Here is a 72,089-nt window from a genome sequence, read left to right as displayed (position 1 = left end):
CCCACAGACTCGCACAGAGACCCACAGACTCGCACAGAGACCCACAGACTCACACAGAGACCCACAGACTCGCACAGAGACCCACAGACTCACACAGAGACCCATAGACTGGCACAGAGACCCACAGACTCGCACAGAGACCCACAGACTCGCACAGAGACCCACAGACTCGCACAGAGACCCATAGACTCGCACAGAGACCCACAGACTCGCACAGAGACCCACAGACTCGCACAGAGACCCACAGACTCGCACAGAGACCCACAGACTCACACAGAGACCCACAGACTCGCACAGAGACCCACAGACTCGCACAGAGACCCACAGACTCACACAGAGACGCACAGACTCACACAGAGACCCACAGACTCGCACAGAGACCCACAGACTCACACAGAGACCCATAGACTTACACAGAGACCTACAGACTCACACAGAGACCCATAGACTCATACAGAGACTCACAGACTCGCACAGAGACCCACAGACTCGCACAGAGACCCACAGACTCTCACAGAGACTAACAGACTCACACAGAGACCCATAGATTCACACAGAGACCCATAGATTCACACAGAGACCCACATACTCATACAGAGACCCACAGACTCACACAGAGACCCACAGACTCGCACAGAGACCCACAGACTCACACAGAGACCCATAGACTCACACAGAGACCCACAGACTCATGCAGAGACCCACAGACTCGCACAGAGACCCACAGACTCGCACAGAGACTCACAGACTCGCATAGAGACCCACATACTCACACATACAGTGCTAAAGCAGTTCAACATACATATAGCTAAATCATTATTGCATTATACTGTTTTTTAAACTACGTTCAAACGCCTTTAACGAAAGATGCTCTATAAATGTATCTGGTGTACAAGAGGTCGTGGATTCGATCCCAACCCTGACGTCTGTACGTTTGGAGTTTGCGTGTTCTCCCTGTGGTCGCGTGGATTTTTCTCCGGGTCCTCCGGTTTTTCCCTCCACATTTAGAATCGACATCATGTGTTTATCGAGTATTTGAATGCTACTTTAAATTGTGATGATGATAAGCCACTTTGTTGAGCTATAATATGTGATAGCCATATTCTTGGTTATTTCGGTAAAGTCACGCAGAAGGGAAATGATAAAACAATATCAATATAAAACATTAATGTCTTATATTTATATTGTTTTATTATTTCCCCAAAAGAACCAAGAATATGAATCCCTGCAGTCACGAAAGCTTTAAATCAAAATGTGATAGCCAGTTCACTTTTGAATAAGAGCTACATAGCTCAGTGGGCCTTAGCTGGTAAAATACAACGTTTATAGTTTAGTTTAAGGATGCTTGGCCCGTTCCTTTAAAAGAACAGCGTGTTTATTGACTGTGGGACGAAGATGGCGTACGCAGATTCTAACCATTGCGGGGTAATCATCTCAAAACTGCATGGGAGGTGCGATATGGATACTGCAATGAACTAATTACTTACGTTTTGATTTAAAGCTTTCGTGACGGCAGGGATTCATCTTCTTGGTTCTTTCGGTCATGTTATTCTTTCAAAGTCATGTTATAATATGACTTTGAAACCCCCCGCCCAGCTCCTACGCATTTCCCATAAATATGCTAAATTCCTCTTGATTTTATTTTGTCAAGGCGCTCTTCTTCCCCCCTCCAACCCAGCTTAAATATACGCTCCAAGCCTGGTGGTGTTTCATTCTTCACCTGAGGGACGGCTGCTTGCGTTGTGGCCGAAACGTCGTGAGAATTATTTTATTATGTTCTATTTTTATTCTTTGATTACTTCCCTTCTACGTGACTTTACCGAAAGATTATGTGGTATACAGTTGGGTGGAATAAAACATAGTGCAATAGTACAATGTATAGTCTATAAGCATATTAGTTGCTGCGGCGCCATATTATTAACATTCCTTCCCTTTATTAATTCTAACCTTACTCCCTCCCTTTGATACTGCTAATCCTGCATAATGCACGGGCATAATGACTTTAAACCCCTCGCCAAACCGCCTACGCATTTCACAAGTAGTACTAATCGCATATCTGCATTTCCCATAAATATGCCAAATTCCTCTTGATATGCAAATTATTTTGTCAAGGCGCTCTTCGCCCCTCCATCCCAGCTTAAATAGTCGCTCCAAGCCTGGGGCTTGCCATTCAGACTCTGTCTACTCGACAGACCTGTTCTCCACCTGAGGACGGCTGCTTGCGTTGTGGCCGAAACGTCGTGACAATTATTTTATTACGTTTTATTTTTATTCTTTTATTACTTCCCTTCTACGTGACTTTACCGAAAGAACCGAGAAGATAATTACTTACGTTTGATCGTTTTTTTGTTCATCGCAACAAATTGTGCTGACCGCGCGTGCCGTTCTCGTCCCCGCGACGCGCAGGGCTACGACAACGCGGAGAGCAGCGTGCGCAAGGCGAGCGTCTTCTGCCTGGTGGCTGTGCACGCCGTCGTCGGCGACGAGCTGAAGCCTTACCTGGGCTCGCTCACGGGGAGCAAGGTGAGGGGGTGCGGCCGGGCGTGGGCGGGCGGTGAAGCCGGTAAAGTAAAAATAGTTGATTAAAATCGTCAAAACGTGAACTTTTGGTCAAGGCTGCCGAAACCTCGCAACGTTTAACCCCCCGCCGCCCGTCCGTTCTCTCCGCAGATGAAGCTGCTCAACCTGTACATCAAGCGAGCCGCTCAGAACAGCAGTGCCGAGTGCGACAACCCCATGCTCAGCTGAAGCTTCTTCGCGACCGAGAAGCCTTTCCTCGGGCGGCCGCGATGATTTGTCTGTTAACCGTTGGTGGGCGCCACCCCCACTGCCGTCACCGATGGCAAATGCGCGACCGTACGGGAGACGCCGTTAGCCCCTCGATGCCCCCACGGCCGAGAGTCAAGTGTCGGGTGACGTTTCGAGTGACAATCTGTAAAAAAAAAAAAGTTGCGATTTGCAGGACTCGGCAGGAACGCTGCTGTAACGTCCGTTGTTGTTCCCACCTCGAAAGTGTAAAAGCGAAAAGCCTGCCACGTATACACAGGTTCATTTCTAGCAGCGTGTGTCAGCCAGTGTGTGTGTGTGTAGGGGGCCTCGCTCCGGATCGGTCGACCCATGGCACCTGGGTCTGTCCCGTGACCTCGTGCCAGCGAGCCTGCGACACTTCACGTGGCCTCACAGTGCAGTGCGTCTAACCTGGCACAAGCGCCGTGGCGATGTCACCGCCACTTATTGGCGAATGGCGGCTGTTGTTGTCGTGTGTTCACGCGTGATTTTTTTAATTACAAGATAGAGACATTTCTGTACAGTAGCGGATATTCTGACAGGATCGCCATGTGGGCGGGCGGGTGGTCTGACAGCCACAATTGAAACTTACCAAATAATAGGAATGATAGTGCTTTTTACCCTCTGTATGAACAACCGAAGACCATGTTGGTTGGAGCCCTTGTAAAGTTCACAATGCAAGACGCACCCTAACGCATTGCATTCAACACCGCTCCTGTGCCCAGCAGCTGAGTGCCTGCGATTGTTATTCACAAAGGCCGCGTGGCAGTATTGTTCATAGCCCTTTCAGCGGAAGACGCGATCTGGTTGACGGGACAGCTGTTATGTCGTAGACGCATAGCCTAGGTTCTGTCGCACGTTCTCCGTTGCAAGTTTGAAGCTTTGTGAACGAGCAAAGAAACGAAAAGAAAAAGACTTTGAAGTCACATTCATAGCTTGTCGTTGCGTCGACGTAATATTAGACCGTACGGACACGACATCACCTGAGTGCCGTAAGGGCGTGCAATTACTGTCGCGAAAAAGTCAACGCTACGATTGACAAAGCTTGCAGACCAAGTCCGGATAGCTCAGGACACGGCCTAGGTACTTGGGATGCGTTCCCTATTTTTTTTTCGGAGAATGATAAAAGTGAACATTGTTCTTCGTTGCGTCTCAGACTGTGGTGCCACGTGATGTCACTTCAGCGCTTTTTTCGCGACAAGTGCCATCACGTGACATCATTTTGATGTCAACGTTGGCGTCACTTTGGCGTAAAAGTGTAAAAATAACTTCCATTAAAATGGTTTTATGGATGGAAATGGAAATTCGTTGGTTCGTGTTTAGAATTATTACATTTATCGTTAAATAAAAATCGGCACATTTAGCCGATGAACAATTGAATGCCTTAAAAACCCCCCAATACATTGAAATACGAAATCGAACTTCGTCCCTGGCAGTTAACTCGCCGTAATAATTTCGTTTGTTCACCCAGGAAAGCCTCGCCGAGCCACGTGACTTTTCTTTTTAGGAGAAACCTGCCAGGTTCCTGAAGAGGGAGTGGGTGGTGTGGGGTGTGGCGATTCCTGCGCGTAATCCCGACTTGAGTCACTTGCCGTGTCACCTCTCGCAACGTGCGCACCGTAGACTCCGTAACGCAACGGCAGCCTTGCCCTCGGGGCGATCGCTAACGTCCCCGCATGCGTCGAGCTGCTTTTGGCGACGTACGTAGCCAACCGACCGTGCTAATCGGAGTGTGCGCTGGGGAGTTGGGGGGAAAACGTGGTATTTCTTTCGCTTGCTGCGCGCAAACAAAAATAACCGGGGCGTCCGCTGTGATTCGAAGAGCCGTGAAGCTCTGCCAACAACAAGGCGGCGCACACCGCAAGGGCCGTGTCACTGTCTCCCCCCCCCCAGTGACGCATCTACGAGATGAGAGCCGTGCGTGCGTGCGTGTTTTATTTTACGTGCGTCACCTTTCCACGCCGTCCCTGCTGAGCATTGTACATAGACGTTAATCACGCTTCGCTTCGCCGCACATCGGCAGCAAGGGACGCGTGTGCGGTGCTCGGTCGTGTACATAGAGCTGCGTCGTTCTCGGCTGTTACATGTACATAGCCACGAGTAGTTAGGAGTGAACTGGTGAGGCCCTGGTATTCATCGTTAACTCAGTGTGGCAGTAGAGGTGTGACGACACGCGCCCCCGATCGCGTGCGGTTAAGCATTGACGTATCACTATTTGTAGCATCATCATTATAATAATTATAATAATTACGCTTGCTTATCCGGGGAAGGCTTCGCCGAGTCTCAAGTGTCTTTTGTTTCAGGAGGGTCCCGCCGAGGTTTCGCATTCGGCGATGACCATCGCGATACGTTTCCCAGCGAATTTTATTTGTGGTTAATTTGGCAAAATTCTTGGAACCATGACAACGGCACGCAACGGCCCAACTCTTGTGAGCGATATCACGGGATATCATTACGTCCTAACCGTGAGCGAGGAGAGCCGAGGGCGTTGCATCTTTTTTTAAGATTAATACGACCGCAGTATTAACCAGGGCGGCCCGCTGGAGTCGAACCACGAGCCTCTGCGGCAAGCTTGTGGACACGCTACAGCCGGGGCCATGTGGACTACCGCCTCTGTATTTTGCATTTAACAGATTAACGTGACGGCTGCAATCACTGGAGGCCACTTACATTCGCGTTGATTTAGAACTGAAACAACAAAAAACATTTTTAAAACTTAATATGAACCCTGAATCGCAGCGATTCATAGAACCGCCGGGGTGGGTGAATCGTGAACACTTCCACGAAGGTGGGACTTCCGAGCACACGCAGTCATTGTTTCAGGGTAACATTTAACCGCAGTTTTGATGACAACTAAATAACACGACAAATCGCGCGCGTTGAGTTAGGGTTTTTTTTGTTCGCGTTGTGCGCTTAGAGGCTTATCATCATCGTCGTCGTCAGTCTTTAATTCCGCTCGGCGGAACGAACATTTGCGTTGCGCGCGCGGTCCGACGTTTTCCGAGTGTCGAGAGCCGCAAGCGGTTCAAACCCCGGCGACCCGCGACGGCCGCGGGGCGACGGACAGTTCCGATCGGCGTGCGAGCGCCTCAACCTTCGCCACGAATCGTCTCTGTCCCCGCCGCCGCGGTTTTATAATGACGGATGGGTTCTTGCGGCGACGCGTTGGCCGAGCACAAGGGGCGTCCGTTCCCCCGCACGCCCCCAGCCCCCTCTGCCCGCCCTTCACCCCCACGCCGCCACGTGCAGCCAAGTGCGAAGCAAGCGAAACTGCGTCACGTAGTTTTGCGCGCGGTTTCAATTCTTCCCCCCCCCACCCCTTTTCCCCCGAACAAATGTGGTCATTCTCAAGAGTTGTAAAAATGCTCCGAAATAAGAAAAATTGTTATTGGGGGGGGGGGGGGGGGAGCTAGGATAATGAAAGAAAAACATGATACGCAATGATTCTAATGTGAAGTATCGCAGTGATTTTAAACGCAGAGATGGTGGGGGGGGGGGGGGTATCATCCGTTTTAAAATTAGATATTTAATGGGAGTCGTTTATAGATAACTTTACCAAGAGTGATATTCGTAATGCTTTTGTAAAAATGGAATTCGTATATATACACACACACATGTATGGTCATTTACAACATTTTTAGAATGGCATTTTAACTAAAAAAATAATCACACCGACCACCGAATTCACATTTTTACCCCACAATGCACACCCCCCCCCTCCCCTTTCCCATGTGTACAAGAAATATAATGTTTGATAACCTCCACTCACGTCTACTTACCCTCAACCTTATTCCGCAACACTTGTCGTGAGCATTCCACAGGTAGGCAGGCAGGCACGCAACCGCGCGCTTGGCCACAAGTTTCTTCATCGCTGCTCTATGTCATCATTGCGACCTTACCTAACGGGGCCGCCGAGAACGCACGCGCATTGAAGAGGTCAAAAATTCGGACATTGGGGCCCCCTCCCCCGAGAGAGAGATTATTTAGAGGGCTCACAACGAACCTCTGTGACCATGCCGCTAATCTTCACTGAGGCGCCTCCAGCCCCTGGAACTTCACGAAACTCTGGGCGGGGGGTAGCCCTGCAAACTCCGCATGCACACCTCATCCGCACCTCATCCGCACCTCATCCACACCTCATCGACGCGTTTCTATCCCCGCAGCTTCGTGATCCATCCCCCGCGTGTAATTAGGAACCGAAGCCGTCTCTCCCCCGTCTTGCGATTTAACATTTTTGTTGTTGTTTCAATCTGCGTCGGCTACGAGAAACGCGCCCCTCGGTGATCCGCGATGTCACTCCACACACGCACGGAAACCCAGCGCCGTGCGTCTGCGTGTTCCGGTCCCGGGCAGTTTTTTTTATTGCCCTCCGCGCTCGTGTCTTGTTTCGGGGTCCAGTGTTTTGTGGGCGAGATAGAGCCCGAAACGTCTGTTTGCCGTTGAACATTCCGCCGCTCACGTGGTGTTTCCCGGTTGACTCGGTTTATAAAACATTCCTTACACGACTGTGAAAACACCCGTTGCTTGTCGATCATTCCGACGTGGTCGCGCCGTTGCGGAAAGAGAGTCGCGCGCGTGGCGCTCCGGTTTGACGGCCACTTTCTTCCGCCCCCGTGGAGCAGAGGTCGCAAACGGGTTTTGATTCCTTACCCGTACCCGGCCGCACCAGGGTCGCAAATGGGTACCCGTATCCGGCCGGGTACGGGTACCCGTTCCCTACCCGTACCCTACCCGAAATGAGTGACAAACGGTGACTGACCAGTGACTCACGGCCTACCCGTACCCGTACCCGGCCGCACCAGGGTCGCAAACGGCTACCCGTACACCCGGCCGGGTACGGGTAGCCGGGTATCGGGTAGGGTACGGGTATCGGGTACCCGGTTGCGACTTCTGCCGTGGACACGCGGAGACATTGCCGGAGGAAGCCGGAAAACCGCCGCCGCCGGGTTTTGAGACGCGGAGATTGCTAGTGGACGTGCATTCTGCGAAGTATAATTGTCGCACGGCGACTGCGTGGTAGTTACATTTCCCTGCCGTTTCTGTTTTGTAAGTTTAATGTACATTTGTAGACATGAAGGTGAAAACACGTTTAGCCTCGTATGCCCATTTCAGTCACGTAAATTAATTCTACGTTTTTATAAATGGAAAGCTACAGCTGCTTACTTTTTTTCCTCCTCCTCCATCCTCCCTCCTTCCCAAGCTTCCGTGATCGAGATTTGGACTTAACGATAGCAATATGACGTTGGAAACGCTCAAGACGTAAACGAAACGGCTGCAAACTCACGGATGTTTTAAGGAGCTCGTGTAATTGTTGTATGAGCAGGCCGACATTCGTAGCAATGTAACGCAATACAATGTTGTTCCCCGTAGCTTGCTGTGCACTGTAGAATATTAGCAAAAAAAACTAAGTTGCTATATCAATGCATAGAAACTATTGGATTTTATATTCATGGACTCGTAATACAATGACGTTACATCGCCGATTAATGTCCGTTCCACGAAAGGCCACGGTCCTTTTCCAACCTTTTCTTTCCACAAAAAGGCAGAGAAAATTAATACACGCTCACAGTTTTAATAAGGTTTGAACAAACTACGCGTCTTTTTATATTAACGTGAACGGCAATTTCTCGTCCTAATAGGTCACAGTTCACCGCAACAACTTAAATCATATACAGCCCTTTGTCAATCCCATTCCACGCCATGTCCATGCAGCTTGGTTGACCATACTTCACCATGGATGGGTTCAATGAAAAAAATTAACCCGTAAAAACAAAGTTTTTCACTATAAATCCTTTATATGCGTGGCGGCTAGAGTCCTCTCGTCCTCTGGCTTGAGATGGCTGCCACCTATGGGTCAGATGATTGCCTGCCACCATTAAGCAATTGGTAATTAAATATAAAAAAAAAATCCTAAAAAGTGTAAAATTTTGTAAAAAAAATTCACGAAAATAAATTGTCACGCACAACGAGTCTGTGTGCCAAATGTCAGCTCGATTGGATCACGGGAAGTGGGTTAAAAAACGACCGAAAGATTTGCACGGTCGTAAGCGCGCAAGCAAGCAAGTGAACTTAATATAAAGGATTTAAAAACACACATTGGTGAGGTGAAGTGGCCGCCTCCCAGTAAACATGGCCCAACGTTGCGTCAAGTGTTCCAAATCACTAGCCAACGTTGGGCCAATGGTTCCAAACCATAATCTTAGTTTTTCGGTAAAGTCACGTAGGTAAAAAATGAAATGAAAAGTAATAATAGAAATAAAATAATAAAAAAAATCACGACGTTTCGGAGGCAACACAAGTCTCCGTCATCAGGTGGGACCGTCACAGCCAGATTTGCTGCATCAAGTGAGGCAGGGATTCCAAGATGCAAGTTCTAAAATACAAGTTAAGGGGGAGGAGAGGATGGGGGGGAGCTTATCAGAATGTAAATTTAGCTGTGACGGTCCCACCTGAAGACGGAGACTCGTGTTGCCTCCGAAACGTCGAAATTTATTTAATTATTATTTATTTTTACCTACGTGACTTTACCGAAAAACCCTAAGAGTATGAATCCTTGCAGTCACCAAAGCTTTAAATCTACAATCTCGTCGATAGGTTCAAAGAAAATAACAAAAAAAACTGCGACGTTTCCATCGCAACACACGCGGTCGTCATCAGGAATGTGTTCTTTTATTTGAACCTTTCTACTTGACAATAGCGAAAGACCCAAGTAATATAAAGCACAGATTTATTTTCTTTTGCTGTGACCTTCGTGGCCAGCTCATCCGCCCCATTTCGACTTTCTCTGCCTCCACAAGAGGTGCGGTTTTTTTTTTGGGTTGGGGTTATATCGCGTAAATATATAAATGTGTCGTTAAACCCGCCACCACCCGACACAGCCGACTAGTAAGGGCTTGTCACGTGAAACAACACGTGGCCAATTCGTCACCAGCACAGCAACCACCGGTTGTGTGTTGGAGAGTGAACCCACAACATTTACAATTTCTCTGCCTTCTTTTTTTTCCTTTTTGCTCCGTGTGCGGGCATCACACGGGTTGCAATGGCGAGTGCTTCATGTGCAGTGGGTTCTTCCTGTCGGACCTGTTCATGCCTGTTGCCGCAATAGCAGAGGTCGCAAACGGGTTTTGATTCCTTACCCGTACCCGGCCGCACCAGGGTCGCAATCGGGTACCCGTACCCTACCCGATACCCGGCTACCCGGGTATCGGGTAGGGTACGGGTACCCGATTGCGACCTCTGGGATGAAGCCATGTTGCAGGCGCGGGTGGGTTGATTCTAGGAACTTGGAATTGTGAGAAGAGACAAGACGTTGGGAAATGAGTGACAATCACGGTGACTCACCAGTGACTCACGGCCTACCCGTACCCGGCCGCACCAGGGTCGCAAACGGGTACCCGTACCCGGCCGGGTACGGGTAGCCGGGTATCGGGTAGGGTACGGTTATCGGGTACCCGGTTGCGACCTCTGCGCAATAGTTGGGTTCAACAGCTATCTTCCAGGTTATTTAACAACACACCACACACACACTTACTTGGGCGTTAATTTCTGTATTTGTACAGAATAAATTCTTACGTATCACGTTGTCTTTGTTCACGGTCTCTCTCTCTGGCTTTATATATTTTTTTTAAAACACAACCGCAGCAGCGAACCGTCATTCGCCACCCAAGTGACGTTGACGTCACCGCGGCGCTTGTGCCAGGCTAGGTGCACCTTGAGCCGACAGTGTCGAAGGCTCGCTGACGGAGGAGGTCACGGGAAAGACGAGGGTGTTGTGAGTTGACTGAGAAGACCAGCAGATACACCACCTGTGCTTTTCCTACTGTGCCAACTTGCTGTGTTTTAGCCGCCCGGCACTCCGCTCGTTGTTGTGAGCGTCGCTCCCAATTGTCCAGTAGCAGCGTCCTTTCACGAGCCTCCTCCTCCTCCGCAGAGGCCGATCCTGATACCGCTGATACAATACAACAGTCTTCGGCAAGTCCACTCAGCTCCACATCGTCACGTACCGATCGCGTCGGTCCACCCCTTTTCCTCGCCGGGGAAAACCACAGCACCACCCTTGGGGCGCGCACACACACACAGAAGTGTCCGTACGTGACCACACCGGTAACACGCAGACACCTAAAACATTGTCTCTTTCGGATGTCTTGTCTGTCTCTCTCCGCGCCAAAGGATAGAAATGACAGCACCGTTTGCGCGACCCATCACGTGATTATTCGCACGGTCTTATGCGTTCATTCAGTCGGGGTACAGCAAGTGGGGGGCGGGGCATGCCCCCCCCCCTTCCCCTGCTGTGATCTGGAAAACTATATGAAAAGCAAATGTGTGAATGTGCGTGTCTGTTCGAAATGTTTAGAATACTTCCCGACATGCTACAAACTTGAAATTTGGCATGTGGGCAGCTTCCAGACTGTACACAATGCACAAAGTATAAAAATAGACTTTTGTATTTTGGGGGGCGGGGGGCGAGTGGGCGCAATAATGGATATATTTTGCACGGCAAGTGAGCGGTGACGTCACATCTGTGATGTCACCCGCATGCGGCAGCGTCACGCAGTGTGCCTGCTGACGTCACGCAGTGTGCCTGCTGACGTCACGCAGTGTGCCTGCTGACGTCACGCAGTGTGCCTGATGACGTCACGCAGTGTGCCTGCTGACGTCACGCAGTGTGCCTGATGACGTCACGCAGTGTGCCTGCCAACGTCACGCAGTGTGCCTGATGACGTCACGCAGTGTGCCTGCCGACGTCACGCAGTGTGCCTGATGACGTCACGCAGTGTGCCTGATGACGTCACGCAGTGTGCCTGCCGACGTCACGCAGTGTGCCTGCTGACGTCACGCATCCTCACCCTCCGCGTTGGCCGTGTATTAATCCAAGACAATAATCCAAGTCTCGGGCGAAGCCGGGTAGTCAAGCAAGTAGGATCTTAAAGGAAAGGGAAGGGAGAGGTAAGAATAGGAGGAGATTTAAAATAGGTGAAGGGGAGGGGAGTGACAGGCGGTTAGTAGTGAAGAGTATTAACATGCGGTGGACTTTAGCGACCAATATTATTGTTCACAATAAAGGTGTTTGGGTTCGATCGCGTAAGTGTAAATGTGTCGTAACCCTCCACCACCCGACACGGCCAATTAGTAAGGGATTTGTTACGGAAACAAAACGCCAGTTAGTTACTAGTATAGTGTATAGTAGTGTATAGTGTAGTGTATATTAGTGTGTAGTGTATAGTGTAGTGTAGTGTATAGTAGTGTATAGTGTAGTGTAGAGTGTAGTGTATAGTGTTTTGTGTAGTGTGGTGTGTAGTGTATAGTGTAGTGTATAGTGTAATGTAATGTATAGTGTGGTGTGTAGTGTAGGGCTGGGTGGGGAGGGGCTGGGTGGAGCTGGGTGGGGAGGGTGGGGCTGGGTGGGGAGGGTGGGGCTGGGTGGGGAGGGTGGGGCTGGGTGGGGAGGGGCTGGGTGGAGCTGGGTGGGGAGAGTGGGGCTGGGTGGGGAGGGTGGGGCTGGGTGGGGAGGGGCTGGTCACCCCGTGGCTGTTGCATTGCCAGAAAGGTAAAAAAAAAGATTTTTTTTTATTTTTCAAAAGGAGGCAAAATCTTCTTGGTTCTTTCGGTAGAGTCACGTAGAATGGAAATAATAAAATAATAAAATAAAACATCATTAAACAATTCTCACGACGTTTCGGCCACAACGCAAGCAACCGTCCTCAGGTGAAGAACAGGTCTGTCGGGGAGACAGCGTCTGACCTGGTCTTCACCTGATGACGGCTGCTTGCGTTGTGGCCGAAACGTCGTGAGAATTATTTAATAATGTTTTATTTTATTATTTTATTACTTCCATTCTACGTGACTTTACCGAAAGAGCCAAGAAGATGAATCCCTGCAGGAGGCCAAATCTTAGGATTTAATTTCACTTGCAAAGCGCCACGCAGTCGTCTGATCATTCGGAGGTGCCAGGGGAAAGCGCCATCTGACCCAAAATATAGGAATTATTAATCGAAAGCCATCACAATCTTTGCTCATTTGGGAATGCAGCAGAAAGCAGCAAACCGCTCCCTATCAGCACACGAACTCACCCAGGGTCACTCACACACCCAGGGTCACCACCAGGGTCACTCACACACCCAGGGTCACTCTCACACCCAGGGTCACTCTCACACCCAGGGTCACTCTCACACCCAGGGTCACACCCAGGGTCACTCACACACCCAGGGTCACTCTCACACCCAGGGTCACACACCCAGGGTCACACCCAGGGTCACTCACACACCCAGGGTCACACCCAGGGTCACTCACACACCCAGGGTCACTCACACACCCAGGGTCACTCACTCACCCAGGGTCACGCCCACACCCAGGGTCACTCACACACCCAGGGTCACTCACTCACCCAGGGTCACTCACTCACCCAGGGTCACTCACACCCAGGGTCACTCTCACACCCAGGGTCACTCACTCACCCAGGGTCACTCACTCACCCAGGGTCACTCACACACCCAGGGTCACTCTCACACCCAGGGTCACTCACACACCCAGGGTCACTCACACACCCAGGGTCACTCACACACCCAGGGTCACTCTCACACCCAGGGTCACTCACTCACCCAGGGTCACTCACTCACCCAGGGTCACTCACACACCCAGGGTCACTCACACACCCAGGGTCACTCACACACCCGGAGTCACTCACACACCCAGGGTCACTCACTCACCCAGGGTCACTCACACACCCAGGGTCACTCACACACCCAGGGTCACTCTCACACCCAGGGTCACTCACTCACCCAGGGTCACTCACTCACCCAGGGTCACTCACACACCCAGGGTCACTCACACACCCAGGGTCACTCACACACCCAGGGTCACTCACTCACCCAGGGTCACTCACACACCCAGGGTCACTCACACACCCGGAGTCACTCTCACACCCAGGGTCACTCACTCACCCAGGGTCACTCACACACCCAGGGTCACTCACACACCCAGGATCACTCACTCACCCAGGGTCACTCTCACACCCAGGGTCACTCACTCACCCAGGGTCACTCACACACCCAGGGTCACTCACCCACCCAGGGTCACTCACTCACCCAGGGTCACTCACACACCCAGGGTCACTCACTCACCCAGGGTCACTCACTCACCCAGGGTCACTCACTCACCCAGGGTCACTCTCACACCCAGGGTCACTCACTCACCCAGGGTCACTCACACACCCAGGGTCACTCTCACACCCAGGGTCACTCACTCACCCAGGGTCACTCACTCACACAGGGTCACTCTACACCCAGGGTCACACCCAGGGTCACTCTGATGGGCCCCCTTGACTTCTCACCCAGCCGCTTGAGTAGAATTCTCTGGACGATCTGTGGAAATATTTCCCTGCCTACAAACGCAGCCCAGGCGCACACGTGTCGAAAACCGGTCCCGGGCCTCACCCAGGTCGACTCAGCCTCAAATGAATTACCTGATGCGGCGTGGAGTAAACATCGCTCACTGGGGAGAGACAAAGACGGTCGGGGCGTGGTGCTGGCCACCCCCCCCCCCCCCCCCGTCTCGTGTGCCCTTCCGGGCCTTCATAGGTGCTGCTGCTGCTGCTTACTCGATAACTTCCACCCGAACCCCTCCTTTGCCCACAACAGTCTGCGAAGTGGCACATTGGGCATCTGGGTCGTGTTCGGTGTTGCGGGTATCACCGGCCGTGGTGGTTGTTGAAGGGTAAACACGCCGCGGCGCTCTCCGGGTTCTCGGCGGATCATTCCGCTCCAAGCAGAGGGACGATGGTCACCGGGGGTTGGGGGGGCACCTGTTGCCGGTTTATTCCAGCGGGCCAGGTGAGGTCACAGCTGACAATGCCGTGGGCCCACGCGTCTCAGCTTTGGCGGTGATGCAACGGCAGAAACGGGTCCTGCGATAAAAGCTCCCGGCACGGACTGGAAATTCTCCTCTTGGACACTCGTTTGGTCTCGTCGGCGGCGACGACGACGATGATGATGATGTGAGTGAGTGAGACTTGTGTTGACGGAGACTTGTGTTCCCTCCGAAACGTCGTGATTTTTATTTTTTATTTTTTTTTTATTAATTTCAATTACATTTTTTTTACCTACGTGACTTTACCGAAAGAACTAAGAGTATGAGAGAGAGTGAGAGAGTTTGGGGACGTGGAATTAACCAGCCGCTGTTGGAACTCGACGTTGGATTTTGGGGAGAATGATGAGTCACCAGCCGACCCCGTCGCCACCAGCAGCAGCAGCCGTGATTTATCCACTGCTGGATGAAGGCCTCCGCAAGCCGTCGCTCGGCGTTGCGCAGTGCAGCGATGCAACAGCAGCGTCATCATCATCCGCGTCGACCTCTTCGTACGCGCGGGGCGATTGGCCTCAGCGCGCGGACCACGCGGTGGCACGGAGGGACGGTGGCGAGTGGTCGCGTCTCTCGGCTTCGGCTTCGGAGTCGGAGTGGCAGCCCAAGGACTCCGCGCGCCCCAGGGCTCGTCCCGTGCGCGGTGAACACCGCCACGCGCCCTACGCCGACGGCGGACAGCACTGCACGGGAGAAGCGGTGGCCGCGGCGTCCACGACTCCGACGCACGTGCTGCAGACCGGGCAGCAGCAGCAGCTGCAGCAGCAGCAGCAGCATGACGTGAGGCACGTCAGTGGCGTTGGCAGAAGCACTTGCAAGCGGATACGCAGAGTCTAATGGCAAATATTCAACAACAACAACGACAACGACAACAACACCAACAACAACAACACCACCAACAACAACACCAACAACAACACCACCAACACCACCAACAACACCACCAACACCACCACCAACACCACCACCAACAACACCACCAACACCACACACCCCCACCAACACCACCAACACCACCACCAACACCACCACCAACACCACCACCAACACCACCACCAAAAACACTACCAACACCACCACCAACAACAACACCACCAACACCACCAACAACACCAACAACACCACCACCAACACCACCACCAACACCACCACCAACAACACCACCAACACCACCACCAACACCACCACCACCAACACCACCAACACCACCAGTGCCTTGTAGCCTTGACAGATTGTTGCGGGGGCAAGTGCTGTGAGCGAATTGCAGCCACTGTGAATGTCTGGAACGGCACGCGAAGGGTCAGATGGGAGGGGGGTGGCCGGAACCACGCCCCGGCCGCATTTGTATCTCCCCATCGGGGATGGGTTTTTTTTTAAATACATTTTTACCCACTCATTTTGAAGGCTGAGTCGACCTAGGGGGGGGGGGGCCTCGACCGGGTGCATATAATCTTCAACCGCTTGGTGGTGGCTGTGAGCGTGAATCTGAACTCGGGTGGCCGGGGGGTTCGTAGCGCGTTTGTGCCAACCAGCAGCTGAGGTCAGTGCCGGATGAAGCAAAGTGCGGGGCCTGTAGCATATGGTGTTATAAAGGGGCCCTTCCTCAATTAAAACATCAATATTAAAACATACATTTTTTACTTGCGTAGTAAAGTAATTGTATTTTTCCATTTGCTATACAGCCCAGATAATGCGACTAATCGCCAACCTTAAACACGCGGTCGTTCATAAAAGTCGAAGGCGGTATAGTACTATAGTGATAGAGCAAATGCAGAATCACTGAACAGCGATTGATAGTTTGAAAGCATTTAGCGCGGGGCCCTAGAAAGTTGCGGGGCCAGTAGCTACTACACATGTAGTAGTAGCTACCACACATGTAGTAGTAGCTACCACACATGTAGCAGTAGCTACCACACATGTAGCAGTAGCTACCACACATGTAGCAGTAGCTACCACACATGTAGCAGTAGCTACCACACATGTAGTAGTAGCTACTACATATGCACCACACAAGGGCCCCGCGATAAAGGCTTTGAAGCTAGCAATTCCGGTTCAGTGATTCTGCACTTGCTCTATCACTATAGTACTATACCACCTTCGACTTTTATGAACGACTGGGTGTTTAAGCTGTATCAAGTGAGGCAATGATTCAAGATGTAATCCCTTAAAAGCGAGTTGAGGGGGGAGGGAGAGGGAGGGGGGAGCTCATCAGACTATGGTAGCCAATGAAAGGAACGTATCGGGAGGGAGGGGGGGCGCAAGCGGCCAATTACTGCACACGCCAACACAATGGTGTTGGCGTGTGCAGTAATTGGCCGCTTGGGCACAAGCGCTTCCACGTCCATCGCCCACCCTTTTGGCCTCGCCCCCCCTCCCTCCCGATACGTTCCTTTCATTGGCTACCATAGTCTGATGAGCTCCCCGCTCCCTCTCCCTCCCCCCTCAACTCGCTTTTAAGGGATTACATCTTGAATCATTGCCTCACTTGATGCAGCTAATCTGGCTGTGACGGTCCCACCTGATGACGGAGACTTGTGTTGCCTCCGAAACGTCGTGATTTTTGTTTTTTTATTTTATTTTACTTTCTACGTGACTTTACTGAAAAAAACCTAAGAAGATGATTCCTTGCAGTCACGAAAGCTTCAAATCTAGAATTAATGGGTGTTTAAGATTAGAGATTTGTCGCATTATCTGGCTGTATAGCAAATGAAAAAAATACAATGACTTTACTATGCGAGTTAAACATTCGTGTTTTAATATTTACGTGTTTTTTTTTAATTTTATTTAGGGCCCCTTTATAACATCATACGCTACAGGCTCCGCACTTCGCTTAATCCGGCACTGGCACTGACCGATGACGCGCGTGGCTTTCGTCGTTGTCAGAGATTACGCGGTGATGGAGGGACCACCGGGGCTCTCCAAGCTGATGCTGTGGCACGATGAGTACGCGCAGCCCACCTCCACACATGCTCAGCAGCAACAGCAGCTGATGATGCTGCATCATCATCATCAACAGCAGCAGCAGCAGCACCAACAGCACCACCTGCAGCAGCAGCAGCAGCACGCCAGCACGTACCTACGGTGAGCCTGATGAAAACGTCGACTGCTCTGTTTGTGATTTGAAGCTTTCGTGACTGCAGGAATCCATTTGGTTCTTTCGGTAAAGTCACGTGGGTAGAAAATAAAATAAATCATGGCCCATCCATGTCATCATTTTATTTTTATTAATTTAAATTTTTTTACCTACGTGACTTTACCGGAAAAAAACTAAGAATGGGAAAGCATGGTCTGCTGCTGATGCAACTGTTTTAAAAAACTGTTTTAAAAACTGTTTAAAAAGTCTGTTTTTAAAACAGTCTGCATCAGCAGCAGACCATGCTTTCCCACCTGATGATGACATGGATGGGTCATGATTTTTTAAAAACAATTTTTAAAACAGTTTTTAAAACAGTCTGCATCAGCAGCAGACCATGCTTTCCCACCTGATGATGACATGGATGGGTCATGATTTTTTAAAAACAATTTTTAAAACAGTTTTTAAAAACAGTCTGCATCAGCAGCAGACCATGTTTTCCCACCTGATGATGACATGGATGGGTCATGATTTTTTAAAAACAATTTTTAAAACAGTTTTTAAAACAGTCTGCATCAGCAGCAGACCATGCTTTCCCACCTGATGATGACATGGATGGGTCATGATTTTTTAAAAACAATTTTTAAAACAGTTTTTAAAAACAGTCTGCATCAGCAGCAGACCATGCTTTCCCACCTGATGATGACATGGATGGGTCATGATTTTTTAAAAACAATTTTTAAAACAGTTTTTAAAAACAGTCTGCATCAGCAGCAGACCATGCTTTCCCACCTGATGATGACATGGATGGGTCATGATTTTTTAAAAACAATTTTTAAAACAGTTTTTAAAACAGTCTGCATCAACAGGAGACCATGCTTTCCCACCTGATGATGGACGCTTGTGTTGCGCCCGAAACTTCGTGATTTATTTTATTTTATGCCTACGTGACTTTACTGAAAGAACCAAGAAGACAAAGATCCCCCGTGTAGCCTTAACAACAGACTGTTGGGGCAAGTGCTGTTAGCGAGCAGCACCCAGAAAATTTGAAAAAAGTGACGTTTAGAAAAAACGGCCACTTTATTCTAAATTTATTGCTGTGGTTTTCACACCTGATGACGATTACTTGTGTTGCAATCGAAACGTCGTCAGAATTTAATAGTTGTATTTATTATTATTTTATTATTTCCCTTCTACGTGACTTTACCGAAAGAACCAAGAATATGAATCCCTGCAGTTACGAAAGCTTTAAATCGAAATTTGTTCGTTTTGTTAATGGAATCATGGGGGGCGGGAAGTAATCAAGTTGATTCACGATGACTTCGACTTCGCATCGCAAACCTCGTGGTAGCGTCTTTGACTCAGCCAATCGGACAAACACGGCGGTCACCGCATCGCGCGACGCTTTCAGATGGGTTTCCGCGGCCGTCTGGAACGCTCTTTTCCTTCCGATAATCGGAAGCCCTTGGGAACCATTACTATATTATACCGTTATCAATTATACTATTATAATGTTATAATTAGAATGTTACAATGTTATCATTACAATTCTACAATTATAATAGTACAATGCTACAATTATAATATCACAACCCTAAAATTATAATATTACAATGAGACAATTAAAATATTATAATGAACTAATTATAATATTACAATGCAAAATTATAATAGTACATCATTGGAACCTCATTTGCCAGTGAAAACTATGATAATTAGTTTTTTACCCTTCTATCTGGCAACAAAACTGACACCCTTTTTTCTTTACAAGGAGTCATGTTTGCATAGACCACAATACCTGCAGTCATAATGCAAACAAAAAGCATAACTCTGATAATGTATGCACTGTCCTTGAAGTTGATTGGTCCACACCCGAGACAGCTTTCCTTAGAGCCTAGTCTCACATGGTGTCATCTAGTCCAAGCCATGTGAGACTTCAAGGACAGTGCATATATTATCAGTGATGTTTTTTGTTTGCATTATGGCTGCAGGTATTGTGGTCTATGCAAACATGATTCCCTGTAAAAAAGGTGTCAGTTTTGTTGCCAGATAGAAGGGTGAAAAAACAATTATCATATAATAGTACATGTTTTTATTATATTACAATTAGAAAATTCTAATATTACAATGAGTTAATTATAACATTTCAATGACGCAATTATAATATTACAATGAGGCAATTCCAATATTACAATGAGCTGATTAGCATATTACAATGGCATAATTATAATATTATACTGGTCGGAACGAAGTGGACCAGACCACCAATAGATTAATGTGTCCGTCCGTCCGTCCGTCCGCGTCCGTCCGTCCAACCGCGTTTGTCCGTCCGTCCGTCCGCGTTTGTCCGTCCGTCCGTCCGCGTTTGTCCGTCCGTCCGTCCGCGTTTGTCCGTCCGCGTTTGTCCGTCCGTCCGTCCGTGTATCAACATCGCCCCCTACTGCAAACACTTGGCATGACCCTGTCCGACAAGATGGCCGCCCGCTCCCCCTGCAATCTGTGAATTAAACAAGATGGCCGTCGCTTCCGGCGCATCACGGCAAAACTTTAAACTTCGCTTCAAAATTACTTTACTGAAACGCAGCACTTTATTTAAAAAATTACTTTACTGAAACGCAGCACGTTTTTTTAACACAGAGACAAGAAACATTTATTAACACAGAGACGAGATACATTTAATCGCCTTATTTGTGCACGAAAAGCACGGCGCGAGGCCTAGTGCGGCAGGCTTCACGAGGCCTAGTGCGGCAGGCTTATTAACACAGAGATGAAACGCAGCACGTTTATTTAAAAAAAAATTACTTTACTGAAACGCAGCACTTTTTTAACACAGAGACAAGAAACATTTATTAACACAGAGACGAGATACATTTAATTGCCTTATTTGTGCACGAAAAGCACGGCGCGAGGCCTAGTGCGGCAGGCTTCGCGAGGCCTAGTGCGGCAGGCTTATTAACACAGAGATGAAACGCAGCACGTTTATTAAAAAAAAAATTACTTTACTGAAACACAGCACGTTTTTTTAACACAGAGACAAGAAACATTTATTAACACAGAGACGAGATACATTTAATCGCCTTATTTGTGCACGAAAAGCACGGTGCGAGGCCTAGTGCGGCAGGCTTCGCGAGGCCTAGTGCGGCAGGCTTCGCGAGGCCTAGTGCAGAAGGTGGTGGTGGGTGGTGGTGGTGGGGGGTGGTGGTGGGTGGTGGTGGTGGGGGCTGGTGGTGGGGGGTGGTGGTGGGGGGTGGTGAGGGGTGGTGGGGGGTGGGGAGGGCTGGTGTTGAGGGTGGTGTTGGGGGGTCTTTAAATCTCACAGCGTTTCTTGTCAAAACAAACACTTTCAATTAACGTTACACCAGAATACAGTAATTTTTTCTTTAACTCCTCTATACCCGGTCGATATCCCTGTATCGGTACTAAGTATTATTCCTACCAGCCCACCCCGCAGGGTCCTGTTAATGAGCTGATTAGCATATTTCACGTTAGCCCCGCCCACGGCGACGACGTCACGCCGTCACAGAGTTCCGCCATGTGCTCGCTGCTGGTCAATGGGCCGCGTATTATTTGTTGTTTTCGTTCGCGCGACGCAGCCGTTGGGTCGTTTACAATCCCCGATGGTTGCTGCTGCTGCTGCTGTTGTTGTTGTTGCGGCTACACGCGAGAGTTAGGGAGAGATGAGAGAGAGACAAATGAATAAGTGAGACGAGAGGAGGCAGCAGCAGCAGCAGCGGCGGCGGCGGTAGTGAGGAGAGGGAGGCGGGAGGAGAGAGGCCTGGAGGCGCCATCGCCGCGTCGTGGACGAGGAGAGAGAAGAGGGGAGGGAGGGACGAGGGGAGGGGGAGACGAGGAGAGGGGGGGAGGGGGAGGGGGGGACGAGGAGGAGGGGGGGACGAGGAGGAGGGGGGGACGAGGAGAGGGGGAGGAGGGTGAGGGTGGGAGGAGGGGGGGAGGAGAGGGGGCGAGGGGAGGGGGAGACGAGGAGAGGGGGAGGAGGGTGAGGGTGGGAGGAGGGGGGGAGGAGAGGGGGGGGGGGCGAGGGGAGGGGGAGACGAGGAGAGGGGGAGGAGGAGGGGGAGACGAGGAGAGGGGGGGAGGGGGGGGACGAGGAGGAGGGGGGGACGAGGAGAGGGGGAGGAGGGTGAGGGGGGAAGGGGGGAGGAGAGGGGGGGGGGAGGAGGAGGGGGGGACGAGGGGAGGGGTGGGGACGAGAGGGGGAGGGGGGTGACGAGGAGAGGGGGGACGAGGGGAGGGGGCGGGACGAGGGGAGGGGACGAGAGGGGGAGGGGGGGACGAGGGGAGGGGTGGGGACGAGGGGGGGGGGACGAGGGGAGGGGACGAGGGGAGGGGGGGGGACGAGGGGAGGGGGTGGACGAGGTGTGAGGTGAGAGACGGCGAGAGAAGAGTTAAAGTGGACGAGGCGGGGCGAGGGAGCGAGACGCGCGGAGACGGAGCGAGGTGGACGAGGTGGTGGACGAGGAGGTGGAGTGGGGTGTGGGAGCGAGACACGAGAGAGGCCTCAGGCGACCTCCCCCGCCATGGCGTGGACGCTGAAGCTGCCGCTGCCTGACGAGGCCATCGAGTCGGGGCTGGCGCACGACTTTGACTCGAGCCTGTCGGGCATCGGGCAGGAGCTGGGGGCCGGGGCCTACAGCATGAGGTAGAGCCTGCAGGGAGAGCTGGGGGGGACCTGGGGATGACTACAGCATGAGGGTGACTACAGCATGAGGTAGAGCCTGCAGGGAAAGCTGGGGTGACTACAGCATGAGGGAGAGCCTGCAGGGAGAGCTGGGGTGACTACAGCATGAGGTAGAGCCTGCAGGGAGAGCTGGGGTGACTACAGCATGAGGTAGAGCCTGCAGGGAGAGCTGGGGGGGACCTGGGGGTGACTACAGCATGAGGGTGACTACAGCATGAGGTAGAGCCTGCAGAGGGAGCTGGGGTGGACTACAGCATGAGGGAGAGCCTGCAGGGAGAGTTGGGGTGACTACAGCATGAGGTAGAGCCTGCAGGGAGAGGTGGGGTGGACCTGGGGGTGACTACAGCATGAGGGTGACTACAGCATGAGGTAGAGCCTGCAGAGGGAGCTGGGGTGGACTACAGCATGAGGGAGAGCCTGCAGGGAGAGTTGGGGTGACTACAGCATGAGGTAGAGCCTGCAGGGAGAGGTGGGGTGGACCTGGGGGTGACTACAGCATGAGGGTGACTACAGCATGAGGTAGAGCCTGCAGGGAGAGCTGTGGTGACTACAGCATGAGGTAGAGCCTGCAGGGAGAGCTGGGGTGACTACAGCATGAGGTAGAGCCTGCAGGGAGAGCTGGGGTGGACCTGGGGGTGACTACAGCATGAGGGTGACTACAGCATGAGGTAGAGCCTGCAGGGAGAGCTGGGGTGACTACAGCATGAGGGAGAGCCTGCAGGGAGAGCTGGGGTGACTACAGCATGAGGTAGAGCCTGCAGGGAGAGTTGGAGTGACTACAGCATGAGGGAGAGCCTGCAGGGAGAGCTGGGGTGACTACAGCATGAGGGAGAGCTGGGGGTGACTACAGCATGAGGGTGACTACAGCCTGAGGGAGAGCTGGGAGCCGGGGCCTACAGCATGAGGTAGAGCCTGCAGGGAGAGCTGGGGTGGACTACAGCATGAGGGTGACTACAGCATGAGGTAGAGCCTGCAGGGAGAGCTGGGGTGGACTACAGCATGAGGTAGAGCCTGCAGGGAGAGCTGGGGGTGGACTACAGCATGAGGGTGACTACAGCATGAGGTAGAGCCTGAGGGAGAGCTGGGATGACTACAGCATGAGGGTGACTACAGCATGAGGTAGAGTCTGCAGGGAGAGCTGGGGGTGACTACAGCATGAGGTAGAGTCTGCAGGGAGAGCTGGGGAAGCTGGGGATGACTACAGCATGAAGTAGAGTCTGCAGGGAGAGCTGGGTATGACTACAGCATGAGGTAGAGTCTGCAGGGAGAGCTGGGATGACTACAGCATGAGGTAGAGTCTGCAGGGAGAGCTGGGGATGACTACAGCATGAGGGTGACTACAGCATGAGGTAGAGTCTGCAGGGAGAGCTGGGGTGACTACAGCATGAGGTAGAGCCTGCAGGGAGAGCTGGGGTGGACTACAGCATGAGGTAGAGCCTGCAGGGAGAGCTGGGGTGGACTACAGCATGAGGTAGAGCCTGCAGGGAGAGCTGGGATGGACTACAGCATGAGGTAGAGTCTGCAGGGAGAGCTGGGGTGGACTACAGCATGAGGTAGAGCCTGCAGGGAGAGCTGGGGTGACTACAGCATGAGGTAGAGCTGGGGGCCGGGGCCTACAGCATGAGGTAGAGCCTGCAGGGAGAACTGGGGGGACTACAGCATGAGGGTGGACTACAGCATGAGGTAGAGCCTGCAGGGAGAGCTGGGATGACTACAGCATGAGGTAGAGCCTGAGGGAGAGCTGGGGCGACTATAGCATGAGGTAGAGCCTGCAGGGAGAGCTGGGGTGGACTACAGCATGAGGTAGAGCCTGCAGGGAGAGCTGAGATGACTACAGCATGAGGTAGAGCCTGGGGGTGACTACAGCATGATGTAGAGCCTGCAGGGAGAGCTGGGAGTGACTACAGCATGAGGTAGAGCCTGGGGGTGACTACAGCATGATGGAGAGCTGGGGATGACTACAGCATGAGGTAGAACCTGCGGGGAGAGCTGGGAGTGACTACAGCATGAGGTAGAGCTGGGGGTGACTACAGCATGAGGTAGAGCCTGCAGGGAGAGCTGGGAGTGACTACAGCATGAGGTAGAGCTGGGGGTGACTACAGCATGAGGTAGAGCCTGCAGGGAGAGCTGGGGGTGACTACAGCATGAGGGAGAGCTGGGGTGACTACAGCGTGAGGGAGAGCTGGGGATGGAGTACAGCATGAGGTAGAGTTGGGGGTGACTACAGCATGAGGGAGAGCTGGGGGTGGACTACAGCCTGAGGTAGAGCTGGGGGCCGGAGCCTACAGCATGAGGTAGAGCCTGGGGGTGGACTACAGCCTGAGGTAGAGGTGGGGGTGACTACAGCATGAGGTAGAGCCTGGGGGTGACTACAGCATGAGGTAGAGCCTGCAGGGAGAGCTGGGGTTGACCACGGCATGAGGGAGACACTGCAGGGAGAGCTGGGGGGTGACTACGGCACGAGGTCGAGGCAAGGAAGCGTGTCTGACTTTTCCCTCGCCATAGGAACGTGTAATTTCCACCACCGGCTCAGGGTCGGGAGCTGGAGGTGGTGGGGGAGGGGAGGGGAGGGGTGGCTGTAAACAGGTGGAGCAACAATGGCTTCACTGCTCATCCCCAGCGGCAGGAGGTGTCTAACGAGGAAGACTCGCTCGCCCCCTCGCTCGCCCCCTCGCTCGCCCTCACGCTCGCCCTCACGCTCGCCCTCATGCTCGCCCTCACGCTCGCTCTCTCGCTAGCTCGCTCGCCCTCTCGCTCGCTCGCCCTCTCTCTCGCTCGCTCTCACGCTCGCCCTCTCGCTCGCCCTCACGCTCGCTCTCACGCTCGCCCTCACGCTCGCCCTCTCGCTCGCTCGCTCTCTGCGGAGTCGTCAGCTGGCACCGTGGAAGGTCGCGGTAACGCCGATAATATCGCCGATAATTTTGCCGATAATTTCGACGATAATATCGCCGATAATTTCGACGATAATATCGCCGATAATTTCGACGATAATATCGCCGTCCCATCTTTAATTCAGCTGTGCGTTGGTCTTCCCCCTCTCACCCTACCGCCCCCCCCCCCCCCCACTTTCTCCCCCCCCCCCCACCACTTTCTCCCCCCCCCCCCCCCCACTTTGCCCCCCGCCGTGCTACACGTTGCAGCGACGTGTTGGCTCTGCCCATCTTCAAGCAGGAGGAGTCGAACCTGTCGAGCGAGAGCGACGCGAAGCAGCCCCCCTTCCAGTACGTGCTGTGCGCCGCCACGTCGCCCGCCATCAAGCTCCACGACGAGACGCTCACCTACCTCAACCAAGGTTCGCAACCACTACCACAACCTCCAACCGCAACCACTACCACACCCGCAACCACACCCCCAACCACACCCACAACCACAATCACAACCACACCCTCAACCACAATTACAACCACAACTGCAACCACAACTTCAACTACAACCCCAACCACAATCACAACCCCAATCACAACCCCAATTACAACCCCAACCACAACTCCAACCACAACTCCAACCACAACTCCAACCACAACCCAACCACAAAACCAACCACTACTCTAACCACAACCTTAACCACACCACAACCCCAACCACAACTCTAGCCACTTCTCCAACTACAATCCCAGCCACAACCCCAGTCACAACCACAACCTCGGCCACAACCCCAGCCACAACCACAACACCAGCCACAACCTCAGCCACAACCCCAGACACAACTACAAACCCAGGCACAACCCCAGACACAACCCCAGCCACAACCCCAGACACAACCACAACCCTAGCCACAACCCCAGCCCCAAACCCAACGCCAACCACAACCAACCTACCCCAATGCCCCATGGGGGCCGTTCCTACCAACGTACACACACACACACAAGCGCGTGCGTGTGTGTGTGGCGTTTGGGTGGCTCACGGCAGACCTGGCTGGGACGGTCGATTGCAGTTGCAGATTGTGTACAGTAATCGTCACAAGCGATTCTTCTTATCTCTTGGTACGGCTGCGTCTACAGCGCAACAACGACACATTTAAATTTCGATTTGAAGCTTTCGTGACTGCAGGGGTTCATCTTCTTGGTTCTTTCGGTAAAGTCACGTAGAATGGAAATAATAAAATAATACAAATAAAACATAATAAACTATTTCTCACGACGTTTCGGCCACAACGCAAGCAGCCGTCCTCAGGTGAAGAACAGGTCTGTCGGAAAGACAGCTCATTCAGACGGAAAGACAGCTCATTCAGATGCTGTCTTCTCGACAGACCTGTTCTTCACGTGAGGACGGCTGCTTGCGTTGTGGCCGAAACGTCGTGAGAAATATTTTATCATGTTTTATTATTTTATTACTTCCCTTCTACGTGACTTTACCGAAAGAACCAAGAAAACGACACATTTCACATTCGGGTGGTCGGGCCAGGCAACCGCTGTCAGCGGCAGCGGAGCAACGTGTCGCCGTGATGCCTCCTTCGTATCTGTGGGACCGGGCATTGCGTCGCTGTATGTTGTACGCTCTGGTCTGGATGACCACAGCGATGTATGCATGTGCGCTGATCTTCCTTCGCAACTTACGTAGCTAACCTCGCACTCGGTGTGGGCAGGTAATATAATCGGTCGTGGTGGATATGCGACGGTCGGGATGTGTGCCGACGCTTTACCGAACGGCGTTTGGATCTCCGGTGGTGGTTCGTAGGTGAACATGCTGAAACTGAAATCTATTTTTAAATCCTTTATATTAAATTAGCTTGCTTGCTTGCCTGCGCGCTTACGACCGTGCAAATCTTTCGGTCGTTTTTTAACCCACTTCCCGTGATCCAATCGAGCTGACATTTTGCACACAGACTCGTTGTGCGTGACAATTTATTTTCGTGAAAAAAAAAAATTCAAAAATTTGACACTTTTTAGGTAAATTTTTTTTATTTAATTTAATTACCAATTGCTTAATGGTGGCAGGCAATCATCTGACCCATAGGTGGCAGCCATCTCAAGCCAGAGGACGAGAGGACTCTAGCCGCCCGTTTGTTTTTACGGGTTAATTTTTTATCTTACCAGGTAAGGGCCCACTTGACCCACGTGGTGGCTCTTCTTCCGAAGTGACCTTGCAATCGCAAATGATATCCCAACGAGAAGTGGCTTTTTCACGCGTGGAAATTTATAGCAGAGAGCCAGAGATACTCAATCTTCGAACGCGCGTTTCTTAAGAGTCTTGCCCACACGTTTTCCGTCCGCCGCGATACAGCGACCCAGAGTTCGCGCAAACGACGGTCGCCCCCTTTCAGTCCTTGTCCCGGTGGAGCGGACCGCATTGCATCGTTGCGGTTTCCGCTGGATCCCGCTCGGCACGTCCGTGTCACCGCCCCAGCCGGACCGGACTCGCGTGCTGCCGGCGTCGGGGGACGGGGGGGGGGGGGTAGTCAGAGCAAATTTCTCTCCTCTTGAGCCAGTGGCGGAAACTCGACGTTCCTATGGCGGGGGCGGTAGGAGGGGGGGGTCCGCGGCGAGTCTATCCGTAGGACAACCACCGCTGACTCGCCGACGTGTGGATGCTCGTTGTGTTGACTCCGGAGGGAGAGAGATGTTGGTGCCGAGTCGAGCCCCTTTCCACCTCTCCCGACCACCAGGATTTGAACTCGCAATCTTCGGAATTGCGGAGTGGTCGTCCTTCGGATGCACTTGCACCCGCCGCAGGAATGTGGAAACTCCAACGGGAGATCGGCGCCGTCCCGCTGTTCGTTTGAGCAGGAAACCACGCCGACGCTCGACGGGCATCGCAATTGCGGCTCGCGCCGATGTTTGGACACGCTTCTGTCCGCGTCCGGAGCGCTGACGCCACCGTCATACCCTTGTGTGTGTGTGCGCGCGCGCGTGTGTCCGTGTGTTGGCAGGTCAGTCGTACGAGTTGAGAATGCTGGATAACAGGAAGATGGGAGAACTCCCAGAGATCAACGGCAAATATGTCAAGGTGCGGGGGGGCGGCGGACGCACCAATGTCATTGCCGCGGGGCGGTTCGCTCGATGACGTTGCTTTGACACAACCCCCAGGTGTCCCCTTGCACAGAGGCAGCCACAGGCGCGCAGTTGCCAACGGATCACCGGCTGAACGTGGGTCGGCAGCTGCCCGCTCGCGCGCGGCGTTGGCTGGCGCCGTGCCGTGACGTGGCCGTCGAATAACGCGTGGCACCCCAAGCATCGTCATTGATGACGATGGTGACGTCGGTGACATCGTCGTCATCGTTTATTACCAGAATCGGCATCTTTGTTTGGGCTGGAGGAGGAATCCGATGAGCTATGAAGCTTACTCTTTGGTTCTTTCGGTAAAGTCACGTTGGTATAAAATATAAAATAAATTAAAATAAATTAAATCGCCACGTTTCGGGCGCAACGCAAGCGTCCGTCATCAGGTGGGACAAGCACAGCAAGAAACAATTGTCTTCTTGGTTCTTTTGGTAAAGTCATGTAGAAGGGAAGTAATAAAATAATAAAAATAAAACATAATAAAATAAAATAATTCTCACGACATTTCGGCTACAATGCAAGCAGCCGTCTTCACCTGAAGACGGCTGCTTTCTTCAGGTGAAGACGGCTGCTTGCGTTGTAGCCGAAACGTCGTGAGAATTATTTTATTTTATTATGTTTTATTTTTATAATTTTATTCCCTTCTACGTGACTTTACCGAAAGAACCAAGAAGATGAATCCCTGCAGTCACGAAAGCTTTAAATCGAAAAGAAACAATTGATGAAGTGGGCAAAAGAGCTGCTAGTAAACAAGGGGTTATATAGATGAGGCAGGAGGGAGTAGACGGGGTAGAGAGGGTGGGGTGGGGAGAGGGGAGTGGAAATCTGCAAGCTCGACATGCACGGCAAATTTGCAAGTGACGGGAGTAAGAAACTGGAGATGCGGATATGAAGGCAAACTTTAAAGCAGCTCAGGTTTTACCTGCTTAATAACATCCTACTCTTATGTTTTTTCGGTAAAGTCACGTAGGTAAAAAATAAAATTATAAATTAATGAAGGTAATAATGGAAATGAAAAAAATAAATCACGACGTTTCGGAGGCAACGCAAGTCTCCGTCATCAGGTGGGACCGTCACAGCCAGACTTACTGTGTTGCCTCCGAAACGTCGTGATTTATTTTTAATTGTATTTCTATTATTATTTTTATTAATTTTTTATTTTATTTTTTACCAACATGACTTTACCGAAAAAATCTAAGAGTACGAATCCTTGCAGTCACGAAAGCTTCAAATCTCGAATTAATAACATCCTTCCAATTATTGCTCAATTTGTATCCAGTTTGGGCGAGTTTTACAACAGCAGCAGACGATGCCAGTATACAGCAGGCATCAGGGTCGGGATCGAACCCACGACCTCCTGTATACCAGGCGAGATAGTTAACATCTCAGCCACCGTGATGATGATGAGAGAGACACCGCAAACTCCCAGTATACAGCAGGCATCAGGGTCGGGATCGAACCCACGACCTCCTGTATACCAGGCGAGGGAGTTAACATCTCTTAGCCACCGTGATGATGATGAGAGAGACACACAAACTCCCAGTATACAGCAGGCGTAAGGGTCGGGATCGAACCCACGACCTCCTGTATACCAGGCGAGGGAGTTAACATCTCCGAGCCTTGAGACCCAACAAAGCTATCCCTGTGTAAACAAGCGATAAATAATGACAGCACGAAGTCAGCGGTGGTCGGTGCACGCTTCGTGTTGGCTGTGAACGCTACGCACGCCGTAATAGAGGGGGTTTTTTTTGGGGGGGGGAGGGGGGGGGTTAGATCGCGTGAATATAATGCGTCGTTAAACCCGCTGCTATTGGTCGCCAAAAGCCTCCCGCGTTAAACTGGCGACGCGCGCCCCGCTGCGTCCGCCGTGACCGCTCCTTCGCACCACCGTCAAACCGGCGCCGTCTCTCTCTCTCTCTCTCCCGCTGGCGTTGGCAGAGCATCGTGCGCGTCGTGTTTCACGACCGCCGTCTGCAGTACACGGAGCACCAGCAGCTGGAGAGCTGGAAGTGGAATCGTCCTGGGGATCGCATCCTCGATATCGGTGAGCCCGGCGCGATCGCGCTCATGCCTATCTATGTATGCAGTGGCTTTTCTATTTGTTATACGTGTATCTTTTCACGGGGTTAAGTATGGTCAAAAGTTATTCTTTGGTTCTTTCGGTAAAGTCACGTATAAAGATAAAATAATAAATTACATTAAATACTAGCGTACGACGTTTCGATTGCAACACAAGCAATCATCATCAGGTATAAATTAAATATAAACACAAATCTAGTATACTTAGAAATGTAATGTAACACAACAGAGAGTCGGATAACATAACAGTCAACACCCTATCTGGTTGATTACGTTCTTCCTGAGAATGCTAAATTTGAGAGAGAGATTAAACACAGAACCAGAAACATAGACAGACATATAAGCAGACATATATCACAGAGATACATAGAGAGAGAGAGAGCAAACATAGGCACAAAGAGAAACTACGCCTCTGTGTCGAGGCCTTAAATAGAGAAAGGGGGGGGCGTATGCTAGTATTTAATTTAATTTATTATTTTGTCTTTATACGTGACTTTACCAAAAGAACCAAAGAATAATTCCTGCAGTCACGATATGGTCAAAAGCTTCTCGTCCTCCCAAGCATCTCCTACCCTCGCAGCCCGCACGGTGGTGAGCATCTCAACCCCGTTGCGATGACGTGCCTGTACGTACGTCATGGGAACGGAACGGGAAGAAATATTAAATAACTTTTTTTATCGCCACGGAGGCTCCCACAAGGCCATGCGGGGCGGGGAGGGCGCGTGTGGCACGGTGTTTGCGCCGGCTATCGTAGAGCGGCGGTCGTGCCGCTACGGTTCTCCGCGGTGAGTAACGATGCCTTTAAAAAGAACGGCGCCACTACTACGCCTCTCGAAATAAAATGAACGCCTCTGCCCACAGACATGCCAATGTCCGTGGGCATCGTGGACCCGAGGGCAAACCCGACGCTTCTCAACACCGTGGAGTTTCTGTGGGACCCTGCCAAGCGCTCGTCCGTCTTCATCCAGGTGGGAAGAGGCTCCACGCGGCCCTCGCCTTGACACGCGTCGACAGAAGCAACTACGGAGCAGAGGTCACAAACGGGTTTTGATTTCGTACCCGTACCCGGCCGCACCAGGGTCGCAAACGGGTACCCGTACCCTACCCGATACCCAGCTACCCGTACCCGGCCGGGTATCGGGTAGGGTACGGGTACCCGATTGCGACCTCTGGGATGAAGCCATGTTGCAGGCGCGGGTGGGTTGATTCTAGGAACTTGAATTGTGAGAAGAGACAAGACGTTGGGAAATGAGTGACCCGGCTGGGTACGGGTAGCCGTTTGCGACCCTGGTGCGGCCGGGTACGGGTAGGCCGTGAGTCACTGGTGAGTCACCGTTTGTCACTCATTTCCCAACGTCTTGTCTCTTCTCACAATTCAAGTTCGTAGAATCAACCCACCCGCGCCTGCAACATGGCTTCATCGCAGAGGTCGCAATCGGGTACTCGTACCGGTACCCTACCCAATACCCGGCCGAGTACGGGTAGCCGGGTATCGGGTAGGGTACGGGCATCGGGTACCCGATTGCGACCTCTGCTACGGAGGAGAACCTCGGGGGGTCCACCTTCCGTTTGGGGAGGGCCCGTCATCCGGTGGTGGATAGCCGGGCGGTGGCAGCGGTCGCTACGCGGCTGCATGCGATCCAGGCGTTGTGGAGGCGGTGGTAGCAGCGCGGGCTGGCCGCACGGATGTTGTAAAACGGCCTTACTGTGGGCGTCGGTGATGTTGCCCGTACCCTGGCTCGCCGCTAGAAGGCAGTGGAGCAAATATGTGGTCTAGACCTGCTCCGCCTGTGTGGGATCGAGTGTTTCTCCCTCGCACAGGCGTGGGTTTTCTCCGGTTGCCCTGGTTTCATACCGCACGTACGCGCTCATTAATTGGCCGATAGCGACTTAATATGCAGAGGACCGCAGAGGTTGGACAATTGTTGACGCCGGTTCTAACCGCCTTCTCGTGCCCCCATCAACCTCCCCCCCCACCGCCCCCTCCCGTGAATCGTTAAATTGTAATTAATTTTGATTGCTTCGTATTTCATCGCTTGTCGCACCACCCGCGTTGGTGTGTGTGTGTGTGTGTGCCGCAGCAAAGATCCCCCGTGTAGCCTTAACAGACTGTTGGGGCAAGTGCTGTTAGCGAGCACCGCCTATGAAGGCCGGCACGGCACACGAGGGGGTAGGTGGCCAGCACCACACCCGGGAGCGGGTGTGGGACCCTGAGTTCAATTCCCGCTCAAGGCCAACACCGGCGACGATTATCTGAACCGGGTCCCGGGCCTCCCCTAGGTCGACTCGGCCCCCATAGGCGCTAGCCGCTGACAGCACTTGCCCCGACAATTCCGTGAAAGACCTTTGTCGTTTGTGCCCCGCCGCCAAGGTGAACTGCATCAGCACGGAGTTCACGCCCCGGAAGCACGGGGGCGAGAAGGGAGTGCCATTCCGCGTTCAGATCGACACGTTCAAGCAGAACGACGGCGGGGAGTACACGGAGCACCTGCACTCTGCCAGCTGCCAAGTCAAGGTCTTCAAGGTGCCCGCGGCACGTCGCCACGCGCCCGCGTCGTCGTCGGTGTCCCACGGCAGAGGTCGCAACCGGGTACCCGATACCCGTACCCTACCCGATACCCGGCTACCCGGCTACCCGGCCGGGTACGGGTACCCGTTTGCGACCCTGGTGCGGCCGGGTACGGGTACGGGTAGGCCGGGAGTCACTGGTCACTAACCGTTTGTCACTCATTTCGGGTAATGCACGGGTACCCGATACCCGTACCCTACCCGATACCCGGCTACCCGTACCTGACGGGTACCCATTTGCGACCCTGGTGCGGCCGGGTACGGGTAAGGAATCAAAACCCGTTTGCAACCTCTGTCCCACGGGCGTTCCGCCATGCCGTACCAAGGTTGCTGCGCCACGGCGATGCCGCAGTATGCAAGTTGCGGTGAACTCCTTTCACGCCGTACGTAGCCAGCAGTAGCTAATCGGAGGTGCGGTGTGTGCACGTGTGTTGAACTTCTTTCACACCGTACGTAACCGACCGTAGCTAATCGGAGGTGCGGTGTGTGTACGTGTGTTGAACTTCTTTCGGGCCGTACGTAGCCAACCGTAGCTAATCAGAGGTGCGGTGGGGGGGGGGCAGAAGGGCAACAAACCAACGCACTAAAAGCAGTTCTAAAGAAATTGGTTTTCAATCGAGGTGATTGAAAAGTGCATGGCTCCCAGTAGCTTCCTAGTATCGGATGGAAGAGCGGTCCAGACGGCCCTCTTTGTCCGTGGGTTAGCCAAAGCCGCTGCTGCTGCTGCGAGGATGAGCGGAGTTTGCGTGACGATGGTTTATGCTCCTTGACGAGATCAGCGAGGTATCGATCTTCCGATTTCTGATTGCCCGTGAAGCGATAAAAATCCCGTGTCGCTGGACTCGTAGCATGGGAGAAGTTGGTCCCGGCTTGCTGACAAGGAGCGCCGTGATGGCTAGGAGATGTTAGCTCCCACGCCTGGTATGCAGTAGGTCGTGGGTTCGATCCCAACCCTGACAATGCCCTGTATACTCGGAGTTGCGTGTCTCTCTCCGTGGTGAGATGTTAACTACCTCGCCTGGTATGCAGGAGGTCGTGGGTTCAATCCCGACCCTGACGCCTGCTGCTGTATATTCGGAGTTTGCGTGTCTCTCTCCCTGTTGTTGCATGGATTTTTCTCCGGGTCTTCCGGTTTTACCCTCCAAGATTAAGAAACACGCTGTTAAGAGTATTTGCCTGCGACTACAGATTTCCACGTGATAAGCCACATTCTCGTTCAGCTATCATTTGTGATGGCCAACAGCTACACAGCTCAGTGGGCCTTACCTGATAAAATAAAAAAAATAAAAAATTGTTTGCTTTTTTAAAGTCTGGCTCGCCACGAATCCGTATAATTTCACGTCAAAATGCAATACGCGTCGTCTGTACGTGCACGTCGTTCCAAACTTACGTTGCGGCAGTCCCACCACCCCCACCCCTCCCCGCGGTTGGGGGAGGGGGGGGGGCAAGGACACCCATTGATCTGTCGAGCTCTGTGTGTTTGGCCAATGGGCCCCCCCCCGCGTCTGATCGTTGTGACCTCTCAGCCGAAAGGTGCGGATAGGAAACAAAAGACGGACCGCGATAAGATGGAGAAACGGACGCCGCTGGAGAAGGAAAAATACCAGCTGTCCTACGACACCACCATCCTCACAGAGGTGAGGCCGCAGACTCTTCCTCCCTCCCTCGCTCCCTCCCTCCCCGTTTTTTTTTACATTTATTCATTTGTCTTGTCGAGTACAGAAGTTCTCTTTTAGTCCATGGACCCGATTTCATTGAATTGCTTAGTTCCAGTCTAACGCTCGAGGTGCGCCCAGCGTCTTTGAAATCGGCGGTAAAAAACAAAGTGACGACGATCGCATGCCGTGAGTTTTATGAATCGCGGTGGGCGGCAGTGAAGCGGTGGCACTCAATCCTCGTAAAATTTCGATTTAAAGCTTTCGTGACTGCAGGGATTCATCTTCTTGGTTCTTTCGGTAAAGTCACGTAGAAGGGAAATAATAAAATAATAAAAATAAAACAATAAAATAAAATAATTCTCACGACGTTTCGGCCACAACGCAAGCAGCCGTCCTCAGGTGAAGAACAGGTCTGTCGGAAAGACAGCGTCTGAATGAAACACCACCAGGCTTTGAGCGTATATTTAAGCTACAGGCTTGGAGCGTATATTTAAGCTATATATACGCTCCAAGCCTGGTGGTGTTTCATTCAGACGCTGTCTTTCCGACAGACCTGTTCTTCACCTGAGGACGGCTACTTGCGTTGTGGCCGAAACGTCGTGAGAATTATTTTATTATGTTTTATTTTTATTATTTTATTATTTCCCTTCTACGTGACTTTACCGAAAGAACCAAGAAGACTCACTCCACAGTTCGATTCCCCGCTCTGGCTGTGTGGAGTTTGCACGTTCTGTCTTCCCTGCCCGTCCTGCGTGGCTTACCTCTGGCTTCTGCAAGCTAAATAAACGAAAACAAAACTCCCTATTACAACGTAACCCCGGTATTGGCCAAAAACAAACATGAGAATGCCTGAAATGTACTCAGTTGGGATATCCATGGAGCAGCAGCAGCAACAGCATCACTCGCTAGGACAGGACCTTCTTGATAAGGAGCCGTGAGACTCTGTGAGGCTTTCTTTGGTAAACAAGCTTGTTAATAGTAACAATAGTAATCCGCGTGGTATACAATACACGTGGTAGGAGCCACATGCACAGTGGTGCATCAATAAATATTGTTGCCCTCCTCTTGCGGGTGCCGAATTACGCTCTGGTCCATGGACTATTTTGACAACATGTTTTTTTCCCTGGAGCCTCTTCTCATTAACTAGCACAAACATTTTTTAGAACTTGCTTTCTGGTATTTAGTTTGTCGTCCTCCCCCCCGCACCTCCGATTGGCACGTTCGATCACGCCCGGTGCCAAAGAAGCTCATGGTACACACGCACGCACCACTCCTTGACGATTAAAACCTGCCTTGTACCCGTACCGCACATGTCTTATCTGTAAAAATATATATTATGATTATTATTATTATTCTTGTGCTTGTTTAAAGCCTCACCGAATTGCATGACTCTCTTTCAGGAGGGGGGGTCCTGCCAGATTTTTGCAGAAGGGGGGTGGCACGGGGGGAGGGGGGGGGGGCGGCGGGCTGGGCGGGTTTGATGGTTGCTGCGTGTAATTCCAATTGAATAAAAGTGAGCGTGCATTTTTTTCCTTTTCAATTTGGCTAAACTTTTAGCACACAGGGAGAGGGATCTTTTTTTTAAACGTCCACTGTGAGTGAATCAGGCGGCGGGCAGCGTCTACGGTGTAATCCCACGCCGCCGCGGTATTGACCAGGGCGGCAGCTGGATCCGAACCACGAGCCTCCGCAGCTAACAGCTGGGCCGCGCCGTCACCACCTACCCCCCCACCCTCCCTCCAATATGAATTCTGGACATGTTGCAAAACTAACCTCGCACAAAATTTCGATTTAAAGCTTTTGTGACTGCAGGGATTGATCTTCTTGGTTCTTTCAGTAAAGTCACGTAGAAGGGAAATAATAAAAATAAAACAATAAAATAAAATAATTCTCACGACGTTTTGGCCACAACGCAAGCAGCCGTCCTCAGGTGAAGAACAGGTCTGTCGGAAAGACGCTGTCTTTTATTATGTTTTATATTATGTTTTATTTTTATTATTTTATTATTTCCCTTCTACGCGACTTTACCGAAAGAACCAAGAAGATAACCTCGCGCTGTTACATATTTTCAAGCGCTTTTGTTATTCGGGACCCGCCAGCGACGTACTGGACCAAAAAGTGCGTGCGTTTCATTAATTTGAGCGATGGGGCTCCACAAAAGAACGAATTGTAGTTGCGTATAGACTGAAGCCACGGTGAGTTTCAAGACGGTCGCCTGCAAGTTCCCTCCCATCCCATGTGATCATCCCCCTGCCCCCCCCCTGTCACCCCTCCCCCATCACACCGCTTACCCCCACTTCTCCCTCCAAAACCATGCACTCGCATGCTAGGCTTCCTCAGCCAGAACTGGGGAAGTATGGTTGTGGGGGTGACCCCCCCCCCCACCCCTTGCACTCCTCACATTGTAGGGATGTGTTTTTCGATTTTGGTTCATTCGAAAATCTGGACTGGATCTCACAATTTGGAACGATCGGTAGAGTATTCATCTTCTTGGTTCTTTCGGTAAAGTCACGCAGAAGGGAAATAATAAAATAATTAAAATAAAACATAATAAAATAATTCTCACGACGTTTGGGCCACAACGCAAGTAGCCGTCCTCAGGTGGAGAACAGGTCTGTCGAGAAGACAGAGTCTGAATGACACACCCCAGGCAGACCTGTTCTCACCTGAAGACAGCTGCTTGCGTTGTGGCCGAAACGTCGTGAGAATTATTTTATTATGTTTCATTTTTATTATTTTATTATTTCCATTCTACGTGACTTTACCGAAAGAACCAAGAAGATGAATCCCTGCAGTCATGAAAGCTTTAAAACGGTAGAATATTGTATTGATTTTTTTGGGGGGGTTTGCTATCTGATCAGTCCGCAATCCGGATTTGACGTCTGCGCTTTTTCCTGCCAAAAACGTGGTGGAGAAGCACGTGACGTCGATGCTGTTGACGTGCGGGTATGTAAATATTAAATAAACAAGTAAGTGATTTTATAAATAGTTTCTTTTGGGTTGTGTCGTCGCGAAGATGTCGACTACCTCGCCTGGTATACAGGAGGTCGTGGGTTCGATCCCGACCCTGACGTCTGCTGTTAATTTGGGGCTTCCACGTTCTCCCCGTGGTCGTGTGGACTTTTCTCCGCGTCCTCCGCTATTTCCCTCCACAGTTATAAGCACGCGTTCAGAGTATTTGGCTGCTAGTGATGTTAAGCCGCTTGGTTGAGCTATCATTTGTGGCCGGGCCGCTTCTGAAAAAGAGCCACGCAGCATCGATTGGCCTTACCTGGGAAAATACAAAATTGTGAACTATGATCCATCCACCACCCAGCGAGACACGGCCAATGAAATCGAGATGTCGCGTGTGTGTACGTTGAACTCCTATGGCGCACCGTACTTCGCCAAACTGCTTATCGGAGCTTCGGGGCAAAACGTGCCATTGATTTGGCTTACCAGCAAAACTGCGGGAGGGGAGGAGGAATGTTGGAAAACGGTCAAAATTTCCTTGGCGCTCTGCGGGAAATCGCACCCACCATCTTTCGGTGCTCGCGAGGACTCAGGCTTTCGGTCGAGCACGTTTGCCCACGCACAGTGTTGAAACGCGACATTCCGTTTCTTTTTGCCGGTAAAACCAAATCAATCGGCACGCATTTGCCCACGCGACGTGACAACTCGACTCGATGGGCTCTTGTCCGGGGCGGTTGGAGGGCCATCGTGTAAAAACAGCAACTGTACGCCGTACCTACGCGACGGTGCAACCCGAAAGAAATAAAATTTCGAGTCGGTCGTGGGAAAAACCCCACGTGACAAAAGCGGCAATGGTACCGAAAAGTTTTTTTTTTTAATCCCCAAAATTTTTTAAATCCTCAAACCCATCCCTACGCGGAGGCGTTGTGGAGGCGTTGTCGACGTCCGCAGCGGACGTAGACATCGCCACGGTAACCGCGCCAGGGATCACACCAACGACCGCTCACCGCGTGGCGACATAACCCAACGTGTTATTTTTTTACTTTTTTTGTTAAATCGGGATTGGGGGAGGGGGGGGAGGTCCGCGCAGCGACCCTCCGGCGCTCTATCACCAACAAAGAGGTGCATCGATGACGTCAGGTTACCTTGCTTGCCTGTGCGGTGGTGTCTGGTGTCTCCAGATGAAACGGGCCAGCACTAATGGTGGAGACGCGCATGAGAATGAGCTGAAAAAATCGACTAAGAGGACTATGCTAGTCGAAGTCGGGGATTATCATGCAAAGCGAGGCAGTTCTGTAAGCCCCCCCTCCCCTTCCCCCCCCTCCCACCGCCCCCCACCGCCCCCCCACCCACCACCCCCCCACCTTCCTATTCATTATACGACACTTGACACTTTATTTGGCTTGTGATCGGAAGCACCTTGGGTCGTTGAAGGGTGTTCAGGAGCTGTGCCCGTGCGGTTTGGCCACGCTCCGTTGACCGTGTCCGAGCGGACTGTGCCAGGATGGACGGCGAGGTTTTAATAACGAGGTTAATGGGGCTCCGTGGTGGCTAGGAGATGTTAACTACCTCGCCTGGTATGCAGGAGGTCGTGGGTTCGATCCCAACCCTTGACGCCTGCTGTAATATTTGAAGTTTGCGCGTCTCTCTCTCTCTCTCCCCATGGTCGTGTGGATTTTGTTCCGGGTCCTCCTGTTTTTCCCCTCCACATTTTAGAATTGACATCACGCGCTTAAGAGTTTTTGGCTGCTCTTAAATTTCCGCACGACCGTCGGCTACGTCTCGGCGAGCTATCGTTTGCGAGAGCCAGGGTCCCTTCTCAAACAGTTGGGGGGACTTACCCGCTGAAATCTAAATGATAGTTTAATCATAAATGCCATGACTCGCTTGCAGGTCTTTATCACCCAGTAGCCGGGCTAAGCGGTGAGAGATAAAGGCACAGTCCCCCACAATTCCCTTTGCCTCACCGTGGAAGGGGGGGGGGGGGGGGCGGTGGCCCTTCTGCCAGCAGTGGCACGAGTGGGCACTTGCAGGGCCTTCTCTGCCGTGCCTTTGACGTTGCAAGGCGCGGAACGTTGCTGGAACAAAAATCTAGCGGGTTGAAATTTTCGGCGCTCGGTTTGACGGGAAGGCGTTCTCCGCACGTCTCTCCGCTGTCAGCGATTTTTTTTTTTTTGGTCACGCGGTCGATACGGCAGTTTGAGTGTTTGTTAATTCTACAACTGGGGGATGCGAGAAAAACAAAAAAGGCCTGAAAATAATTACCGTGTTCTCTGGATTATGAGGTACTCTGGAAAGTACGACAGCACCGTAAAGTTTGTTTCAATAAAGTTATTCAATTCTGTTCGCACACACACGACACACCTACCGGATCGCATAAGATGCCAACCACGCAACTTTTTTCCTAGAGGACTGCAGAACTTGGGCGATTGCTGGTAGCACCCGATACACCTTTCCGGCCGCTGCGTTCCTTTTCCCGCGTGATCGTGGTTCCCGCTCCCGCCTCTCGTGCCGTTCTTTCTTTCTCCGTCTCTCGGAGAGCGAGCGAATGCTGTGCAGCGTCACCGCCACACTCTTTGACACTTATTATTATTATCATAAAATGTTACTTTTAAAACGTGGGGTTAAAAAAAAAGTGTCCTTATAGTCCGGAGAATATGATGTAATGCTGCACGAAGCTGATTTTTTTTATCGTGCAAAGCGAAAAAATAATAACGCGACTAGTGCCGCGTATTGGGAGATATTCCTGCAACAGAATCCACAACGGTCGAGACGCAGTCAGTTTGCGCGAAATAAATCGTTAGCGAAGAGCGCCTATTGATTGTAGCCGTGGCCTCTCGCGAATGTGGCTCACGATCTGAGAGGGCGCCCTTGAGGCCAGGCCAAGCGACAGCGTTTAGTCTCCCAAGGCAATTGTGAACCTTGCCCAGCGATTCCGTGTCCCCCGTTCAATTGTTGCACTGCACGAAGGCACAGCTCCCGTTTTTGTCGGAACGCATTTCTTAACGCTCGTCGCCGCGTGTTGACGATGTTTTACGTGGGAATGCAAGAAGGCCGGCACTTGATGAATAACGTCAAACCCTTTAATTTTTGGTTATTGAATCGGTGTTTTAAGAACGGCACGCACGCAGCGATTTATAATGCGGCATTACAAATCGCATCGGTGGCGCGCGTGACATCCGAACACGATATTTTTGTGGCCCCCTCCTCCTCCTCCTCCCCCCTCGCCCACCCACACCGAGCAGCACGGTGAAGTACCGCCAAACAACCCCCCCTCCCCGCCATGACCACGCCTCGCCGCGCCGGCCGTTGCGGTCAAACGACTCCCACGACCGGCACGGCCTCCATTCGGCAGTCGTTTGACAGAGCGGCTCTGCGTGCAATTCGGTAGAACGTAAAGAACGACGCTTGCAGGACCGTTTTAACGCAACTGGCCACGGTCCCACATCGGCGAGTGGCCGTGCGACTTTCGCGTCTCGCTTCTGCGAGTTGTTGTTGTTGGCAAACGTCGTCGTTGAATGTCATTGAACGTTTCGCCGTCTCTCCTCTGTGCGCGTGCCGCTTTGTTTATTTTGTTGTTGTTGGGGCTGCTCGACGGACAGTGCTCGCCGTGGCCAGACACGACGTACCTCGACAACAGCCCCACCACCACCACGACGACCACCACGACGGTGGCCGCCACCAGCAGCTTCCAGCCGGCCACCTCCTCCGCCGCAGCCACCACCTTCGTCGTCAACGACAGGTGTGTGCGTGTGTGCGCGTGTGTGTGTGGTGTGTGTGTGTGGTGTGTGTGCGTGGCACCTGGGTCTGCCCCGTGACCTCCCAGCGGGCGTTCGACACTTCATGTGGCCTCAAGGTGCACATGGCCTGGCACAAGTGCCGCGGTGACATCACCGACACTTAGTGGAGAATACCGGTTGTCGTGATCTATTTTATTTTATACCTACGTGACTTTACCGAAAGAACCAAAGAGTATGGGGGAACGTGGTTTTGTTCATGATGTGTCTGCGAAAGTTCTTGGGCGCAACTCACGTGTAGGGGGGGTGTGGTGCTTGTTGTTGGTCCGCCTGCCTTGCAGTGACTGCTCATCGCCAAACCATCAGAACGACGTGTCCAATAACGCCATCCTCGAGGTACGTTCCAACGTAGGAAACACACCGAAATCCCGCACGTAAGATCGCGTTGAATCGTTTGTGACTTCACGGAAAATGAGTACGGGGACGTGACTACTTAGGAACGAGTTAGGTCCCAGAGGTGTATTCGGAAGTCCAACTTTACTCCCATCGATTCCAAACAAGTTGTACACTTCACACGGGAACTGGCTTTAAAAGTTACATAATCTCCTGTAGACGTAGATGCCACTGGTTTTTCACGTTTTGCAGATGATGATGCCACTGGTTCTTTACGTTCTGCAGATGTAGATGGCACTGGTTCTTCACATTCTGCAGACGTAGATGCCACTGGTTCTTCACGTTCTCCAGATGTAGATGCCACTGGTTCTTCACGTTCTGTAGATGTAGATGCCACTGGTTCTTCACGTTCTGCAGATGTAGATGCCACTGGTTCTTCACGTTCTGCAGATGTAGATGGCACTGGTTCTTCACATTCTGCAGACGTAGATGCCACTGGTTCTTCACGTTCTCCAAATGTAGATGCCACTGGTTCTTCACGTTCTGTAGATGTAGATGCCACTGGTTCTTCACGTTCTGCAGATGTAGATGCCACTGGTTCTTCACGTTCTGCAGATGTAGATGCCACTGGTTCTTCACGTTCTGCAGATGTAGATGCCACTGGTTTTTCACGTTCTGCAGATGTAGATGCCACTGGTTCTTCACGTTCTGCAGATGTAGATGCCACTGGTTCTTCACGTTCTGCGGATGTAGATGCCACTGGTTCTTCACGTTCTGCGGATGTAGATGCCACTGGTTCTTCACGTTCTGCAGATGTAGATGCCACTGGTTCTTCACCTTCTGCAGATGTAGATGCCACTGGTTCTTCACGTTCTGCAGATGTAGATGCCACTGGTTCTTCACGTTCTGCAGATGTAGATGCCACTGGTTCTTCACGTTCTGCAGATGTAGATGCCACTGGTTCTTCACGTTCTGCAGATGTAGATGCCACTGGTTCTTCACGTTCTGCAAATGTAGATGCCACTGGTTCTTCACGTTCTGCAGATGTAGATGCCACTGGTTCTTCACGTTCTGCAGATGTAGATGCCACTTTTTCTTCACGTTCTGCAGATGTAGATGCCACTGGTTCTTCACGTTCTGCAGATGTAGACGCCACTGGTTCTTCACGTTCTGCAGATGTAGATGCCGTTGGTTCTTCACGTTCTGCAGATGTAGATGCCACTGGTTCTTCACGTTCTGCAGATGTAGATGCCAATGGTTCTTCACGTTCTGCAGATGTAGATGCCACTGGTTCTTCACGTTCTGCAGATGTAGATGCCACTGGTTCTTCACGTTCTGCAGATGTAGATGCCACTGGTTCTTCACGTTCTGCAGATGTAGATGCCAATGGTTCTTCACGTTCTGCAGATGTAGATGCCACTGGTTCTTCACGTTCTGCAGATGTAGATGCCACTGGTTCTTCACGTTTTGCAGATGTAGATGCCACTGGTTCTTCACGTTCTGCAGATGTAGATGCCACTGGTTCTTCACATTCAGCAGATGTAGATGCCACTGGTTCTTCACGTTCTGCAGATGTAGTTGCCACTGGTTCTTCACGTTCTGCAGATGTAGATGCCACTGGTTCTTCACGTTCTGCAGATGTAGATGCCACTGGTTCTTCACATTCTGCAGATGTAGTTGCCACTGGTTCTTCACATTCTGCAGATGTAGATGCCACTGGTTCTTCACGTTCTGCAGATGTAGATGCCACTGGTTCTTCACGTTCTGCAGATGTAGATGCCACTGGTTCTTCAAGTTCTGCAGATGTAGATGCCACCGCCACCATCTACTGCAAGGCAGTTGAACTTATGACTCTCGGTCCGAACAGGCAAACTGAACATCCCGACAGGTTTGTTCGTATCTCTGAAAGTTCGTCAGTCGAATTGTTCGTAAGTAGAGGAGTCCCTGTATATATATGTTCACTGAACTTTTACACTAATAGAACAAGCAAGGCTGAACAGAACGTTCCAGACAGATTGTGTAAACATGACTGCGCGAACGCGGAAGGAGGGATGATCGATTCTGCAACCGAATTGGGATTCCCCCAGCAAATGACGATCCTTTGTGTGTGTTAAGTTCAGCTCGTCATTGGCAGAGGAAAACACGAAGGCCTTAAGCCTGGGCGTAGGTTGTTGTCTTCCTCCCGCACCTCCGCTCTTAGCGTGGTTGGCTACGTACGGTGCGAAATAAGTTCGACGTTACCTCCATGCGTACATATACAGGTAGTCCCCCAGTTGCGATGGGATCCGACTTACGATATTTCAATCTTACGATGGCGGTAGCGATATGACAAAATTGCCATTAACAACCTAACAGCGTTCAAGTTTGCAGACGACGGACAGAATCTTGGTGGGTAGAGTACAATATGATACGTTACGATACGTTCAATGCATGTATGATACGTAGCTTTAGCGATTTCATTTTAAGGTTACCACGATACGATACGTTCAATGCATGTTGAAAGTTTTTTTTATAGCAGATAGGATTGTTTCCTGAAAAAACTTTCTATTAAATTGCAGTTCGGCTCTTGAATCGGGTGCAACCGCAACAAAAAAAAAAACATGAACAAAAAACATCTTAAAGTGAATGTGACTTAAGTGCAAACAGAAAATCCAAGAAAAGACAGTAAAATATTGCAGAAAAAGCACCGTACACAAAAATGTGCAAAAATCCCAGTGGGATGCAAGTCAAACAACAACAACAACCACAAGACAACTTAGATTAAGGCCATCAGTCTAACTCTGTACTACAACAAACAAACATGGCCAAACCAAAAAACTTTTCGAAAATCACCAAAATAAAGCCATAAAAGCAATGAAACGGTGGTCACGGGAACTGTGACCGAATTTTCACAATAAACGACGTGAACAACATGTACTACCAAACTCTGCAGCAATATCTCGATCGTGTGTGCTCGCAGATGATTTGTTCACCGTTGTTCTTTGAACTGCTGTCGTGTTTTTGTATTGTTCTGACCCCGTGCCTCTGCTTGGACATCTGTGAACAAGAGCTTGACAGTAGATGCCCTCTTAACGACGGTAATTGGTTCCACGAAACCGATCGTTAAGCGATGTTTGGTCGCTTAAGCGAGTTTAGGAAATGCACGTTAAAGGCGTAGTTCGTTCTGGTAGCGTCGAAAGTTACCCCTTTTTACCCCCCCCCCAAAAAAACCGGACTTTATAATATTTAAGCAATGGATATTGATACATTAAGATGCTAACAACATCAACACAATGTTAAAATAAACACGGTTAATCAATGCGTTAAGTAATATTTATTGTACCTACAACTGCCCGTCATTAACAGGGGAAACGTTGGTAAGCGAACACATTGGGCTCTTATGGAGGCACTACTCTACACTATACACAACTCTATACACTACACTATACGCTACACTACTATACACTACGATACACTACACTACTATACACTGCACTATACACTACAGTACTATACACTACACTACTATAAACTACGATACACTACACTATACACTACACTACTATACACTACACTATACACTACACTATACACTACACTATATACTACACTACTATACACTACACCAATATACACTACACTACTATACACTACACTACAGAGGTGGGACAAAGTCATTGTTATGCAAGTCCAAGTCGAGTCGCAAGTCATCAAATTCATGACTCGAGTCTGACTCGAGTCCAAGTCACATGACTCGAGTCCACATCTCATAGGTGGGACAAAGTCATTGTTATGCAAGTCCAAGTCGAGTCGCAAGTCATCAAATTCATGACTCGAGTCTGACTCGAGTCCAAGTCACATGACTCGAGTCCACACCTCTGCTACACTATACACTACACTAGACACTACACTAGTATACACTACACTATATACTACACTACTATACACTACACCAATATACACTACACTACTATACACTACACTATACACTACACTAGACACTACACTAGTATACACTACACTATATACTACACTACTAAACACTACACCAATATACACTACACTAATATACACTACACTATACACTACACTATACACTACACTACTTTCCATTACACTACTATACACTACACCACTATACACTACACTACTATCCATTACACTACTATACACTATTATACACTACTATACACTACCTACACTACACTACTATACACTACACTACTATATACTACTATACACTACACTACTATAAACTACTATACACTACACTACTATAAACTACTATACACTACACTACTATAAACTACTATACACTACACTACTATAAACTACTATACACTACACTACTATAAACTACTATACACTACACTACTATAAACTACTATACACTACACTACTATAAACTACTATACACTACACTACTATAAACTACTATACACTACACTACTATAAACTACTATACACTACACTACTATAAACTACTATACACTACACTACTATACACCACATTACTATAAACTACTATACACTACACTACTATACATTACACTACTATACACTACACTACTATACACTACACTACTATAAACTACTATACACTACACTACTATACATTACACTACTATACATTACACTACTATAAACTACTATACACTACACTACTATACACTACACTACTATAAACTACTATACACTACACTACTATACATTACACTACTATACATTACACTACTATACACTACACTACTATACACTACACCACTATACACTACACCACTATACACTACACTACTATACACTACACTACTATACACTACACTACTATACATTACACTACTATAAACTACTATACACTACACTACTATACATTACACTACTATACACCACACTACTATAAACTACTATACACTACACTACTATACATTACACTACTATACATTACACTACTATAAACTACTATACACTACACTACTACACTACTATACACCACACTACTATAAACTACTATACACTACACTACTATACATTACACTACTATACATTACACTACTATAAACTACTATACACTGCACTAATACACACTACTATACACTACACTACTATACACTACACCACTACACACTACACTACTATACACTACACTACTATACACTACACCACTATACACTACACCACTATACACTACACTACTATACACTACACCACTATACACTACACTACTATACACTACACCACTATACACTACACTACTATACACTACACCACTATACACTACACTACTATACACTACACTACTATACACTACACCACTATACACTACACTACTATACACGACACATTGGGCTCTAGGGAGGCCCGTCGCTCAGCGTTTAGTCGCTAACAGAAGTGCTCGTTTGGAAGGGTTCTACCGTGTCGCTCATCGGACTCTTCCCGTGTGTGTACACACATTCTGATTCTACGTCTGCAACTTGTCCCTGGCAGCAGCAGAAGCTGTCACCTACGGCCACCATCCAAGAGATGCAGCAGTGGCTGCACCAACACCGTTTCTCCAGTTTCAGTCGCCTCTTCTCCAACTTCACAGGTCAGTTTATGGATATACAGACAGTCCCCGAGTTACGATGGGGTCCGACTTACGATATTTCGATCTTACGACGGCGAAAGCGATACGGCAAAATTGTTAAATATTTTTAATTTCGCGCGGCAGGTATAAACGCAGCGGCGTACGAGGTACGATACTGTACGTTCAATGCATGCGTGATACGTAGCTTTAGCGATTTCATTTTAGGATTACCACGATACGATACGTTGTTGTTGCTGCTTCAAAGAGCCCGCCCACTTCAACGTGTGATCAGTGCACGTTCGCGATGGACTGGACTCGTGTATCGCCGCGCGTGCAGGTGCCGACCTCCTCAAGCTGTCTCGAGATGACCTCGTCCAGATCTGCGGGGCAGCCGATGGCATTAGGCTCTACAATGCCGTCAAGGCCAGGTAACAACTTGTTTCACAACACAGGGACGCCTCCACTTACGAACGAGTTAGGTTCCAGAGGTACTGTTCGTAAGTCGATTTTGTTCGTAAGTCCAACTTTCCTGCTGTCGATTCCAAACACGTTGTACGGCTTGTACACTGAATACGGGGGATGGCTTTAAACGTTGTATAATCATCCTGCAGCTGTAGATGCCACTGGTTCTTCACATTCTGTAGATGTAGATGCCACTGGTTCTTCATGTTCTGCAGATGAAGATGCCACTGGCTCTTCACGTTCTGAAGATGTAGATGTCACTGGTTCTTCACGTTCTGCAGATGTAGATGCCACTGGTTCTTCACGTTCTGCAGATGTAGAAGCCACTGGTTCTTCATGTTCTGTAGATGTAGATGCCACTGGTTTTTTACGTTCTGCAGATGTAGATGCCACTGGTTCTTCACGTTCTGCAGATTTAGATGCCACTGGTTCTTTACGTTCTGCAGATGTAGATGCCACTGGTTCTTCACGTTCTGCAGATGTAGATGCCACTGGTTCTTTACGTTCTGCAGATGTAGATGCCACTGGTTCTTCACATTCTGCAGATTTAGATGCCACTGGTTCTTTACGTTCTGCAGATGTAGATGCCACTGGTTCTTCACGTTCTGCAGATGTAGATGCCACTGGTTCTTCACGTTCTGCAGATGTAGATGCCACCACCGCCATCTATTGCGCGGCGGTTGAACTTACGACTATCAGTTCGAACAGCTGCAACTGGACATACGGACAGCTTTGTTCGTACCTCTGAAGGTTCTTAAGTTGAAAGTTCGTAAGTAGAGGACACCCTGTAATAATGATGATGAATAATAACGTAAATTCATTGGGCGGAACAATGGGGCAGAGTGGGAATACTCGCGGCGAGATTCTCCTGGGTTCAATTTCAGACTGTCATTGGCCACACATCCCAATGCTGAAACATTTACATGCTAATTGCCCAATCGTGTGCGTTTGTGTGTAAGCCATCAATCACTGGGGAGACAAAGGTGGCCGGGCGTTGTTTCTGGCCACAGTCCCCCCCCCCACCACCCCCTCGTGTGCCGTGCCGGTCTTCATAGGTGCTGCTCGCTAACAGCACTTGCCCCAACAGTCTGCTAAGGCTTCACGGGGGATATTTGTCTGTTGAACTTCTTTCGCACTGTACGTAGCCAATGACGCTATTCGGGGGCGAGGGGGAAGGACAACAAACCAAACACAAAAAACTACTTCAAAGAAATGAGTTTGTCAATCGAGATGATGATTTAAAAGTTGCACAGCTCCAGTGGCTTCCTAATATCGGAAGGAAGAGCGTTCCAGACGGCCGCAGAAGCGCGTCTGAGAGCGCGAGATGCGGTGACCGCCGTCTTCGTTGATTGCGCTGCCGTTAAAAGCCTACACGGGGGGGCGATCTTGTGTCTCCTGTGCGTGCAGGTCTGTGCGCCCGCGCCTCACCATGTACGTGTGCCAGGAGACCCAGCCTTCCAAGAAGGCTGCGACGCAGACGCAGCCTTCGCAGGCCGTCACCGAAAACGGAGGCCCCCCGCACAGCGCCATCTACGGTGAGCTGAACCTCGCCCGCCCGTGCCGGGGTCGTCGGGGTCGCCGGGACGGATGGCGCGTGTGGAGTTACACGAACAAAACGACAACTTCCTTCGTTTGGGGCGCGCGCGTTGGGGGACGGGCGGGCGTGCGTACGAGACGAGGTGGAGCGACGAGGTCGGATCGTTCGGTTGGGACGGGTCGCGTCGCGGGATCGATGAGGAGTGGCGGTGGCGGCTTGGGGGGGAGGGACTTCACCCCCGCGACGCGCGCGGGTAGCGAGTGGCTGACGACGATGACGGGAAATAGCCCCCGTAACGTTGCGGTCGGCGTGTGCGTGGCGTGTGCTTGGCGTGTGCGTGTGCGTGGCGTGTGCGCGGCGTGTGCGCTCGCTCCCTCCAGTCTACCACGCGGTGTTCCTGGAGGAGCTGACGGCCGCTGAGCTTCAGGAGAAGCTCGCCACCCTGTTCAACATCTCCCCGCGCCTGATCCAGCACATCTACCGGCAGGGCCCTACCGGCATCCACGTGCTCATCAGCGACCAGGTGTGATGCTCTCCCCACTCCCCCCCCACCACCCCCCCCCGCTAGCCGCCGAGATCTGTGCAGGCGGTGCAACTGACACCGTGGGAACCGCGCGGCCGGAGGAGTGGCTCCGAACGGGAGAGGCGCCATTTCATTCGTTGCAACGGGCCCGCGCTATCGCGGGCCCGCGTGGGTAAAAAATAACTAATAAAAGATAAATAATACAAATAATAGAAGAAATAAGACGGAAGCTTGTGTTGCCTCCGAAACGTCGTGATTTATTATTTTATTTCTATTATTTTTTAATATTTATCTTTTATTATTTATTTTTACCTACGTGACTTTACCGAAAAAACCTAAGAGTATGTATATCGGTTCACCCCCGACCCCCGCCCGCCCGCCTGCTCCGCATGTCCCGATTTAATGAATTGCCGCGGAATTCATTTGAAAAAATCTCATTATTTATTTGTGCTGTGTTAAATGTGGCTTCCCCCCCCCCATGTGAACCTGCTGCTCTGTGGACACGCACGCGGTAGTCCACGTCTCCACGGTCGGGTCTCTGCATCTCTGCAACCCCCCCCCCCCTCCGTAGTTAATCGCTTGACGCCCACTTCATTAGACGGCGAATATTGCGAATGTGGTCAAATACGGATCGATCGATTGATCGATCTGCGTTCTCTCGATCGATCGGGGAGTTGGTGGGGTTCACGCTCGCCGCGTTCGCGTTTCGTTGAATGACGAACACCGCCCACGCGTTTGCGCTGGATCCGCGGTCGGTGGGCAATGGGTGGGGGGGGGTGGAGGGGAATGGGGAGCCGGGGGGGGGTGAAGGAGGGGCTGCAAGATGAGAGGGGCAGGGAACGGGGGGGTGGCGGGAAGCGCCGACTGAGCAGGGTCCATGTGACCGGCGCTGCCATGCGGAGAGCCACGACCCGGCAAAGAGCGATTCTGTAATCGGAACTTCTCTTGTGTCCCCCCTGCCCCCCCCCCCGGCCACCCCCTGCCCCCCCCCCCTCCTTGCCCCCCCCCAACTGGACATCCGGAGACCACCACTGAGCCGTCTTCATCCCAAAAATGTCCTCTCAAACAAATTCGCCAATTACCTCGGGGACCGCTCGCGTCCTCCCAGCTCCCTCCCTCCCGGAGCATCGCAAGTGCCTCCTCATTCCTACGATGGGTGGGGGGGAGGGGAGAGGGGGGGGGGGCGGAGGGGGAAGGAGGTGTTAGATTGTGGGACGGGCGGGGGGCAGTTGCGTAACGCAAGAACCCGTCCCGTGCACCAGCCAGCCAGCCAGCAAAACCCCGTTTCTGGATATAGTTTGGCGACGCGCTTGTCCACCCACCAGAGGTCACAAACGGGTTTTGATTCCTTACCCGTAGCCGTACCTGGCCGCACCAGGGTCGCAAATGGGTACCCGTACCCGTACCCGGCCGGGTATGGGTAGCCGTTCCCTACCCGTACCCGTATCCTACCTGAAATGCGTGACAAACGGTGACTCACCAGTGACTCACGGCCTACCCGTACCCGTACCTGGCCGCACCAGGGTCGCAAACGGGTATCGGGTAGGGTACGGGTATCGGGTACCCGGTTGCGACCTCTGCCACCCACGCAATCCTTGCCGAGTCTCGTTGCTCGTTTGTTTCAGGGGGGTCCTGCCCCCCAATGTCCTTCACAGTAGGGGGGCGCCCGATGGCTGCTGTGTGGGATTGCCGCTCGATTGACTTGTTGCCGCGTTCTTGCAGATGGTACAAAATATCCCGGACGAGACGTGCTTCATCCTCGACACTCTGAAAGGTAACCCCTCGCAATCATCAACAACAATTACCATCTCTAACTCTCTCTAAATCAGCCCCTCCACGGCTTGTGCGTGGCCACAGAAATTCCTTTTGCCCTCTCATCTCTCCCATTCTCTGCTCACCTCTCTCTTCCCTTTCCCCATCACATTTTCTTTTACCCCACGCGCTGCATCCTTGACTCAACCCCCCCCCCCCCCCTTCCTTGCAGTGGTGCGGCCGCCGGTTTTGAACGTTGCCGCTGGTGGCGGGAAATATTCACGCCGTCCATAAATGACGTCACTCACCTGGGCGGGGGGGGGGGTCAGACGTTTGTGACGATGTGTGACGAGGGAGGGGGGGGGGTTTGAGAAATGGTGACGTCACATCAAAATGCGCAACTTTAAATAAATATAGACGACACGTTCTACTTAATTAAATAGACTTTTTGATAAATGTTTTCTCCTACAACATCAGAGTGCAGCGCCACATTAAATACGCACTACAATGACAATAGTTTAAAGCGATTTGAAACATGTTTTTTTTTGTGGGGGGCAGAGCTTTGTGATGTCATATTCGAGGGGGGGGTTCAAAAATCGTCCAAAATCGCGTGACGTCATTTATGGACTGCCCCTTACCACTTAATCCTAATTAGGAACGCGTGTGTCAATGTCCTCCTCTCTTGCAGCGGAGAACACGGAGGGATACCACATCATCTTAAAATGAGTCCGCGACCGCAACCTCGTCCAGGAACAACTTGCGCAAGGCATCTCTCCGTCGTCGTTACCGTAAACTGTTTTTATATTACCAGGTAAGGCAAAACTAGGCTGTACGTAGATCCTTTGCGGAAGCGACCCGGCAAACAAATGATCGCTTCAACGGAGTGACTCATCACGTGGACATAGCAGATAGCAGCCAAGCACTCTAAACGCGTGACGCGGATTCTAAATGTGGAGGGGGGAAAACCCGAAGGACCCGAAGAAAAATCCACGCGACCACGGGGAGAGCGAGAGAGAAGACATTACGTGCTCCGAATGTACAGCAGCAGGCGTCAGGGTCGGGATCGAACCCACGACCTCCTGTAGACCAGGCGAGGCAGTTAACATCTCCGAGCCACCGTGATGATGATGATGAGAGAGAGACACGCAAACTCCAAGTATACAGCAGGCATCAGGGTCGGGATCGAACCCACGGCCTCCTGTAGACCAGGCGAGGTAGTTAACATCTCCGAGCCACCGTGATGATGATGATGATGAGAGAGACACGCAAACTCCAAATATACAGCAGGCGTCAGGGTCGGGATCGAACCCACGTGGTGATGATGAGAGAGAGACACCGCAAACTCCAAGTATACAGCAGGCGTCAGGGTCGGGATCGAACCCACGGCCTCCTGTAGACCAGGCGAGGCGGTTAACATCTCCTAGCCACCACTCAAGTGCCGCCGAACACACACACAGGAGACCTGTACCGGCGGAAAGCAGAGCGATTAGCACGTAGCACCGAGCCCCACCGGATTGTCAACGTGCCGGAAGCGAGCGGCGGGAGGAGATTTGGGGAGGGGGGGCTGCTTCGTGCCGACGCGTCTGCAGTGAGCTCGGCAACGACTCTCGCCAATAGCGGCCAACCGACTTTGCGTTGGCGTCTCGTGCGTGCCCGCCCTCGCCGGAGTTAACAGCAACAAAAAGATGAAGGTGCACCGCCAATTTGCCGAATGAAGGGAGCTCTTGACTGCGGAGAATCCATTCAACACTGCCGGGTGGACGGAGGCTGCCGGGTGGGAGGGCGGGGAGGGTATGGGATTTTCTAAACCTTTACCCCCCATGCTGTTTCAACTTTCGAACCGGTGAGCTCCGTCGGAATTTGCTAAAACCGTGAGCCCACGGCGAGGGCATCGTCTGCCCGTGGCTGCGTTGCCAGACTCTGCCTGCTCTCCAGTGGGGAAACCCCCCGTCCTGTCCAGGCGCGACTCGATTCTTGCAGCTGTTGAACAGTGCCGGCAGCGTTTGTGTGCGTGCTGTTATTGCATTGGAGAAAACAAAAAACGAACGCAAGCCGGGTTCAAAAAAATAATAAATCCCCACCTCCGATTGGCACGGTTTGGCTACGTACGGTGGCGAATGGAGTTCACCGTAGCATGCACAAACAAGCCGTCTAAAAGCAACGTCCGGCAATGACAACAACGAATTGCCTTAAAACGAGACGGAGTCCGGGGAGTTTGCCGTTCTTCAGAGCGCATCGAGGAGGGGCCGCCGAGATTGTTTTATTTTTTTTGTCAACCCCCCCTCATTCCCGGGGCAAACCCTGGCGCGGAGCCCCGGAGGTGGGTTATGGAGCCGGACTGAAGACCGGCTTGCACTATTTTGGGCTCCGGACCGCGCGCCAACATAGGGAGCGAGTGTGCCCCCCCGGACGCAAAGCATGGCGAGTGACGCGCGGCGGTAAGACGCGGGCCGAACCCTGGATTTTCACCAACGTGGAATGTACAAAATAATTGTAGACCTTACGGAGCAGCGCGTGCGCTACGCTGATGTGCGCAGTATGCACCGCCGCGGTACGGTGCCGTGTTTTTATTGCAGCGTGGACGGGACGGGTTCATGATGGTCGTATTTTGTGTGCGATCCGCTCCGTGCGTTGTATCCCACCGTGTGTATTCGTCGATGATGCTGGGGATGGTTCAGGACGTGTGGTGCCACTGGTGTAATACGGCAAACCCGGCACCGTTATTGCCGTGAGGTTGAAATACAGCTGTCCCGTTTTGCATCGCGTACTATTATTTACACTGTGTTTAACAGTTTATACAGCTCCTGATGCTATTTTCATCAAATCACTCGCCCGTCCTGGAGGACGCAGTCCATTGGGTCGCGCAGGACTAAGCTGGCACTGCACCGACGATTGTCCGTCTTGTTACAGCGCCGTCGAAGATGCACGACGAGTTTTATTTTCTACGGCCGTCGGGTCATCCGTGGTACATAAAACGTGCGTTGCAAAGCCCTCCTCCACCCGACACGCGGCACTCTTGACATTTTAAAAACGGCGTGAGATCGCTCTCCGACCACGACGACGACGGTGGCGGTACTGCTGCTGCTGCTGCTACTGCTGTTGTTGCTGCTGTTGCTGCTGCTGTTGTTGCTGCTGCTGTTGCTGATGCTGCTGCTCCTGCTGCTGCTGTTGTTGCTGCTGCTGTTGCTGATGCTGCTGTTGCTGTTCATGCTGTTGCTGCTGCTGTTGCTGCTGCTGCTGTTGCTGATGCTGCTGCTGTTGCTGCTGTTGCTGCTGATGCTGCTGCTGTTGCTGCTGCTGTTGCTGCTGTTGCTGCTGTTGCTGCTGCTCCTGCTGTTGTTTCTCCTGCTGTTGCTGCTACTGTTGCTGCTGTTTTTCCTGCTGCTGTTGCTCCTGTTGCTGCCCCTGCTGCTGCTGCTGCTCCTGCTGCTGCTCCTGCTGCTCCTGCTGCTGTGTCAATGAAACTGGCCACGTTGGCGACTCCGCGTTCATCTCGTCGCATCCGCGGTGCCCGTGTGGGCTGGAGGAGGGGTCACGTGACACGTTTTTATTTACAACCCGACCGACCTCAGCGCGGGGTGGCGGCAGCTGGCACAAGACGTCACGTGCCACGTTCAATGATTATTTTTCAGTTTTTTAGGGGGTACTGATCACCCCCCCCCCCCGCGCGCCCCAGGCGATTTGAACGTCGCCGATGTCCTGCTGGGTCTGTGTAAATAGCTCCGGCCGCGTTGCCCCGTCGTCATCGTTCACCCCCATGGATGGTTCCGCAATAATTTGTCGCGGATACATCTGTTGTTCTGCTGTGTTGGCCCTGGCTCTGCCTGCTGGTCTATTTACCCCCCCCACACACACACACACAGTGCCGGATGAAGCTAATTGTGTGGGGCCTGTAGCATATGATGCTCTAAAGGAGCCCTAAATTTAAATAACACAAATATTAAAACACATAAATATTAAAACACAAATGTTAAACTCGCATAGTAAAGTAATTGTATTTTTTCATTTGCTATACAGCCGGATAATACGGCAAATCGCTAACCTTAAACACCCACTCGTTCATAAAAGTCGAAGGCGGTATAGTACTATAGTAATAGAGCAAGTGCAGAATCACTGATCCGGAATTGATATTTCGATTTAAAGCTTTCGTGACTGCAGGGATTCATCTTCTTGGTTCTTTCGGTAAAGTCACGTAGAAGGGAAATAATAAAATAATACAAATTGAAGATAATAAAATAATTCTTACGACGTTTCGGCCACAACGCAAGCAGCCGTCAGGTGACGAACAGCTATATTTAAGCTGCCAAGCTTGGTGTTGCTCATTCAGACGCTGTCTTTCCGACAGACCTGTTCTTCACCTGAGGACGGCTGCTTGCGTTGTGGCCGAAACGTCGTGAGAATTATTTTATTGTTTTATTTTTATTATTTCCCTTCTACGTGACTTTACCGAAAGAACCAAGAAGATGGAATTGATAGCTTGAAAGTGCGGGGCCCGTAGCTACTTACGTAGTTACTTTTGCTCCTAGCAGAATCCAGCACTGCCACACCCCACCACCAGTCCAGCCCCACCAGTCCCACCAGCCCCTCCACTTTCCCCTTTCCGAGTAACGGAGTAAAACTACCGCAGCAATAAACGACGACGGTGATGGGATTTCAGGATTTATGAAAACGTAGAGAATTTCTGCATCTTCCAAGGACAATTTACGATTTTATTTTTTGTTGGGGTGGTAACCTATACGAATGTGCCATCAAAAAGTATTCATACCAACCATCGTGACGTCGCAACCACCTGTTGTTGTGCGGGCACGCGGTGCCGCGTTATGATTGGACGTTCACGACGATTGCTTCCCCGGGTCAATCCGAAACGAAGCGACATTTCGGACCGTCCAAAATTTGAGACCCATGATGGAATATTTTTTCAAGAAGTATTTACCCCACCCACCCACCCCCCACCCACCCCCCCCCCCCCTCCAAATTTATCCACAAATCGGCAAAATCCCCTAATAATTAAGTGAGTTGCTATTTTTCGATTTAAAGCTTTCGTGACTGCAGGGATTCATATTCTTGGTTCTTTCGGTAAAGTCACGTAGAAGGGAAATAATAAAATAAATATAATAATTATAATAAAATAAACACAATCATTATGTTTTATTATAAAAATAAAACATAATTATGATGTTTAGTTTATATTATAAAAAAAATAATTTATGTTTATTTTATTATTTCCCTTCTACGTGACTTACCGAAATAAGGATAAAATTAAAATAAAACATAATAATGATGTTATTATTATTTAATTATTTCCCTTCTACGTGACTTTACCGAAAGAACCAAGAATACGAGTTGCTGTTGCTCGGCCGGTGAAACACTTCGCCATTGTAATTTATTGTCTTGTAACGACTTGCACACGGTATATGTAAAAAATGTACCCGTAAAAACAAAGTTTTTCACTATAAATCCTTTATATGCGTGTTCAGTGGGCCACAACCCAGCCCACATTGGTCTTTGAAACGGGCGTCTAGAGTCCTCTCGTCCTCTGGCTTGAGATGGCTGCCACCTATGGGTCAGATGATTGCCTGCCACCATTAAGCAATTGGTAATTAAATATAAAAAAAAAAATCCTAAAAAGTGTAAAATTTAGGAAAATTTATTTTCACGAAAATAAATTGTCACGCACAACGAGTCTGTGTGCAAAATGTCAGCTCGATTGGATCACGGGAAGTGGGTTAAAAAACGACCGAACGATTTGCACGCTCGTAAGCGCGCAAGCAAGCAAGCAAGTGGACTTAATATAAAGGATTTAAAAAGGTTAAAGCGCAGCCCCTGCAATGTCGTGCGTGCGCTGCCCGCTGCTGATGGCAGAAGGGGACTTCTGCTCGTGGGAGCTCCAAAGAGCCCCCCCCCCCCATCCGTCTAGTCAGGGTATTTGGCCTACTATGCCATGCGGGCCAGACGTCTTGGCAAGAAGGTACACGGTAGATCTTACTTTAGAAATATTCGTCCAGCAAAGAGACATTTTGCAGGGCCCGCGAGGTGTTTTTAAAACGTTGGGACGGTGTCGCGCGGTGTGTCCCTGCGACTTGTGGTTTGATGGAGGAAGATGACACCGATTCTAAATACTTTACAAGAATCGCGTGTTTTATTTGGGTGGCTCCGGCCAATTTCGCCGTTTGTTTTGTGGAGTTTTTGGGGGTTTTGATTTAGCTTGCGTTCGGAACGTTGCGACAACAATAACCTCACATGCTTGTTTCTTTTTTGTGTTCTTCTGAAGTTCGGTTTTCTCCAAAAAGTCAGAGCAGTACTCTTTGGTTCTTTCGGTAAAGTCACGTCGGTGAAACAATTTAAAGAAAAAAATTTTAATCGCGAAAAATTCCTTGCTGTGGTTGTCACACCTGACGGTGATTGCTTGTGTTGCAACCGAAACGTGATTTTTATTTATTTTATTTTTTTGATTTTATTTTTTCACCTACGAGAACCAAAGAGTATGCATTCTAGATTTGAAGCTTTCGTGACTGCAAGGAATTATCTTCTTAGGTTTTTTCGGTAAAGTCACGTAGAAAGTAAAATAAAATAAAAACAAAATTCACGACGTTTCGGAGGCAACACAAGTCTCCGTCATCAGGTGGGACCGTCACAGCCAGATTAGCTGTATCAAGTGATTACATCTTGAATCATTGCCTCACTTGATACAGCTAATCTGGCTGTGACGGTCCCACCTGATGACGGAGACTTGTGTTGCCTCCGAAACGTCGTGAATTTTGTTTTTATTTTATTTTACTTTCTACGTGACTTTACCGAAAAAACCTAAGAAGAAAAAAGAGTATGCATCCATGCAGTCACGCAAACTTCAACTCTAGAATGAAGTGAGAGAAGTGGCAGCCGCTAGGAAAGAGTTACGTGTGAGCACTTTTTATTATTAAACTGCGTCGTATAAGGCGCGCCCCGATCTGTTTAAAAAAGAAACGGAGAGATGACTTGGTGTCACGTGCAACCGTTTAAAATGATATGCCAATACATTTGTATTGTGAAGGCCGGCTGGTTACAATGCATTGGGGGCGGATCTGATCAATTAATTATCCGCCCTCTTCCCTGAAGTTGTCACTCGTCGGAATGGTTTGTGTTACATTGTACTGTGTAAAAAAAAACGATTCGGGTCACATTGTAAGTCTCAGATTTTTCAGAGAATCTGTGTCCAATTGTCGACTTTTTTTTACATATATATATAAATGTGCATTTGCGAATCGATGTCGATTCAGAGATCGTGTGTGTGGGTTTTTTTTCTTCTTCACCCCATTCATTATTTTTTGCACGCAAAGGAATTGCGTGTAAGGGGGTTAGCGGTTTCGCGTCCTGAGTCACAGCACGGTTGCCTACGTACGGCGCGAAAGAAGTTGTACCTGCACGCGGTGAGTTAGGGACTGAACACCATTCGCGTTCCCAGATGTCTTCGTGCTAGCCACCAGTGGCGTAGTCGGACACCTCGAGACCCACACACACCACACCACACAGGGTGCACGTTGGCACGAGCAAAAAAAAACAACAGGCGCCATTCGCCACTAAGTGGCGGTGACGGTGCCAGGCCAGGTGCACTTTGAAGCTGCCACGTGAAGTGTCGAAGGCTTCGCTGACGGAGGAGGTCACGGGACAGACCCTGCAGGTGCCTTCGGTTGACCAAGACGACGAGGCAGATGCACCCAGCTGTGCCCCCCAGCAAGGCCGTAGCCATGGAGTCAACATTGGGGGGGGGGGGGGGGCAAATCTTCCAGGGTGTCCTGGGGGTCCCAACCCAGAAAAAAAATGTAAATTTGAAAACTCCTTTCCTGCCTAGAATATTTAAAAATGCACTAACACATGGGATGGACTTTTATTTATTTATTTACAACAATGTCTAATGGTGTATTACAAAAAGTTTTTACTTTTTTTTTTACCATTTCTTGTTTCATTGTATGTAATGGCAGAGATTAGGGATTAATAAAGTACAACCATAACCAGAATCATATCAACAGAAATCTAAGCATTGATTTATGAGGACAAGTCCAGATATTGTGGCCAAGGTTTAGCAAATTGTTCTTTTTATTTACATAGCATAGCAATAATTTTTTAAATTGCAAAATATTGGGATATTTTGAGCATATTTGAATATTGGGGGGGATGTGACCCCTCCAATATATTATAATTACGGCCTTGCCCCCCACTGTGCCAACTTGCTGCATTATTTTATCCGCACGGCGCTCCGCTCGTGAGCGTCGCTCCTCTGCCCTCCGTTGTTGTTGGAGGGCGACTGGCCTCGCATGCACAGAGACATAAGCACACAAAGACAAAGCAGTCCCACAATATTACCTCCTAACAGACTGTTGGGGCAATGTGCCGTTCGCGAGCACCTGTTAAGGCCGGCAGAGTTCGATGTCGGCAGAAGCAAATCTCTGGACCGCTTTCTCCACGCTACGTTTCGTCGGGGTCCTAAAGAAACACCCCCATTGAGGTCTTTCCACTTGTACGTCGTTTCGCAAATTCCGTCACACCTCTCTACCCGATTTTCCTACGCCTCAAACTGAAACACCCCTCCTCCCTCCCCCCCAGACACTCACATCGCCGGCAACACATCCTCATCCCGTCATTTCTCGCCACCCTCTCATCAGCATCTTCGCCTCCGCCCGACACGCTCGCTATGAACGCCTTTTGATTTACGTTGTCTCGATCAACGTCGTCGCGCCTCGCGGGAACGCATCCCCCCGACGTAAAGCGGGGTTTAGCGTGGCCAGTGTAAGTCGGCGGTAATTCTTAAACCTTTACTTTGGGTTCTCGATCGTAATTATTTTTTTAACAATGTTAATAAACACGTGGTAGTGGTTTGACGAAACAAAGTTCAGTTGCGTGACTTCCGTGCTGGGTGGGAGGGGTGGGGCTGGGTGGGGAGGGGCTGGTCACCCCGTGGTGCCCTTATAAAACTCAACGTTTAACCTACTCACGCCGGCTTGTGCCCGCCCTCACAGTCGGCCATATTTGCGACTGGAAACTAGGCTCTAAGAAAAGCTGTCTCGGGTGTGGACCAATCAACTTCAAGGACAGTGCATATCATTATCATAGTTGTTTCTTTTTGTTTGCATTTTGACTGCTTGTGTTGTGGTTATTGCAAACATGATGCCTTGTATAAAGGTGTCCGTTTTTGTACCAGTTGAAAGGGTAAAACCCATCACTAACCCCTTACTAGTTGGCTGTATCGGGTGGTGGCGGGTTTTAACGACACATTTATATATTTACGTGATCTCACCCAAAAAAACTTCTATTATATTGAAAATAAATATATGAATATCTGTGTTGAGTTATTTTTCGGGGGCGGGGGGGCAGTGCCCCCCTCCCTCTCGCCAAACTCCGCCCAGGGTGGTGGCCCTCGCACTGATGATGTCTAATAAGTGACAGCCCCCCCCCCCCCACGTCTCTGAAAACGTGTGAAGGTTGCTGCTGTGAATCTTGTAATTAAAAATAATAATCGCAGTGCCCCGTGTGGGGATCGAACTCGCGACCTTCAGAATTAAACCCGTCACCACCCGACACGGCCAACATTTGACTTAAAGCTTTCGTGACTGCAGCAATCCATACTCTGTGGGTCTTTCGGTAAAGCCACGTTGATAGAAAAAAAAATAACATCAGGTGTAAAAATATTTTCAGCCGATGACGATTGCTTGTGTTGCGATCGAAACGTCGTGATATTTTTTTCTCTCTACGTGGCTTTACAGAAAGACCCAAAGAATATTAATTCTAAATTTGAAGCTTTCGTGACTGCAAGGATTCATGGTCTTAGGTTTTTTCGGTAAAGTCACGTAGGTAAAAAATATAATTTAAATTAATAAAAGTAATAATAGAAATAAAATAATGAATCATGTTGCGATCGAAACGGCGTGATTTATTATTTTATTTCTATTATTATTTTATTTTTTACCTACGTGACTTTACCGACAAAACCTAAGAGTACTCAAAGAATATGCTCAAATGTATTGAAGAATGGGGGAACACTGGCCCCGAGATGGTTCGACAGGTTCGTGTTGGGGTTGCAATAGCGGCGAAGCGACCAGCAGAGGGCAACGTCGGCCTCTCGTCGTCGTCTGTTGCTGCGAATGTTGAAATAAAAAAATAATCGCAGTGCCCCGTGTGAGGATCGAACTCACGACCTTCAGATTATGAGACTGACGCGCTACCTACTGCGCCAACGAGGCCCCTCCGCTCCAAAGGCGTCATGTACAGAGCCCCATTTGTGTCAATCGATCCACTGCTGGATAGAGATATACTCTTAGTTCTTTCGGTAAAGTCACGTAGAAGGGAAGTAATAAAATAATAAAAATAAAACATAATAAAATAATTCTCACGACGTTTCGGCCACAACGCAAGCAGCCGTCCTCAGGTGAAGAACATGTTTGTTGATAAGACAGAGTCTGAGTCATTCAGTCTGAGTCATTCAGACGCTGTCTTATCGACAGACATGTTCTTCACCTGAGGACGGCTGCTTGCGTTGTGGCCGAAACGTCGTGAGAATTATTTTATTATATTTTATTTTTATTATTTTATTACTTCCCTTCTACGTGACTTTACCGAAATAACCAAGAAGATGAATCCCTGCGGTCACGAAAGCTTTAAATCGAAAAAAATGAGACATACTCTTAGTTCTTTCGGTAAAGCCACGTAGGTAAAAAATGAAATTAAAATTAATAAAAAATAAAAACAATAAAATCACGACGTTTTGCTGCATGAAAATTTCTCTCCCTGTGGAATGCAACATATTGGCCGTACTCGAGAGGGGAGGTGAGGATTGTTTGATTAAAAAAAAAAACTTGGGTCACGCTGGTGTTTAGTTGCAGATCGGTGAAGGCTGGGGGGGTAGCACAGATGTACTGTCTAACATTTAGCTACGCAGGAGGTCGTGGGTTCTATCCCGACCCTGACGCCTGCTGCTGCTGCTGCTGTATATTTGGAGTTTGTTGATGCCTCTCTCCCCGTGGTCGCGTGGATTTTTTTTCTCTCTCTGGGTCCTCCGGGTTTTCCCCGCCACATTTATAAAGCGCGCGTCCGTTAGACTATTTAGATACTTTTTCTGCGATAAATGTCCAAATGATAAAGGGCCGTCCATAAGTGACGTCACGCACATAGGGGGGGGGGGGTCAGACATTTGTGACGATGTGTGACGAGGGGGGTGAGAAATGTGACGTCACATCAAAATGCGCAACTTTAAATAAATATAGACAACGCGTTCTACTTAATTAAATATACTTTTTTTTTATAGATGTTTTCTCCTACAATATCAGAGTGCAGCGCCACATTAAATACGCACTACAATAACCTTATACACCCAGTCGTTCATAAAAGTCGAAGGCGGTATAGTACTATAGTAATAGAGCAAGTGCAGAATCACTGAACCGCAATTGATAGCTTGAAAGCATTTAGGGGCCGTCCATAAATGACGTCACGCGATTTTGTACGATTTTTGACCCCCCCCCCACCATCGTCACACGGCGTCACAAAAAGTCAGACCCCCCCCCCTCAAATATGACGTCACAAAGCTCTGCCCCCCCCCCCCCCAAAATAAAACATGCTTCAAATCGCTTTAAACTATTGTCATTGTAGTGCGTATTTAATGCGGCGCTGCACTCTGATGTTGTAGGAGAAAACATTTATTATAAAGTCTATTGAATTAAGTAGAACGTGTTGTCTATATTAATTTAAAGTTGCGCATTTTGATGTGACGTCACATTTCTCAACCCCCTCGTCACACATCGTCACACATGTCTGACCCCCCCCCCCTCCCCCTAGGTGTGTGACGTCATTTATGGACGGCCCCATAGCGCGGGGACCTTGAAAGTGCGGGGCCCGTAGCTACCACATTTGTAGCTACTACACGTGTAGTAGCTACTAGTACTACACGTGTAGTAGTAGTGTAGTAGTAGTAGCTACTACACATGTGGTAGTAGCTACATATGTAGTCGCTACTACTACACGTGTAGTAGTTACTACACATGTAGCTACCACTACTACACTTGCAGTAGTAGTAGCTTCTACACGTGTAGTGGTAGCTACTACATATGTAGCTACTTTTGCTACTGGGATAATCCGGCACTGAACAGACTGTTGGGGCAAGTGCTGTTAGCGAGTGGCAACTACACGTGCAGTAGTAGTAGCTACTACACATGTAGTAGCTACTACTACACATGTTGTAGCTACTACATGTGTAGTAGTAGCTACTACACATGTGTTGTAGCTGCTACTACATGTGTAGTAGCAGCTACTACACATGTAGTAGCTGCTACTACATGTGTAGTAGCAGCTACTACGAAGGCCAACCATGGCACACTCAGGGAGGATGGGTTGGGCCAACGCCACGCCCGGCCGCCTTTGTCTCCCCGATGTTAACCCACCTCATTTGAGGCTAAGTCGACCTAGGCGGAGGCCCCAGGACCGGTTCAAGATATAATCGTCATCGGGGGTGCTGGTAGCCGTGATTGGGAATCGAACTCAGGTGGCCGGCCGACGATTTTGCAGCGCAGCGCTAAGCAATGCCACGACAAAGACAAAGATCTCCCGTATAGCCTTGACAGGACCGTCGGGGCAAGTGCTGTTAGCGAGCACCTACGAAGGCCGGCTTCTGTGGCACCACACGATGTGGGTGGGTGGAACAGCAACCACGCCTGGGGCTGCCTTTGTCTCCCTCGCGGCGATGTGTATTACCCACTGCACAAGGATACTCATGTTTAAGGCTGAGTCGACCTAGTGGGGGATGCCCAGGACCTGTGGCCGCAAGCGGGAATCGAACTCGCGTGGTCGGCCGAAGATTTTGCAGCGCGGCGCTAACCACTGCCCCACCGCTCCTCCTCCCCCCCAATGACTCCCAGATCCAACCACGACGCGTCTGCAACCCAAGCAGCCCTGGAGACTTTAAACCACACGCGGTGTGAACGCCACTTCGCTCGGCTCTCGATCTCCCTGCTCTTCTTATACCAGGGACAGAGAGTCACACACACACACACAACAACAACAACAACAGCAGCAGCAGCAACAACAGTCCAGGTTGTTGTTGTTATTCTAACCACTTGTAAAGCAGCAGGCTCTTTTACGCAAATTTGGATGCCTTCAGCTCGATTGCATTTAAAAGCGCTTGTCGGCTGGAGTTCGCTCGACACTGATGTGGATATTACCGTGGCGTATGGCTATGTCTACAGATCTGTGAATGGTATATTTCATATGTATATATCGGTGTGTGCGGTGTCAGACACACACACACACGCGCACTGAAGACTCGGACAGAGGCTCCATTCAGTATCTCGTCCTCGAGATGGTGGATGTGCAGCGTCCTTCTCCTGGACGGAATTAACGCCTGTAGCAAGGGAATTGCAGGGCTGCACCCTGTATCTTTATTTTATATCGAATATAAATATATTCTATTTCACATTTATTCAGCTTTTTTTAAACTACGTACTAACATTGTTTTTGGTGGCGGGCGGTGGATTTCCTGCTACGGATCTGATTGAATTTATTTTAATTTTTAGATGATTTCAGACATCGTTGACTTTTATTGTATTTTTTTTTGACGTGGGCGTGCGTGCGCGTGTGTGAGTCACGCCGAGATGGATCGGCTCCTTAATTGACCCGACATCATCGGCGTTGTCAAGAAGCGACAACTGTTACGGGCGATTCCTTCCAGGGACAAATGCGGCGACGATTGGGGAGACCAGCCGCTATCACACCGGACAAGTTACGTATCTAAACTCTCTCTCTCTCACACGCACATTTACATACACACATACACACACATATAGCACACATACACATACATACACATATACATACACACATACATACACACACATACTCACATACACACACATACACACACACATACACACATACATACACATACATACACACACATATACACACACATAAACATCGTGGACTCGGGATATCCGCACAAGCCACACACGCTCAACATCTCCTCGACTCACAAGTTGAAGTCTTACGAAGACGAAGATCAGTTCGCCCGAGGTCCGCTCCAAATACGAAACCCCACCACCATCATCATCATCGTTTTCTCACCGGGGGGAGAGACAACATCGGCGGCTTCGGGAAGAAAGGAAGACACACAAGATGAGAGCTGAGATGATCCTCAACACGATCTTCATCCTGGAGTTGACGCGTCTCTCACACTCCGTTGTTGCTGCTCTGGTGAGTAGAACTACCTTCACCCATGTGGTGAGTTGAGTCGGATTTGTAAATGTGCTTTAAGTGATTTGTTTACCTCGTCTGTGATTTGCACCCTCATCCTGTTTTTAAGTTTGTTGTTGTAAAGTTCTGACATCCCGTGGCCCCTACCTGGACGTCTGATAAAAAAAGCGCTTCATATCTCATCGGATTACTCTTCGAGTATAAATAAATAGTCTCATTATGATGGGTCCGTTGATTCAGCTGTTGATGCTGCTGCTCCTGGCTACTGTCCGTTGTACACGCGTGTGAAGACACGTCTGTGTTCACACACGATACACACACGTGTGTACACACGTGTTCACACACGATACACACACGTGTAGACACGTGTCTACGCGTGTGTCTACACGTGTGTGTGTGTACACGCCTCGCTGTCTTGCGCACCTTAACCGAGACAGGCAGATGCCCTCATACGGAACGGTGGCTGACGAATTCTTAAACCCAGGGGTAGGAAAACCAACAAGAAAAGAAGAGGCATTTGCAGTGCCGGATTATCCCAGTCGCAAAAGTAGCTACATGTAGTAGTAGCTACTACTACATGTATTAGTAGCTACTACTACATGTAGTAGTAGCTACTACACATGTAGCTACTACTGTATGTGTAGTAGTAGCTGCTACATGTGTAGTAGTAGTAGCTACTACTACACGTGTAGTAGCTACTACTACTACACATGTAGCTACTACTATATGTGTAGTAGTAGCTGCTACATGTGTAGTAGTAGCTACTACTACACGTGTAGTAGCTACTACACGTGTAGTACTAGCTACGGGCCCCGCACTTTCAAGGGCCCCGCGCCAAATGCTTTGAAGCTATCAATTGCGATTCAGTGATTCTGCACTTGCTGTATTACTATAGTACTATACCGCCTTCAACTTTTATGAACGACCGGGTGTTTAAGGTTAGCGGGTTTTCGTATTACGTGGCTGTATAGCAAACGACAAAATACAATGACTTTGCTATGCAAGTAAAAAAAATGTGTTTTAATATTTACGTGTTTTTTTTTATTTAGGGCCCCTTTATAACATCATATGTTATAGGCCTCGCACTTAGCTTAATCCGGCACTGGACATTTGTCAAATTCTATAACAGCAACAGCAACAACCACCCCCCTCAATAGTTCTAGAAGGCAACCATCCACTGCGGTGGTGAATACGAGACGGGTTGATGGTCCTTGATAGAGAAACACACAGATAGTAGTAATAGTATCAATTGCGATTCAGTGAGTAGTAATAGTAGTAGTAATAGTAGTAGTAACACCTTCGTATATGGAGGACAGCAGAGCTCGGGAAATAGTCGGTAGCGGCCGGGTCATCGCCGCCTTGACTGCTGCCAGCTGCTCGTAAACAGTTCACACTCCTGGCGCCTCTCAGCGTCCTCTCTCTCTCTCTGTCTCTGTGTGTGTGTCTCTGTCTCTGTGTGTGTCTCTCTTTGTGTGTCTCTGTGTGCGTCTCTGTGTGTGTGTGTGTCTCTGTGTGTGTCTCTGTGTGTGTGTCTCTGTGTGTGTCTCTCTGTGTGTGTGTGTCTCTGTGTGTGTCTCTGTGTGTGTGTCTCTGTGTGTGTCTCTCTGTGTGTGTCTCTGTCTCTGTGTGTGTGTCTCTCTCTGTCTCTCTGTGTGTGTCTCTGTGTGTGTGTCTCTGTGTGTGTCTCTGTGTGTGTGTCTCTGTGTGTGTCTCTCTGTGTGTGTCTCTGTCTCTGTGTGTGTGTCTCTCTCTGTCTCTCTGTGTGTGTCTCTGTGTGTGTGTCTCTCTGTCTCTGTGTGTGTGTCTCTGTCTCTCTGTGTGTGTCTCTCTGTCTCTCTGTGTGTCTCTCTGTGTGTGTCTCTGTGTGTGTGTCTCTCTGTGTGTGTCTCTGTCTCTCTGTGTGTGTCTCTGTGTGTGTCTCTCTGTCTCTCTCTGTGTGTGTCTCTCTATCTATGTCTCTCTCTGTGTGTGGCTCTAAGAAAAGCTGTCTCCGGTGTGGACCAATCAATTTCAAGGACAATGCATACATTGTTTGCATTCTGTCGGCAGGTATTGTGGTTTGATGCAAACATGATCACTTGTAAAAATATGTTAGTCTTGTTGCCAGAAAAAAGGGTTAAAAAAACTATTATTATATTTTGCTATTGGCAAAGGAGGCCTCATGATACAGTATATACATTTATTTTTAAAGTGATTAGTTTACCTTTGCCGTACTTTGCACTGCTGTTGTGTTGTTGTGTCGTTTTGCCGTTGCAACGTTCTTACCGCCCCGATCGGAGAACTATTAACATTCCTTCCCTTCATTAATGCTACCCCTATACCCTCCCTTTGATGCTGCTAATCCTGCATAATGCACGGGCATAATATGACTTTGAAACCCCCCGCCCACCTCCTACGCATTTCACAAGTAGTACTAATCCCATATCTGCATTTCCCATAAATATGCTAAATTCCTCTTGATATGCAAATTATTTGTCAAGGCGCTCTTCCCCCTCCAATCCAGCTTAAATATACGCTCCAAGCCTGGGGTGTTTCATTCAGACGCTGTCTTCCCGACAGACCTGTTCTTCACCTGAGGACGGCTGCTTGCGTTGTGGCCGAAACGTCGTGAGAATTATTTTATTACGTTTTATTTTTATTATTTTATTATTTCCCTTCTACGTGACTTTACCGAAAGAACCAAGAAGATGTGGAAAAGAGATTTACGGCTCATCGGATTCCACCAGTTTGAATAAATAGTCCGATTCTGAGTATATCTAGAGGCGACGGATCAATGGTGGGGGTGGGTGGATGGGTGGGAGGGGGGGGTGCATTTGAGATCTTTACTCAGGAAGGAAGCGATGGCAGACCGAAATGCAACCTTCAAAGACAATGGCAGTACAAAGACAAAGGTCCCCGCTGGGGAAAATGTTTGTTTCCTTTGCATATTCGTTAAATAAAGCTTACTCGCAAACGATTACGTTTTTTGAGAATTGAATGGGATCATAAGATATCTGGACCACCACGATCTCTCCAGCATCTCCCCAACATCTCCACCATCTCCCCACCATCTCCACCATCTCCACCATCTCCACCATCTCCCCACCATCTCCACCATCTCCACCATCTCCACCATCTCCCCACCATCTCCATCATCTCCACCATCTCCCCACCATCTCCACCATCTCCCCACCATCTCCACCATCTCCCCAACATCTCCACCATCTTTCCACCATCTCCACCATCTTTCCACCATCTCCACCATCTCCCCACCATCTCCACCATCTCCCCAACATCTCCACCATCTCCCCACCATTTCCACCATCTCTCCACCATATCCACCATCTCCCCAACATCTCCACCATCTCCACTATCTCCCCACCATCTCCACCATCTCCACCATCTCCCCACCATCTCCACCATCTCCACCATCTCCACGATCTCCACCATCTCCCCACCATCTCCACCATCTCCCCAACATGTCCACCATCTCCACCATCTCTCCAACATCTCCCCACCATCTCCACCATCTCCCCACCATCTTCACCATCTCCCCAACATCTCCACCATCTCCACCATCTCCACCATCTCCTCACCATCTCCCCACCATCTCCACCATCTCCCCACCATCTCCACCATCTCCCCACCATCCCCACCGTCTCCACCATCTCTCCAACATCTCCCCACCATCTCCACCATCTCCCCACCATCTTCACCATCTCCCCAACATCTCCACCATCTCCACCATCTCCACCATCTCCTCACCATCTCCCCACCATCTCCACCATCTCCCCACCATCTCCACCATCTCCCCACCATCTCCACCATCTCCCCACCATCTTCACCATCTCCCCAACATCTCCACCATCTCACCATCTCCACAATCTCCCCACCATCTCCCCACCATCTCTACAATCTCCCCACCATCTCCCCACCATCTCCACCATCTCCTCACCATCTCCCCACCATCTCCACAATCTCCCCACCATCTCCCCACCATCTCCCCAATCTCCCCATCATCTCCCCACCATCCCCACCATCCCCACTATCTCCCCACCATCCCCACCATCTCCCCACCATCTCCCCACCATCAGCTGGTGGCCACGTTCGTCCCATCGGCCACAGCCCGAGGGGCCGCTCTATGCCTCAGTGGCCGAGCGAGCCAGGGAGCGAGCCAGGGAGCGAGCGAGCGAGCGAGCGAGCGAGCGAGCGAGCGAGCCAGGGAGCGAGCGAGCGAGCGAGCGAGCGAGCGAGCGAGCGAGCGAGCCAGGGAGCGAGTAAGCGAGCGAGGGAGCGAGCCAGGGAGCGAGTAAGCGAGCGAGGGAGCGAGCCAGGGAGCGAGTAAGCGAGCGAGGGAGCGAGCCAGGGAGCGAGTAAGCGAGCGAGCGAGGGAGCGAGTGAGTGAGCCAAGGAGCGAGCGAATGAGCAAGCCAGGGAGTGAGCGAGGGAGCGAGCGAGTGAGCAAGCCAGGGAGCGAGTAAGCGAGCGAGCGAGGGAGCGAGTGAGTGAGCCAGGGAGCGAGCGAATGAGCAAGCCAGGGAGTGAGCGAGGGAGCGAGCGAGCGAGGGAGTGAGCGAGTGAGCGAGCCAGGGCGCGAGTCAGGGAGCAGGCGAGGGAGTGTGCAAGTGAGCGAGCCAGGGAGCAACCCAGGGAGCGAGTGAGCGAGTGAGTGGTGGCGCCGCTGTTTGGTTTTCCCACAGCCGCCGCTGTTGCCATCACTGCGCGAAATCCCGGCACAGCTGGGCTGCTGCATTCCATGCGGGGCCGCGAAAATGACACCGGCAGCGCACGCCCCGTCCACCTAAACTCGGCTCGGCTATGTAACACGTGGGGGATCTTTTTTGTTGTTTTGCCATCGATATTATCCACGATAGCGGGAATCAGAATCAGAATCGCGAAAGGGTTTTATTCGCCATGAAAGTTCGCACAGACAAGGAATTTTACTTTGGCCGGAAGGTGCATACATTCAACATATAGGAATCTTAAATGAGTGGTTTACAAGTCTAACTATACTGAAGGTACAAGTCTAACTAATACTAAGGAGCTAAAGTATATTCATATTCTCAGGTTTTTTCGGTAAAGTCACGTAGGTAAAAACATTAAAATTAATGAAAGTAAAATAAAACAAAACAAAAATAAAATTCACGACGTTTCGGAGGCAACACAAGTCTCCTTCATCAGGTGGGACCGTCACAGCCGAATTAGCTGCATCAAGTGATTTGATGCAGCTGATGATAGCTGCATCAAATTCGGCTGTGACGGTCCCACCTGATGAAGGAGACTTGTGTTGCCTCCGAAACGTCGTGAATTTTATTTTTGTTTTGTTTTATTTTACTTTCATTAATTTTAATGTTTTTACCTACGTGACTTTACCGAAAAAACCTGAGAATATGAATCATTGCAGTCACGAAAGCTTCAAATCTAGAATGAGCTAAAGTATGTACAAATTTAATAAAATAAATTATAAAATATACAATGGCTATAATATACAATATAAAATTACAAAAATACAAATAGGGTAACATAGTGCAAATATGGCAGGGTGTCATTGTGCAGATATTGTGTTAAAATCAGTTTGAGCGTTAAAGTCAATGGGGTTTGGATGGGAGTGGGTGACGGGGGTCAGATCGCGTGACATTAACCGCGTCGTGAAAAACCCAATGCCACCCAAACAATTCCATCCTGGCAGCAGCGGGCTTTTGGCTGACCGTCAACAACAAACAACAACAACAACAACGAAAAAAAAAGAAAAACCGCTCACTCCGGTCGATCGCACTGACCTCCCGTGTACCGGGCGAGGGAGTCAACATCTCTCGCCACCGGTGCAACAGAGAAAAAAAATGCCAACGGGCGCGCTACACCGCTGCTCGGCCTCGTCGCTTCACTCTCTCACTCTCTCAATCGAGGCTTAATTACTGACATGGGCAAGCCTCACTCCGTAAATGTCCTTCAGGGGCCGAGTGCTTGTCGCTAACACCCTGGCAGCATCCGTGCTGTGGCACAAGACCAAGACCCTCCAGCCTCCTGCTTGGCTACTCACCAGAGTCAGCCGCTCACTCGCGCACTTCGTCTGGCACGGGAAGCACCGGCTCAGGCCGGGCGTTCTCTGCCTGCCAGTGGGCGAGGGCGGCCAGGGTCTGGTGGACATCACCGCCAGGGTCATGAGCTTTAGGCCAGAGATCGCAAACGGGTTTTGATTCCTTGCCCGTACCCGTACCCGGCGGCACCAGGGTCGCAAACGGGTACCCGTACCCGGCCGTACCCGGGTATCGGGTACCTGATTGC

General features: G+C 50.3%; 3 protein-coding genes and 1 non-coding gene across 9 annotated transcripts in view; 3 read left to right on the top strand and 1 right to left on the bottom strand.

Annotated features, from left to right (window-relative positions):
- The window catches only part of LOC144736654 (CLIP-associating protein 1-like), a 51,069-nt gene extending 40,699 nt beyond the window's left edge, over positions 1-10,370 (top strand). Inside the window, exons 27-28 of the mRNA XM_078619226.1 lie at positions 2,407-2,523; positions 2,671-10,370. Coding sequence (XP_078475352.1) covers positions 2,407-2,523; positions 2,671-2,748 — 195 coding nt within the window. The 3' untranslated portion in view covers positions 2,749-10,370. The remainder of the gene's footprint in view (positions 1-2,406; positions 2,524-2,670) is intronic.
- A 7,135-nt stretch (positions 10,371-17,505) lies between these two features.
- Positions 17,506-54,382, top strand: LOC144736709 (transcription factor CP2-like). Of its 6 annotated transcripts, none has more exons than XM_078619332.1 (16): positions 17,506-17,724; positions 25,556-25,707; positions 28,285-28,361; positions 30,353-30,458; positions 31,355-31,461; positions 32,865-33,017; positions 34,588-34,698; positions 38,853-38,966; positions 41,274-41,413; positions 41,750-41,804; positions 47,265-47,364; positions 47,681-47,771; positions 49,213-49,340; positions 49,723-49,865; positions 51,588-51,639; positions 52,306-54,382. In XM_078619332.1, exons 1-16 carry the CDS (start codon positions 17,540-17,542, stop codon positions 52,341-52,343), a joined length of 1,752 nt encoding a protein of 583 aa, XP_078475458.1. In that variant the 5' UTR covers positions 17,506-17,539; the 3' UTR covers positions 52,344-54,382. The 6 variants fall into 6 exon arrangements, with proteins under 6 accessions (XP_078475458.1, XP_078475460.1, XP_078475459.1 ...); XM_078619333.1 differs by lacking the exon at positions 17,506-17,724 and adding an exon at positions 22,083-22,376; XM_078619336.1 differs by lacking the exon at positions 17,506-17,724 and adding an exon at positions 23,041-24,040.
- Positions 54,383-61,758: 7,376 nt separating this feature from the next.
- On the bottom strand, positions 61,759-61,831 carry TRNAM-CAU (transfer RNA methionine (anticodon CAU)). The gene has a single exon. It is a non-coding gene; the product is annotated as a tRNA-Met (tRNA).
- Positions 61,832-64,373: 2,542 nt separating this feature from the next.
- LOC144736653 (parathyroid hormone 2 receptor-like) overlaps positions 64,374-72,089 on the top strand; it is a 15,232-nt gene continuing 7,516 nt past the window's right edge. The window contains exon 1 of the mRNA XM_078619225.1: positions 64,374-65,825. Coding sequence (XP_078475351.1) covers positions 65,748-65,825 — 78 coding nt within the window. The 5' untranslated portion in view covers positions 64,374-65,747. The remainder of the gene's footprint in view (positions 65,826-72,089) is intronic.

This window comes from Lampetra planeri, chromosome 62, assembly GCF_965212315.1.
Source record: "Lampetra planeri chromosome 62, kcLamPlan1.2.h2, whole genome shotgun sequence".
NCBI classification, from domain to species: Eukaryota; Metazoa; Chordata; class Hyperoartia; order Petromyzontiformes; family Petromyzontidae; genus Lampetra; species Lampetra planeri.
This window is presented reverse-complemented; position numbering and strand designations above follow the sequence as displayed.

Excerpts from the sequence above, each read along its gene's own strand:
- LOC144736709 (XM_078619332.1), top strand. The coding sequence starts at position 17,540 with ATGGAGGGACCACCGGGGCTCTCCAAGCTGATGCTGTGGCACGATGAG. Across the intron at positions 47,365-47,680 it reads CCTCTTCTCCAACTTCACAG|GTGCCGACCTCCTCAAGCTG; the intron begins GTCAGTTTATGG and ends CCGCGCGTGCAG. Across the intron at positions 49,866-51,587 it reads ACGTGCTCATCAGCGACCAG|ATGGTACAAAATATCCCGGA; the intron begins GTGTGATGCTCT and ends GCGTTCTTGCAG.